The 72089-nt window shown below is 39.1% G+C and overlaps 1 protein-coding gene across 1 annotated transcript; it reads right to left on the reverse strand.

The window, feature by feature from the left end:
* Positions 1 to 13534: 13534 nt before the first annotated feature.
* On the reverse strand, positions 13535 to 41296 carry CTH (cystathionine gamma-lyase). Its single transcript, XM_006077617.4, has 12 exons — positions 40960 to 41296; positions 37006 to 37087; positions 35161 to 35256; positions 31983 to 32092; positions 29428 to 29559; positions 25788 to 25845; positions 25257 to 25334; positions 23991 to 24143; positions 19406 to 19527; positions 18079 to 18131; positions 14383 to 14521; positions 13535 to 14103 (listed from the first exon to the last, which is right to left on the reverse strand). The coding sequence occupies exons 1-12, from the start codon at positions 41125 to 41127 to the stop codon at positions 14077 to 14079; spliced, it is 1218 nt and encodes a 405-aa protein (XP_006077679.1). The 5' UTR covers positions 41128 to 41296; the 3' UTR covers positions 13535 to 14076.
* Positions 41297 to 72089: the final 30793 nt, after the last annotated feature.

Genomic DNA, 72089 nt, shown 5'->3' on the forward strand with positions numbered 1-72089 from the left:
GATGTTGCTCATGAAATGGAGCAATCATAGACCTCCATTGAAAGACAATTTATTTTTTTAATTTCTAAATAAATAATTGAAGAACGAGACAAGACCCTTGCTCTCATGCAGCCTAAGGCCTAGTATAAAGAAATAAAATGCTTAGATCAAAAATATGGGCTCACAGAGGAGAGAAATTATTTCCAGCTAAAAAGAACAGAGATGGCTTTATGGAGAGATGATTTGAGCTGGTGTATAAAGGATGGATTGCGTTTTGATAGATGGTAGTAAAAAGGAAGAACAGCAATTCTGATTTCAAAGAAAAGCAAGGCTTCTTACAACTTGAGACATTTCAATTTTAAGGTTCTCAATGTACTAAAAAGTAAAGAAACAAAAAAATATAAGGTTGTAAAAACATGGCATATAGATGGGTTTTTCCTCCTATATCTTTAAGAAATGTTTAATCAGTTTTTTTTTCAGGATAAAGAAAGCAAAGAAATATGATTTTTTTAATGGCTTAAAAGCATTTACCTACCTCCTTCATGCATCACTCTCCTTGTTGGCTGCAGTAAAACCATCTCATATATTTTCTTCCACATTGGTTTTTATTTTCTAGCAAAAGGAAAGACTATCAAAGCACAACATGACTTTCCTTGAAGTAGCAGTCAACTTGCACAGCATAAACACCAGATAATCTCTTCACCAAGGGTCAGATCAACAAGAGAAGAAACTGCTCTGAAGAGAAGCCACTCATCTTCAACAACAATAGCATCCAATAAAAATCAGTGTCGATGCTCAAATTCACCAGTTCATAAAATCACTATTTCATATTTTATAAATGTCTTTGTTTTATGTACTATATTTCACACAAAACTTACTTCCCCTGGCTTTTTAACCTATGAGTATTTTCCTAGGATTAATCATGGCATTGCAGATGATGTTGGTGAACAAATCAGAGTTTATCAGGCAGAGAGATTAGCAAACCTATTATTTCTCTAGACCTTAGAAGAGAATGGGGTGAAAAACAATAGACAAGAACTATTGGAGGAACTAGAAGTGGGAAAGGACCAACAAAGTCACAACAAATAAGTTCCAAAATAATCAGATGATTTCCCAGGAGCAAAACAAATAAAAATGGAGACCCATGAGTCCTACATGATACCCATGTAACCAGGGTATTATTTGAAAGTAGAGGTGAAGAAATTATGAACAGTCTTTCTTTTGGTAGTTTAAGTATTATCTTTTTAAGCAAAATTAATTTGTTATTTGTTAGGTTTATAAAGAATGCACACTTAATCATCATGTTTTTACAATATTTTTCTCCATTGATGGAGTGAATGTAGGAAGATGGTACTAGAGTCATTGTTGATGATCCCTAATACCAGTAAGTAGTTTTTTGGGGAAATAGAATTTAAATTACATATTCACTCTATATGAGTTTCCTTTTGTGAGCTTACCTGCTAGGCCTGTCTCTGTTAGAAAGATTTATTGGCTCTGCCTCTTCAGTGTATCTAAGAAGCACTACCATGCCAGAGGATGGCACCTAGTAGATTCCAGAGGAAGATATATATGATTCAGAGGATTCTCAGACAATTCCCTCCATGACTGTGAGTTATTTATTGCAAAAAGGTCCCCAATGATTTACCTCTTTCTAGTAAAAGTTCTCTTCACAATGTGACTTTTAGCTTCTCCTAGAAAGACATGGAGTCTATTTCCCTGGTCCTTGAATCTGGACTAGCCTTGTGATTTGCTTGGGCCAACAGAATGCAGTAGAAGCAATGCCATGCAAGTTCAAGGTGAATATCTCAAGAGGCACTGCACATTTCCATTCTCACCTAGAATTATGACACTGCCATGTTAGCAAGCCTGAACTAGCCTGCTGAAAGATAAGAGTCATTCAGGGAAGGTGGAACTAATGCTGGGTACAAAATAAAACAGAAATATCCACAATATTGATCAAATTGGGGTTGAGGAAATGAAATCAAAAATTAAGGAAAAGTCAAGAAAATACAGCACATATATCTTTTTTTGCAGTTATAGATCCTCCTCTTTGACATTTTTATTTTGATACAATTTGTACAAAGGGGATTAACATTTGAAATAATTATTTTTTGTAAATCAACTCAGCAGACTTTGTGAATATTTTATTTCACAGGTTCTTCATTTTTCCCCTTTTATATATCAAATATTATCCCATAAAATAAACTATTTGGGTGAACAATTAAAAGAAGGGAGGAGGAAGAAGGGGGACAAAGTTTTCTTAAATAATCTCCCCTGGCAACTGAGGATGTACTTATCTAGAAACAAACTTACTGATCATATAATCTTGTTACATGTATTTGCTGAGAAGTTCAGTGAGACACATCTCATCAGTAGGTTCTTCTGTCTGAAGTTGGGGCTTTTTGGTTAGGAAGTGCCCTCAATCCTTTATGAGCCAATTGCAGTTTACTATTTCTAACACTATTAATGAGGCTTTGGGCATCCCTGGTAGCTCAGCTGGTAGCATCCACCTGCAATGCAGGAGACCCCAGTTCGATTCCTGGGTCAGAAAGATCCCCAGGAGAAAGGAATAGCTACCCACTCCAGTATTCTGGCCTGGAGAATTCCAAGGACTGTGTAGTCTATGGGGTTGCAAAGAGTCAGACACAACTGAGAGACTTTCACTTCACTGGACACCAGACCATATGTTCTTGAAGATTTACCAAAAAGTATCGATATGATAAGTTTTTTTTGGGGGGGGGGGGGAAGCAAAGAACAAGGAAACACATTGTCACAATTTCTGGCAACTTTAAAAACATTACCAGTTTTAAAAAATGAAAAATTAGAATAGAGAGTGATTTTGAAGTGAAGCGTCGTTTGCAATAACAAAACAACTGCTACTGCTAAGTCACTTCAGTCCTGTCTGACTCTGTGCGACCCCATAGATGGCAGCCCACCAGGCTCTGCCGTCCCTGGGATTCTCCAGGCAAGAACACTGGGGTGGGTTGCCATTTCCTTCTCCAGTGCATGAAAGTGAAAAGTAAAAGTGAAGTCGCTCAGTCATGTCTGACTCTCCACGACCCCATGGACTGAAGCCTACCAGGCTCCTCCGTCCATGGGATTTTCCAGGCAAGAGTACTGGAGTGGGTTGCCATTGCCTTCTCCTTAACAAAGCAAAAATGCAGTCAAATTTGGGTATAGCTTGTTTGGGGTATGGAGAGACAAGAAAATGCTTCTCTCCTATAGATTTCTCTGAGACTGGGAGTAAAAAAATCACCCGATATCAGTGCATACACAGGCTATATTGAGGTTCAGAAACAAGAGCATGGATTAGGATGGAGACAGGAAATGGGCTCTGGTCTTGGATCCACCATTAATTTCTGTGTGACCACCTTCAATTTCTTTCCAATACCTTGGAGACGATAATTATGCTTTTTCAATAATGAGTTTTTTATTTAATTTTTTTTTTTTTTTTGGCTGTGTTGGGTCTTGGTTACTGTATACAGGTTTTCTCTAGCTGCAATGAACAGGCTTCTCATTGCCATGGGTTCTCTTGCAGCAAACCCCGACCTCTAGGGTGCACGGGCTTCAGTAGTTGTGGAGCATGGGTTTAATTGCCCTAAAACATATGGAGTCTTCCCAACCCAGAGATCAAACCTGTGTCCTTTGTATTGGCAGGGGGATTCTTAACCACTGGACCATCAGGGAAGTCCAATAACGAGTTCTTATTTTAATTTTTTAAAGCAACAATATAAATCCAGTAATAATTATTACTATGCAGGGAGTGCTTAGTATATGTCAGGCACTGAGCTAAGCACTTCACAGTATTCTACCCGTTACTGTTCAAAATAATCCAGAGAAGTAGGTGTATTATTATCTCTGTTTTAGAAATGAGAAAACAAAGAGGAGATTGGTAATTTGCCTAAAGCCTCATGAGAAGTAAAAACAGGATTCAAATTCAGGCCATGTGGTTCCAGAGTCCATACTTGTAAATTTATTCTATATTTGAAATAAGTATGATATATTCTAGAGATAATATGTGATTTATGAATTCTATTTCACAGTATTACAAAATGTGTGGTCTTGCTAGTTAAAATAATTATAGATCATAATAACTGTATTGAAACTGTGCTTGGCACAATTCTTCCCTTTCATTTTTTTGATAATACATTTTATAGCAGATTAGTGAGTGTGACAGTGGAGGGATGTCTAGATCTAAAGGTTCTAATTTTTCTTTTCCATACGTATCTGTTTCTTCCATGAATTTGGGAATCTGGTCTCTGGCTTTCAGGTTAAAGAATTAAGTTCATTGGTTCAGATTACCTATCTTCCACCAAAATGTAGGTACTGGTCTAAACCACACTGCTCCTTCCTACCACCAGGTAAGATCCAGCTCAATACTGATCCTGGTTATTGTAGGTCTGAGGAGTAAGGAGGAATCCAGCAAGGTCTGAGGAAGATATAAAGACCCAGTTAACTAGGCTTTGACCTGGGAGTAGAAAGGGAACACTGTTGTAGACCATCATCCCAACTTTAGTGAGTGCTAATCTGTCTAAAACATAATTCATTTAACTCAGCAACCTGAAGACCAGAAGCCAGACTAGGGAGTACATAAAATAGTCATAAAACTTTCCAGAAAAACCTAAAGATAAAACAATCTTCTCACCAATTAGTCAGATCCTTCAACTCTCCCCAAGCTCTTGACTTCTAGAACACTTCTAGAAAGAGGAGGACCTTCCAAATGTGTAGAAGTATCTAGGGTTACTCTAAACCATGACATCTCTCTCCTGCTCAGGAAGAACTTCTATCTACAGGTGTAGATTATTTTAAAAATTGGAAACAAAGGCATTATCTCTACAAATTTTCTCTTATTTCAATATTAATTCTCATAAACTAAGAAAATATTAAAATTGGAAAGTCATGGAAAGTAGAATAATGTCTCCCCCACCCAAAGATGTCCCTGTCTTAAACTTCATAACCCATGAACATGTGATCTTACATGGTAAATGGAACTTTGCAGATGTGATTAAGGTTAAAGGCCTTGAGATGGCAAATTACCTTGGATTATCCAAGTGAGGGCAATCCAATCAGATGAGTTCTTAAAAGTAGAGAATCTTTCCCCACTGGGTCAGAGAGGTGAAATGCAAAAAGGAGAGATTCAAAGCATGAGAGGAACTCAACCCACTTGTTGCTGACTTTGAAGATGGAGAAAAGGGTTCATGAGGCAACAAATGTGAAGAAGCTAGGAAGAGCCCTCAGATGACAACCAGAAAAGAAATGAGGACCTTAGTCCTACAGCTACAACAACTGAATTCTCCCAACAACCTGAATGAGAAAGAAAATGGATCCTCCCCTAGATTCTCCAGAAAGGAACAGTCTGGCTGATAAAAGTTTAATTTTAGTCCAATGAGACTCATGTCAGACTTCTAACCTTCAGAACTGTAAAATCATGAATTTGTATTGTTCAAGCTGCTACGTTTGTGGTAATTTGTTATAGTAGCAATAGAAAACTTATATAGAAGGGATCTTAAAGATTTTTTTTTAGCTCTATCCCTAATATTGACCGATGCTTCCTTCATAGCTTAGTCAGTAAAGAATCCGTCTGCAATGCAGGAGTCCCAGTTTCAATCCCTGGGTCGGGAAGATTCCCCTGGAAAAGGAAATGGTAACCCACTCCAGTATTCTTGCCTGAAGAATTCCATGGACAGAGGAGTCTGGCAGGCTACAGTCCATGGGGTCACAAGATTCGGACACAACTTGGCAACTAAACCACCACCACACAATATTGACTAGTGATAAACTGAGTTCTACCTGTGCTGTAAAATAGTCTTCCAATTCTGTCCATCTGGCTAACACCTCAGGATTCAACTTGGATTTCTTTTCTTCCAGGAAGTTTTCCCTGGCCCTCCAGGACATACAGCACCCTGTGCATAATTTAGCATACTGTCTACCTCTCAGTACTCCTACTACATTTTTGAGGTCAAGGACTTTGTTTTACTCAACATGCTGCTAGAGTATTCTGCTGAGAATGATCAAAGTGTGGCAAACAAATTGGTAGCCTTGAAGGGCAGTATGTCTTATCTGTTAAAAGCATGGGCTTTAGAATCATACAAGCCAGGTTCATGTCCTGGCTCCAGTATCTATTAGCTGTGTGACCTTAAAAACTTTCTTTGATGTTTAATTTCCTTTACTGTTATTTTCTCATAAAAAGAAAGATAGTAGCAGCTCCTTGCTTAAACAATTGTTATGAGAATTCATTGAAATAATGCTTGTAAAAATCTTAGCCAGATACCTGCTGCATATGAAGAGCTAAATAAATGTTGGTCATCATTATTATTATTTATCTGTATTATCATTAGGTATCTGTGATGGTTAAGGGCTTCCCTGGTGGCTCAGTGGTAAAGAATCTGCCTGCAATGCAGGAGACATAGGAGATGCGGGTTTGATCCCTGGGTTGGGAAGATCCCCTGGAGGAGGGCAAGGCAACTCCAGTATCCTTGCCTGGAGAATCCCATGGACAGAGGAGTCTAGGGGGCTACAGCCCATAGGGTCGCAGAGTCAGACACGACAGAACTGACTTAGCATGCACGCACGAGGTGGGCAATTTTGTGTTAACTTGGCTGGGCCACAGTGTCCAGATATTTGATCAAATATTATTCTGAATGTTTATGTGAGGGTATTATGGATGAGATTGACATTTAAAGTGGTGTGCTCTGAGAGAAGCAGATTACTCTTTATAATGTGCATGGGGTGGGCCTCATCCAAACAGTTGAAGACCTGAATAGAACAAACAACTGATCTTCTCCAAAAAAGAAAGACCAGCCAGCAGACAGCCTTTGAGTTGAATGGCAACATGGACTTTCCCTGGGCCATACATACATATGCACACATACACATTGCTTTCTTTGGAGAACATTCACTTATACAATATCAAATCTGTAACCTGTAAATATGGTAATATCACTATGTACAACATGTAAAGATAAAGATGTGAGGATAGGTAAGACTCACATTACCCATTATAAGTAAATTTTCCTTCATATCAATATCAGATGGGACTCTTTCAGTTAAGAAGAGTAACAGTAAGAAGACAATGAAAGGGAAGCTGGCTTAATCCAAAAAAGGGGGGGGGGGTGGGAAGAAGAGGAAGGTGGGAGGGAGGAAGAGGGAGTGGAGGAGGAGAAGAAATGGCTTGATTCCTGTGACCGATATGTACAAGCATAGGCCTAGCTTCTAGGATAACTGGATCCATATTTCAAAAATACTGCCATGGCCCAGTTTCTGTCCATCTCTCAGAGATGCCTTCTCCAGGGGGTTTCATTCTCAGATAGGTGTTCCCCTCAATGCGGTGAGATGGGCTACAGCAGCTCCACGTTACACACATCCAGGCTCAAGTCACAAGGGAATGAGAATGCATCTTTTCTGATAATTCCCATAAAGGTTCTGAGATCCATTCTAAGTCATCTTCCTTAGATCAAGTGTTCATCTGGAAGCATCACTGTGGGCAGGAGACCAGATGTGTGCATTGGTTTACATTAGTCTGTGCTCTCTGCTAGAAGTCCTCACTAAACCAGTTATCAATCATGGGGACAGGGAAGCTTTCCACAGGGTATATATTGCCTAAAGAAGTTTTTAATAGATGAATGCCAGGTAGTCAAAACCAAGAAGTGGCCACTCCAATTGCTTAACAAAATCACTCTTTACAATTGTGGTTATTTTGCCTTTTACAAAAACTATTTGATTTCTGAGAATCAAAAACACAAGAGGATACCTGGAATTAAATATTTTTGAAACATCATGCTATAAATTCATCCAACATGGAAAATTTGTAACAGTGAATTTCTTTTCTTGGCTCTTTTAAAACAAGAACAATTTCAAACTTTTCCACCACATTACAGTTATCATTGTTGCCATTTGGTGATGGTTAAACTTCTAGGCTTACTTTATATTTTCATAATATCCTGTTATCATCTGTATTAGCTATCACATATGGGTGAACCAGATCCTCTGGCATTTCTGCAATATTCAATTTTAAAAACAAAGACAAAAACAAAAAATTATCATGCTAGTTGGTTGAAGCAGGCTGTGGCTAAGCTAAAATGAAAACTACATCCCCTCCTTCATACAACCAGGATAACAAGTCTGTTACTTAGTAACAACAGCAAAGTTTCTAAATCTAAACCACAACAGGAGTTAGGTGGTTAGTTTTTATCTGTCATTATTCCAATATTCAAAACACTAACATAGAGAAAGAACCCAAAAGCATACACCCAGAAATTTTACAATGGTTATTACTGAGCCAAAGGGATAGCTAACAATTCCTGAGCACCTGCTATATGTGTGTTTTACAAGCATTATTTAACCTCATTCTCATAACAACTCTATGAAGGAAACATTACTACTAATCTCCATTGTACTGATGAAGACAAATATTGACTCTTAGAGTGTTTAAATAAGTTGTTCAAATCAAAGTAAAATAGCTGGTTAAACACCTGACCTTGGTTTTGAACTCAGAAAGTCTACTTTTTACTTTTCTATTATGGAAGCCTGTTTCGAAAAATTTCCTTTTCCCTCTAAAACCCTAAATTCATTAGAAAAAAATCATTTTCCACAAAAGAAAAAATATTGTAGAAGGAAGGAGGAAGAAAGTAAAGAAAGTCAGGCAACCATTTCATCATAGTACAATAACCACATTATAGCTACAGGAGGCTTCCCAGGTGGCTCAGTAGTAAAGAATCCACCTGCCAGTGCAGGAATCGATGATTTGAAATCTGGGTCAGGAAGATCCCCTGGAGGAAATGGCAACCCACTCCACTATTCTTGCTTGAGAAATCCCATGGACAGAGGAGCCTGGTGGACTGCAGTCCATGGGTCACAAAAGAGTTGGACACGACTGAGCAACTAAGCAACAACAACTTAACTTGGAGGTTGTTAGATATTAATGGAAGAAATTTTCAAATATTGAGTTGCAGGGAAGTCATTCTGGCTTCTATATGATTTAACTTGAATTTTATACTAACTAAAAAAGCCTGTGTGTGGCCTACATATAATATATATAAAACATATATTATACATCTGCTTTAGTCATTAAAGAAAAGATACTGACCATAAGTAAAGAATGGCCCTGTTAAAAATAAAGATTAAATCCCTCCAGTCCTGGGAAACCAGTGCTGGTACTCCTTCAATGATGAGACCCTTTCCCCAGGTGTCAAGGGCATACTGACTCACTGGGTACATGCTGATCTGTTTATTTGCTTGTTTGTTTGTTTTTTGGAAATATTGAAGGAATGTATCGCTGACTTGTTTGATGCTCTTTGTTGTGACAAGGTATAAAGCTGTGTGAAAACCATGCTTCTATGGAGCAGTTCCTCAGACTTATCTAAGAGGCTGTCTCTGAGGCTATAGTCCTCAATTTGGCTCAAATAAAACTCTTTTTTATTCATATTATAGTTGGTTATTGATTACCTACATCAAAAATGTAAATGGATGAGGCATGATGTTACTTGCAGTGGGTGTTATAATACCAGGCCTATTCACCCTTGTCTATAGAATTGCCCTCTGTGGGGTAGGGTAGTTACCTAACACCCACCATTGCCGCCCATCAACTTCCCTGCCCCTTCCCATCCCCAGGCCACAACTAATGATTGATTAATACAGGACTATAAAATTCCAAACCCACATCTGCTGCTGCTGCTGTTGCTGCTGCTAAGTCACTTCAGTCGTGTCAAACCCACATCTACAGGGCATTTATTTCAGAGAACGTCCCTTGAGGAGCTGGCCAAGGCAAAACTTTGCCAAACTCTTATTCAAAATAAATTAAGGACTTCTCCAGTGGTCCAGTGGTTAAGAGTTCACCTGCCAACGCAGGGGATACAGGTGTGTTCCCTGCTCCGGAAGGATTCTACATGCCGCAGGGGAATTAAGCTCATGTGCCACAACTTTTGAGCCTGTGCTCTAGAGGCAGAGAACCACAACTACTGAGCTCACGTGCACAACTGCTGAAGCCCAAGCGCCCTAGAGCCGGTGCTCCACAAAGGAAGCCACCGCAGTGAGAAGCCCGAGCATCGCAACTAGAGAGTAGCCCCCACTAGCCACAACTAGAGAAAAGCCCATATCGCAAGGAAGACCCAGCAAAGTCTAAAACAAAATTTTATTATAAAAAATTAAATATCATAAAATTAGTAAGGAACTCAGAAATCTCTCATTCCCCAGTGCTGTGCTGTATGTGTTCTATTAGAGGCATATGACTCGAAAGATAGGAATATTTGCAGTATCTGACCATCCTCATGGGAACAAATTTAAATTGATTTTGTGAGCCATGTCGACATTTAATCAAGTGTGGTTATTAAAAAAAGAAATACCACAATCTGTTCTTCAACAAATCTTCAATTTCTATCCCAAAGCAATTACATTGCATAATTTTTTTCAAAGTTTGTAGTTGTATTATGAACCAAGTGGAATCAGGATTTATTTAGTTGTGGAGATGAGAATTCTTTTTTAAATATTTATCTTTGGATAATTACTAATAGAAGTTTTCCTATTTTTAATAATAAGACTTTTGTTATCCCTTGATGACTTTGGTTTAATCATGTTTGCCATATTTATTTCTTTTGATACTGGCCTCCTAAGACAGCTTTCTTATGAAGCATTTGTGTTCCCTTTCATGCATTTCTAAAGTGCCTTACAAGCTTTATTTCCTTTTCCCTGAAACTTTCTTTAGGTTCACCTGAGTAACTAATTGTATTATTTTTACTTTACAAAAACTCAGGGTGTGAGATTTCTATCTTTGTGTAAAATCAATTTGTAGTTCCCAACTGTTTTCTGGTTCCTCTGTGGAATTCAGGTCATTTAAGGCTATGCTATTGCTAAAAGGAAGGTCTTACTTTTCTTTTTTTTAATGCCAGATTGCATTACTCTCTTATTTACCCCTCACATCTCAGAACTGGCCATCTTTGGCACAATATTCCAAAATAATGGACCACTTTATGATCCTTGGAGAAGGCACTGGCAACCCACTCCAGTACTCTTGCCTGGAAAATCCCATGGACGGAGGAGTCTGGTACGCTGCAGTCCATGGGGTTGCTAAGAGTCGGACATGACTGAGAGACTTCACTTTCACTTTTCCCTTTCATGCATTGGAGAACGAAATGGCACCCACTCCAGTGCTCTTGCCTGGAGAATCCCAGGGATGAGGGAGCCTGGTGGGCTGCCGTCTATGAGGTCGCATAGAGTCAGACACGACTGAAGCAACTTAGCAGCAGCAGTAGTTATGATCCTTACCTATAACAGAATTCACTAAAAATCTAATGAAAATGTATGAGGCAGGATTGAAATTTTGACTAACATGCCTTATAAAGCAACTCTGAATATTTGTGTCCTAGAAGCCTGACCTCATCCAACCTGACCAGTATGTGGCTGTCTGGTTATGTTAGAAAGCCAGATGTACTATGAAGTGGGGTGCAGTGTTTAAACACTGAGTCATTAACTCAGTGTGAACTGTGCTAATGGAGACATACTTGCAGATAACCAAAAGTGTAGATAAGCTTCTTAAATCCCAATAAATATAACAGTACTTTCTTGGGCAGTAAGGGACAATGCCTAGAACGTGGTTTTGACAGTTAATTATATACATCAATTTGTCTGAGCTATAATGTCCACTGTTTGGTCAAATAAATACTCATCCAGATGGTGCTGTGAAGATATTTCTTTAGTGATTAACACTTAAATCAGTAGCCTTTGAGTAAAAGAAACTAGTCTCTGTAGTGTGGGTAGCCCTGACTCTCTCAGACAAAGGCTAAGCAATTCTGCTTCAAAACCAGCAACACAGAAACCTTGCCTGACATTCTAACTTGCTGGCCTGCCCTGCAGATTTTGAACTCGTGATTGCAACAACTCTTAGACGAATCTCCAGCCTGCCCCACACACATTTCAGACTTACCATACCCCACCATTACATGATCAAATTTCTTGAGATAAGTCTCTCTAAATCTCTCTCTCTACATATGCATGTGCACACACACCCACACACCCACACACCCACACACCCACACACACACACACTGTTGGTTCTGTTTCTCTGGAGAACTTTAATAAAATGATACTTATTGCTCATCAGAAACTCCACAGGACTGAATATATAAATGGGCAAAGGATAGACCATATATAAAAACAGAACTTTGACCTAACATCTGCAGCAATCCCCTCAGAAACAACTCCTTTTCTACAATAAACAACCTAGGAAGCCACCTGCTATAAGTCAGATTTATAGGAAATCTGATTGCTATCTTGAGTGACATCCAGGAAGCTAAACAATTCCTTCTGTAATAATCAGCCCCAAATGGTTAGGACTTGATTAGTAACTGATTGCTTCCCTAATTTTTGTCCCTGCTTTTAACTGAGGACTAAATCTAGGAAGTCAAATATGCTCTCCATTCTTGCCTGGGAAATCCCATGGACAGAGCAGCCTGGGGGGCTACAGTTCATGCGGTCTCAAGAGTTGGACAGCATTTAGCAACTAAACCACCAGCACCACCCAACCACACAGGATGCCCACATTAAGTCAACCAGCCCAAGTTTCCTAGGCCAGTAGCCTCTAATCAGGGCACAGGTGAAGCCTTCTCTCTTTACATCTCAAAGCTTTTCCATTCTTCTGTCTGCCTTTGTTTTTCTTAGCCGTTTTTCTCTTTTTACTATTTATGACAGTGATTTAATGTTATTCATTCAAAAGTTATCTATCAGTTTTAAATATAAAATTTGTTTCTTATCCACATTAACAGATATTAACCTTTGTACAATTTCTATGCTTTGCCTTCCTTTGAGTCTGCTAAAAAACAAGTGACAGTAACGGACTCCCTTGCAAGCTTAGAATAAAGAGCCTTTGCTTTTCTTATTCAAATGGTCATTTGTTTATCCCCACAGCCATAAGGTAATGAAATAGAAAGAAGTTAATCTTTCAGAAACCACAAATGGGTATAACCAGCCTCAAAATTCTGCTACCTACAGAGACAGAATTTCCAGGTTCAATAACAGGATTTTTTTTTTTTTTTTCACTATGCTCTGTGGCGTGTGAGAATCTCAGTTCCCTAACCAGGGATCGAACCCCCATGGCCCCTGCAATGAAAGCACGGAATCTTAATCACTGGACTGCCAGGGAAGTCTCAATGATAAATTGTTGTTGTTTTTTTCTTTTTTTTTTACTGAAACAAATGGTGATAGCAAACATGACTGAAAGACTTTAGTACAAAAAATTTTTAAAATCCAATTATCTGACTTATTGACAGTAACATCCTGATGATGCACCTAACTATGAAAGATTTTAAGTATTTCTTATTTTAGCCTCAACAAATTAACTGTTTCAGATAAAATTTTCAGAAAAGGGTAATATTTCTCTATAAACATGGCTTTTGACCCGCCATATACAAATTTTTTATAACTAATCTGCAAACACTAAGATTTGAGTATGATTGTTACACAATTAAACTTATAAATTCAGTGTCTGAGATCTCTAAGAGTTGGGAATTAAAAGGGCCCAGGAATATACTTTAATGCCATATAATGCAGAAATATCACAATGGGATGCATGTGGTAATTAGATTTATTCTTAAAAAAATAGTAAGTACAACCTTAAATCAGTAGAATTTCACAGACTTTTCAGATATTTGATTTTTGGCTTATGATAATTAAGTGTAAACCATTGCTTTGAGTGCTATCTTCAACAATACAAAAATCACACTTAACTTAAGAACATTTATTCAATAATTTAAATTCCTCAGAAAACATCAAAAATGAATTACCATTACATTGTAAACATAATCAATATAAATCTTAAACTTGAAAAAAAGAATACAATCCCCAATAGCATCACAAATCTCACCTCCTTCAGAGGCACATGTATATCAAAATTAATAAAAAGATCTGAACAGAATTGACCTGTCAGTTCCAATAAGGGAAAGAGGACATTTTTTAACAGGGATGATCCCAGGAAGATTACAGCTGTGAAAGGTAACGAGGTGCCTTAAAATTTTCATTTGAAAATTCTGTGGAGGCTCATTAACAGTCCATTCAATTATTCAGATTTGATCGTCTCAGGAAGCAGTCACCAACAGCAATTCCGGGATGCTAGTTGGAACTTGCATTTGGAGGGTGCTGTATTAATGGTGCACAAGAAAAATACATTATTAAACCTCCAGACAAAGGCTTCACCTCCTCCAAGAATTCTTTTCTGACAACTACCTTCTTTTAAATCTGCACTTTGGACTGAGTTCCCCTGCACATTTATACATGCTACTGTAATAAAAGAAGAAAAAACCCTTTACAGAGAACAGTGAGGCCACTCTAAAAACATAGTGGCTTCCCCCCCACCCTCAAGATTAAGCACACACACGCCTGCACAAACACACACACACATACTAAAACAAAACTTACAGCTGCCTTCAAAGCTTGATCTAGATCATCCAGTAGGTCTTGTTTATCCTCTAAGCCCACTGAGAGTCGAATAAGTGTGTCACTAATTCCAAGGACTTCTCTGTCGCTCTTAGGCACTGATGCATGGGTCATGATTGCCCTGGAAGAAAGAGTGAGCAAATTTCTGATCACTATATTGTAGCAGTGGAGGCATGTTTCTGTCTCATAAATTGCAATTATTTTCAATTATTTTCAATTATTCTAAATATCAAATCCTTCATACATATACCTGCAATGTTTTGTAAACAAAAGATTGAGGAATTGTGAAAATTATCTTTTCTAGTCATGCTTTTAAATGAAAACCACGATTTTTTGTTGTTTTTATACCTTCAGTGAGGTATACTCAATCAGAAACTGAAAGTGCCAGTCAAGTGCTCGCATACAGGAGGGAAAGACATAGCTTTCAGTGTGTAAATTTTAACACCTACCTGAATGAGGCCTTGGCCAGAAGTCAACACCCCACGACCATCCAACTGTACTTATAAGAGGCCTCTTGGACCAACAGCTGGTAAGAATTAATTGTGTTTGGATCAAAGGATCAGTCCAGAATTGGACCTTCTGAGGCAGATCAGGGGAAAAACAGCCTAGGATTGCTAGTAGCAATCACTAAGCACTAGGAATTAATTTCAACTCACAGTTCATGACACAGAGGCTCAGAGGATGTTTAAAACCATCTAGTAACTCACTGTCAATCGACCTGTGTAAGGGTAGAGCACCTACACCACAGGCACTACAGTAAGAGCTGGGAAACGAGAAGGAAGAGAGATTATTTTTACGGTAGGTAACAAACCAGAAGCTAAAGACTATGACAACTCACAAAACAGAACAGTCTACGGTGAACGTTAAACAAGTATGGACAACAAGGGTGGCTGGAATTCAGTGGAGGCTGAATCTCTGTGGGCTGAGGCATCGTGGAGGAAAGGCTTACAGTCTTATTGATCACTTGAGTACACTGCCCCCACACCCAACCCTCCCTTCTCACATCCAGCGGAAGGAATTACTTTCTCCTACCCACTTTAGGCCCATGGAAAGAAAATCTTAGTAAGTGAATATTAAATGAATAACCTCTTTTATGACTCTAAGGAAGTGATGCTCATAGTAAATGAATATCCTCTTCTATCACTCTAATGAAGTTTTACACACAAACATCCTCCTAGAAATTTCTTCCTTTTTAGGTTTCTAATTCCCTGAAAGAGAGTGAATACTCAGAAACAAGAACTTAGGCCTCTGGGAGCAAAAGACAGGTATATGAATCTCAGCCCCTCCACATACTGGCTGAGTTGGACTTGTAAGTTACCAGTCCTCAAGTCAATTTCCCCATCTGGTACAGTGTTACCGACATTTTACAACCAAGGAAACTGAAATGGAGAGTGGATAAGTGAGTTTTCTAAGGCCACTGAGCTAACACATGTTGTTAGGCTGAGAGACCGACCCAGTACCCGTTGGCTCTGCTTCTCTCTCGCTGATTGCAATGCTGCACTGGTTGCAGCATTGTTGGGAGACTCGAAACGAGGAGGACAGAGCAGACAAGCTCTGACCTAAATTTATTCTTCCGCTGGCATTGGGGTTACAGCCTAGCTGGAGTGCCCAATGGCCAAGCAACTTTAAACCAAATCCCTAAATAAATCAGGTGAGGTCTACTTTTAAGAGAGTCTTAAACTAATACCCACTGTATTACTACAAAAAATAAACCAATTTCATATGCTGAGTGTGCCCTCTTGTGCATCCAGACTTACTAGCAGGCATCTTCCTGAAAGACTAACAAAAACTTCTCTGTCTTATCTTAATTGTTTGAATCATTATTTGGCCATCATCTTTTTAAGATTATGAAATTGCCTGACTCTCCCCATGAACTGTAAACTACTATAACAGGACAGGAAACGTGCCTACATTCTTCAGTTCAGTTCAGTTCAGTCGCTCAGTCGTGTCCGACTCTTTGCAACCCCAAGAATCGCAGCACGCCAGGCCTCCCTGTCCATCACCAACTCCCGGAGTTCACTCAAACTCACGTCCATCGACTCGGTGATGCCATCCAGCCATCTCATCCTCTGTCGCCTCCTTCTCCTCCTGCCCCAATCCCTCCCAGCATCAGAGTCTTTTCCAATGAGTCAACTCTTCGCATGAGGTGGCCAAAGTACTGGAGTTTCAGCTTCAGCATCAGTCCTTCCAAAGAACACCCAAGGCAGATCTCCTTTAGAATGTACTGGTTGGATCTCCTTGCAGTCAAAAGGACTCTCAAGAGTCTTCTCCAGCACCACAGCTCAAAAGCATCCATTCTTCAGCACTCAGCTTTCTTCACAGTCCAACTCTCACATCCATACATGACCACTGGAAAAACCATAGCCTTGACTAGATGGGATTTTGTTGGCAAAGTAATGTCTCTGCTTTTCAATATGCTATCTAGGTTGGTCATAACTTTCCTTCCAAGGAGTAAGTGTCTTTTAATGTCATGGCTGCAGTCACCATCTGCAGTGATTTTGGAGCCCCAAAAATAAAGCCTGACATCCCTGACATTCCTCAACACATAGTTATTTCAGAAATGTTTATGAAAATTAAAACACAGAAATATACCATGCATCTAATACAGCTGAAAATTAATAGCTAATGATATTGATTTATCCCTGCAATAATTATAATACATGGTCATAGAAACTCACCTCCCTGCTCACTGTTTTTGATGCAAAGCCTCAAGAGTGAAGTTGCTAACATATTTCTGTGTGACATTTGATCAATCAGCAAAACTTTCTGAATCTTTGTTTCTTTGTCTGTAATATAAGTTGCTGGACTCCCGGATCTTGGGTTTCTGTGTTCTAATATCCTCTGGTGCTTTGATAAAATTAGATGAATTAGCTAGGTGAGATAGTGAAGGGCCAGGAATACTAAGTTAGATTTGGGGGTTTATCTCATAGAGCCTTTTACCCCAGAGAAAAGAAAATAAATGGACCTGATGGTAACTAGTAGGGCTCTCCTCTGACAAATAAGAATGTGGAGGTATTTTATCAGAAACACATTCTCTGAGAGCTTTGAAATCAGCCCTTCCGGTTCAGTCTTCAACCTCCCTTATAGGACAGAATCTGGTAGAATAAGTAGCCCTGGTTCAGAGGTCAGAGAACCACTGCTGAAATCTTCTTCAGGCAAACAGAGAAAAAAACAAAACTTGGGAAAACACAGCTTATTGATCCCGGTAGATTTTTAACAGGGTCTCCATTCTTTTGTGGAGAAGGCAATGGCACCCCACTCCAGTACTCTTGCCTGGAAAATCCCATGGACGGAGGAGCCTGGTAGGCTGCAGTCCATGGGGTCGCGAAGAGTCGGACACGACTGAGCGACTTCACTTTCACTTTTCACTTTCGTGCATTGGAGAAGGAAATGGCAACCCACTCCAGTATTCTCACCTGGAGAATCCCAGGGACAGAGGAGCCTAGTGGGCTGCCGTCTATGGGGTAGCACCGAGTCGGACACGACTGAAGCAACTTAGCAGCAGCAGCCGCAGCAGCCATTCTCCTGAGTTAAGAGTCCATTCCAACTGGACAATGCCATGCTGCCCTTATTGCTAAATAACTTGAATGATCACTGATTTTATCCTACTCCTTTCTCAAACAATCATTACGGCTGAAATCAAATTTAAAATACTGAAAAAAACAGAAATATACTTACGGAAGCTCAGCAAGACTTTCGTATCCTCCCAAGCTCTCAGCCAGAGTAAATAACTATGGCAAAAAAAAAAAAAAAAAAATATATATATATATATATATATATATATCAATTTAGATTCTCCACTAAAATAAAAATACTAAAAAAAAACCTAAAAATAAATGTTTTTAATACAATGACCCTGCAATGCGAGATGGAAAATTGTGGCAATTATGAATAATTACTACAAAATAATTATTACAAGAACTACAAACTGGATAAAAACTTGAAGAAAAAATGAAAATAAAATCCATAACAATGAGGCCATTAACAACTGATCTCACCAATTAGACATACTGTGTGTTAATTTTTAAAACATTAAGAGTTGATCAAAATGAATCTTCTATACCTTCCTCATTTGACCTATTATAAAAGTAAACCTTAACATGAGCTCTCAAACCTCAGAATTATTACATTTGAGACCCAGCTCTGTGGTTACCCTTTATATAAAAATCTCTTAATATCTATTAAGTTATACAAACTTACTCATTAATATGTACCATTTATCAAATGAATATATCCATTTAACCCCATCCTGGAGTAGAAGGGAAAAAAACTCAGTTGTTGCATTTAGTGTTACTGTGTGTTACAGAATTTTACAAACATGTTAAAAGTTACTTTCACAACTGTATGCAATTAAATGTACACTACTATATTTCTGATTTTAGAAGTGGACAAATTTTAGAACCAGTAAGACTTTGACTAATCTGGCAGCATTCTTTTCTTTTCTTTAGATTTGTAGCATTTAAAACTCAGAGTCTTAAATACATGACTGCATGTGCTCAAAGTAAGCCCCGAGCATGGAGGTACACAGGCCTCTCTCCCAGGGCTCTGGAGAGACTCCTACCTCTATGTACTTTAGACAAAGGCCACCTTTCCCTCACTCCAGGCAGACACAGCCTGAGAGGCACAGGGTTCAGGAAGTCCTTCCTAGGCTGGATTTCAGTACAGTTTTTCAGCAGTGCACTGACACAGGACGGAGGTTTTTCATAATATTTCATTTGAAAAGGCAGCTAGTTCACTATAAATTTAAAAACAAATGGCTTAGAACATTCTGTCTCTCTCAAATGGATGAAAGCCTCTGCAGAGTTAAGAAAATGAACATGTTCTATCTGCTATCGCATCACTCGTGCTTCAAGTGATTTTCTAACCCGATGCATTTCATGGCAAAGAGGTTTGTGGATGTGACCTGCAGATACAAACACATTAATCTGAGTTGGGTGGAAGTGAGAAATAACGCTATAAGAAGACCTTAATGTCTATAAATTAAAAAACGATTTTGTAAAGTTACCTTTAAGTTCTTGAGGAAAGTTTCAGCATGTTGAAGAGAGCCCTTGATATAAAAGGTGATCATCCCCGGGCAGCCTGCGCACTGACGCTTGGCCAGCTCATGCTGAGGATGAGAAGGCAGCCCTGTAGCCATAAAGGATAATCAATGTCTTATTTCAGAGTCAAACATGCAATTTCAGGACAACAACAACAACAAATCACTGTTCGTTTAAGTCAACTGCAAATCAGGCTAATAACAGGCTTTATGCCATGTTCACATCTGACCTCTTGTTCTGGCCCCTGTCTATCTTGTGAAAGTGGTTCAGTCATGTCCAACTCTTTGCAACTCCATGGACTATACAGTCCATGGAATTCTCCAGGCCAGAATACTGGAGTGGGTAGCCTTTCCCTCCTCCAGGGGATCTTCCCAACCCAGGGATCGAAGCCTGGTCTCCCGCATTGCAAGCAGATTCTTTACCAGCGGAGCCACAAGGGAAAACCAAACTGCCATCATTTTGATCCGTCTTTCCTAGTCTCCCCTAGCTCTAGCCATGCCAGCTTTCTTTACACCAGTGGCACTGAACTTTTCCTTTATCTTGGCACTTTTGCACATGCTATCCCTTTAGCCTAGAACATTCTCCCGCTCACTGCCCCCTTCCCTCTGTTAATTATATCCTCTGTAATTTCTCACTTAATATCTGTCTTATGCATCAGGCTAACTCCATGAAGAGAAAGCTATTTCTTTTGTTAATAATTGGATTCCAGATCGCAGTACAACGCCTGGCCCATGGTTTGCAGTTGATAAACATTTATTGAAGAAATCTGAATTGCCTTGTCCAGGCACTTTTAACAAATGCTAACCCATTTCCTCAGGGCACAGTCCAAAACTTTTCTCCCTCTCTCCATTCAAATACACACCAGTCAACAGCTCTTTACCTAGTGTACATATTAGGGCATTTAGTCTCATTTGTATATCTGCCTTGGCTTACATAAATGCCTTAAACGCAGGGATCAAGCATAATTCTCCTTTACACCCAAGACTCTATGAATGCACACCTCAAAAGGGTTTAAAATAACTATTTACTTATGACCACCACAATATAAAAGTCTGGTAAAATAAATTCAAAGAGTGGCAAAATGATAGGATACTGAAAGAGGAACTCCCTAGGTCAGTAGATGCCCAATATGCTACTGGAGATCAGTGGAGAAATAACTCCAGAAAGAATGAAGGGATGGAGCCAAAGCAAAAACAATACCCAGCTGTGGATGTGACTGGTGATAGAAGGAAGGTCCAATGCTATAAAGAGCAATACTGCATAGGAACCTGGAATGTCAGGTCCATGAATCAAGGCAAATTGGAAGTGGTCAAACAAGAGATGGCAAGAGTGAATGTCGACATTCTAGGAATCAGCGAACTGAAATGGACTGGAATGGGTGAATTTAACTCAGATGACCATTATATCTACTACTGCGGGCAGGAATCCCTCAGAAGAAATGCAGTGGCCATCATGGTCAACAAAAGAGTCCAAAATGCAGTACTTCGATGCGATCTCAAAAATGACAGAATGATCTCTGTTCATTTCCAAGGCAAACCATTCAATATCCAAGTCTATGCCCCAACCAGTAATGCTGAAGAAGCTGAAGTTGAACGGTTCTATGAAGACCTACAAGCCCTTTTAGAACTAACACCCAAAAAAGATGTCCTTTTCATTATAGGGGACTGGAATGCAAAAGTAGGAAGTCAAGAAACACCTGGAGTAACAGGCAAATTTGGCCTTGGAATACGGAATGAAGCAGGGCAAAGACTAATAGAGTTTTGCCAAGAAAATGCACTGGTCATAACAAACACCCTCATCCAACAACACAAGAGAAGACTCTATACATGGACATCACCAGATGGTCAACACCGAAATCAGATTGATTATATTCTTTGCAGCCAAAGATGGAGAAGCTCTATACAGTCAGCAAAAACAAGACCAGCAGCTGACTGTGGCTCAGATCATGAACTCTTTATTGCCAAATTCAGACTTAAATTGAAGAAAGTAGGGAAAACCACTAGGCCATTCAGGTATGACCTAAATCAAATCCCTTATGATTATACAGTGGAAGTGAGAAATAGATTTAAGGGCCTAGATCTGATAGATAGAGTGCCTGATGAACTATGGAATGAGGTTCGTGACATTGTACAGGAGACAGGGATCAAAACCATCCCCAAGGAAAAGAAATGCAAAAAAGCAAAATGGCTGTCTGGGGAGGCCTTACAAATAGCTGTGAAAAGAAGAGAAGCGAAAAGCAAAGGAGAAAAGGAAAGATATAAACATCTGAATGCAGAGTTCCAAACAATAGCAAAGAGAGATAAGAAAGCCTTCTTCAGCGATCAATGCAAAGAAATAGAGGAAAACAACAGAATGGGAAAGACTAGAGATCTCTTTAAGAAAATTAGACATACCAAACGAACATTTCATACAAAGATGGGCTCGATAAAGGACAGAAATGGTATGGACCTAACAGAAGCAGAAGATATTAAGAAGAGATGTCAAGAATACACAGAAGAACCATACAAAAAAGATCTTCATGACCCAGATAATCATGATGCTGTGATCACTCACCTAGAGCCAGACATCCTGGAATGTGAAGTCAAGTGGGCCTTAGAAAGCATCACTAAGAACAAAGCTAGTGGAGGTGATGGAATTCCAGTTGAGCTATTCCAAATCCTGAAAGATCATGCTGTAAAAGTGCTGCACTCAATATGCCAGCAAATTTGGAAAACTCAGCAGTGGCCACAGGACTGGAAAAGGTCAGTTTTCATTCCAATCCCAAAGAAAGGCAATGCCAAAGAATGCTCAAACTACCGCACAATTGCACTCATCGCACACGCTAGTAAAGTAATGCTCAAAATTCTCCAAGCCAGGCTTCAGCAATATGTGAACCATGAACTTCCTGATGTTCAAGCTGGTTTTAGAAAAGGCAGAGGAACCAGAGATCAAATTGCCAACATCCGCTGGATCATCGAAAAAGAAAGAGAGTTCCAGAAAAACATTGATTTCTGCTTTATTGACTATGCCAAAGCCTTTGACTGTGTGGATCACAATAAACTGTGGAAAATTCTTAAAGAGATGGGAATACCAGACCACTTGATCTGCCTCTTGAGAAATCTGTATGCAGGTCAGGAAGCAACAGTTAGAACTGGACATAGAACAACAGACTGGTTCCAAATAGGAAAAGGAGTACATCAAGGCTGTATATTGTCACCCTGCTTATTTAACTTGTATGCAGAGTACATCAGGAGAAACGCTGGGCTGGAAGAAGCACAAGCTGGCATCAAGATTGCTGGGAGAAATATCAATCACCTCAGATATGCAGATGACACCACCCTTATGGCAGAAAGTGAAGAGGCACTAAAAAGCCTCTTGATGAAAGTGAAAGAGGAGAGTGAAAAAGCTGGCTTAAAGCTCAACATTCAGAAAACGAAGATCATGGCATCCGATCCCATCACTTCATGGGAAATAGATGGGGAAACAGTGGAAACTGACAGACTTTATTTTTTGGGCTCCAAAATCACTGCAGATGGTGACTGCAGCCATGAAATTAAAAGACTCTTACTCCTTGGAAGGAAAGTTATGACCAACCTAGATAGCATATTCAAAAGCAGAGACATTACTTTGCCAACAAAGGTTCGTCTATCAAGGCTGTGGTTTTTCCAGTGGTCATGTATGGATGTGAGAGTTGGACTGTGAAGAAACTGAGCGCTGAAAAATTGATGCTTTTGAACTGTGGTGTTGGAGAAGTCTCCTGAGAGTCCCTTGGACTGCAAGGAGATCCAACCAGTCCATTCTGAAGGAGATCAGCCCTGGGATTTCTTTGGAAGGAATGATGCTAAAGCTGAAACTCCAGTACTTTGGCCACCTCATGTGAAGAGTTGACTCATTGGAAAAGTCTCTGATGCTGGGAGGGATTGGCGGCAGGAGGAGAAGGGGACGACAGAGGATGAGATGGCTGGATGGCATCACTGACTCGATGGACGTGAGTCTGGGTGAACTCCGGGAATTGGTGATGGACAGGGAGGCCTGGTGTACTGCGATTCATGGGGTCGCAAAGAGCCGGACACAACTGAGCGACTGAACTGGACATGTAAGTCTGCTAATTCACATTAGTACTTAAAGATTTGTGAGAAGTGAAGGAATTTCAAAAAAGGTAAGAGAATTTCAGGGGAATTTTGTTATCAAGTTTTAACTTGGTAAGTATAAAGTCTCAATGTATATCAGATAAAAGTTAGAGCTAGTACAGAATAGCAGACTGATAAGATTGTAAGCAAATCAACTGGAAAGTACAAGGTTGTAATTCTGGAATGTTGTTCAATCACTAAGTCAGGTCCAACTCTTCAAGCAGAGTCCAGGCATCCACTAGACTATTAGACAACTCTAGGCTAAAGAGCACATCTATCTTCTTTACCATCAGACCTACATACAGCAGCACTCAATGATAAGCGGACAACAAAAAAAATACATGAAAGCACCTAACTTACAAATGTTACATAAACAGAATGCAAGGGATAACATGTAAAATCCTAGAGTAACCACATGTGCTTAGAAAGCAGATTAACATACCAGGATAAATAACCTTTTCCACCTGAGGATTCGACTCCAAAAACTGAGCAACTGCCATTCCGTTTTCGAAATGCTTCTCCATGCGGACTTGTAAAGTCTTCAGACCCCGATTGCAGAGGTAACAGTCAATAGGAGATGGAACTGCTCCAAGAGCTGCAAAATGAATATGTCCTGGGTTAGTTTGAAGGTGAAGACAGACCCAGAAAAGCCTCTCGCCACTCTTTTTTATCATAGTGACTATGGGAAGCTAACAACAAAGCCCAATATTTGAGTTTTAGTGGGAAAAATTAATATATCAAGGAAGAAGCATGAGAACGAGGCATAAAACATGCTTAGAGAAATGGGCTTTAAAATGAGAAGGGAAATGAATATCCTAAAAACAAAGTACAAACACAATCACATAAATTTTTCAAATATGAACATCAATAGTCCTTTCCATGATTTTAATAAAAGGACACACTGAACATAGCTTAATCTTGTATTTCTTTGAAAGAGTATTAAAGCACACAGAAAAAATAGCAGTTCAGCTTCTATTATTCCTGGGTGTTCTACCAACATTCTACTAATATTTAGCTTCTGTCTAAAGCAGCCTGTGGTTTCCTAGGCCTCCAGGATATATGCATCATTCCTTCTTTTTATAAATGAAAGGAACTTAGCACACAATAAATTCTGGTTTCCATCATCAGTGCCCCCTTTTGTTGCTCTAACATTTATTCCCTAGAAGGGGATTTTTATTCCTAATTATACTGATCTCTGTCAAATCACATTGGTTAAAATCGAGCATTTTTCAATAAACTCTTATGGACACCTGAGATAGTAAACAATCTAAACAGAAAACTGATATTTAGATATCTGTTGAAAAATACAAGTTTATATCTTAAGTACCATTTAAAATTAGATATCATTCCAGATATAAAAGGTATAGTATAAGAAAGCCATCATTCCAAATGTTTAAAAAAAAAAAAATCCATTGTCTTAAAACTAAAAATTCACTTGTGCTTTAACAAATTGTGATCAAAGTTGACATGGATTTGAAAAATAAGAAAACATCCCTTGGCCATGCTGTAAAGCTCTATTATGCTATAATAAATAGTATTTTTATAACTCAATTTTTCTTTCCTCTAAAAAAATCAGAATTTTCCTTCTATTCCCCATTTCTTTGTAAATTAGAGGAATGCTATCACTTCACAACACTTAGTGGAAATACAATATCAAATGTAGCCACTTTGAGAGCACAAGGGGAAATTCAGGCTTTTTAATACTTACAATTTTGCAAGAAACGGAGCCTATCATGAAGGCTCTCAGAATTCAGTGACACTAAGCCCATTACAACATCACTGTGACCTAAAAACAAAACCAAAAAGCTTTAAGTTAAAAAACAATGTATAAACATTATTCCTCAGCTTATAATTTCTAAAATTAGACTTTGACTTGAAAAAATCTGGGGAAAAGCCTTATAGAATAAGTTTAAATACACTTTACTCAGTTTGGTAGTAGCAAAGGCTATATCTAAAACAATAAAATTAAAATCCTATAAAATATAAGTGTTTCTTTGTAAGCTGTCAGCAGGATAAAATCTTTTACAGTAAATTTTAATCCTTTGCTGATGTATCATGAGCATAGTTTTGTCTGCTATAAATGAAGTCCTATATTTAATCAAAGGATAATTCTCTAACTTTCTACCTGTGTCAGAGAAAATCTGTATAATAGTAGAAGAAAAAGGATAAAAGGATAAAGCCTTATGCTATTATCATCTATCCATGGAAAAGAATGAAGTGTAGACTATGTGTGTCTTACCATTCATGTATTTTGTTGCTGAATACATACAAATATCAGCTCCCAGAGACAAAGGCCGCTAAAAGGAATAAAAAAAGGTTTTTATTTGAAATGGGAAATCACTTGAAAATATCCTGCATTACTTACCTATTTACTATTGTAAATTCCACCCCTATTTTAATTTTTCAAAAATACGTACATCTTAAAATTTTCCAGGACCTCTATTTACCTTTCCCTTGATATCATCTTTCCCTTTCCTCCCTCACACCAAATAAAACTACAAAAGTATTGGATTCATTATTCAATCCAAAGGCAGACGTTTTCTGGAAATAGCAGATAACACAGGTCAACAGGCCTTCTGAACTTGTTTCTTTAGAGCAATTGCTGACTAACCCCTAAATTTATTACCTACAGAAGACATGCTGGCATTTTATGACTCAGTAAATACACAGAATGGTTGACACAAACACTTAGCAATTGTTATGTCAAGTAAATGTAAAACTAATTTGCTTAGGTTTTTAATCATTAAAACCTTAGTGTATGCTGTGGTTATTCATTTTATTTGTCACGATCTTGACTCTTAATTACTCTTCTATTATTCTAGTTTTGTCAAGTGTAAAATCACTTGTACAGAAGTGTGTTTAGATTGGTTTCCCTCACCCAATTTTCTTGCAAAGTAGTTCTTCAGTCTTAGACGTCTTTGTTTACAGTGAAAATTAATAACCAACTTATTCACTAAACAATATAATATCAACATCTTTTCATTTAAAATTTCTTTAAAATAAAGTGTGTGTATGTGCAGGTGTGTGTATGTGTGTGTGTTTAACCTCACCATTTGGAGGCTGGGGGACTTTTCATGTAAGTTCTCAAAAACAGGACATTTTAAGTAAAGCATTGCTCAAAGCACTCTGTACATATGTGTCTACTCATCTCTAAAGTGATGGGTCAAATTAGACAATGTGTGAAGACTGTTCCAGTGCTAACATTCTGTAAACCCTATGGTCAAATGAAAAATAAAAGCCTGTAACTAACATCTGTTGATCTCATTATGCTCCAAAACTCATGTTAAATAGTTCACATAACTTAGTGAAGCAGTGTTCAAAAATACTTCAACTCAGTAAAATCAGTATGTTTATGACTCTAATTGTACAGACAAGGAAAAGGAACTGAGAAAAATAAAATAGATCACTCAGATTTTAAAAACTGGTAGAGTCAGAACTCAGACTACCAGAATCCAGAGATTCTACTCTGAAACTTTATGCTGGTATGTCCATTTGCCTTTTGTGAGACTTGCAGAAGATCAAGAAGACAAAAGGCAGGAAAAGAAAGAACATACCCAGTTTTCATGAGGGTAAAACAAAGAGAGGATTTTTTCAGATTTGCTTTGTGGAACCAATGCATGTGGTTGCCTAGGGACAATGTGATTCTGATTAATTCAACTGGAATGAATCCAGATTGAAAATTGCAGTTCCTGGCAAATGGAATATGATGTGGGCTTCAGAAAAGTGGAAAAACTGGACCTATTTTAGTGACAGTAATATGAGGAAAAGGGCCAGGCCTGATGAATAACCTGGGCAGGCTCAAGCTAAAACAATTCATGCAATCTCTTTGAGAATATACAGGACTTATGATGACTCAGCCAGAGCAATCCTCTGCTGTATTAACTGCCCTACTCCAAGTGGTAGATGAAATAAGGAGCAGGTATAAAAACACCCAGAGTGAAAATCACCTGGGACAAACAGATGATGCCAGGAGATTTTTACTTGGAAACAGACTGCTTTACTTGAGCTAAGAGTCAGCTGAAGTATCACAAGCCAAAGGTAGACAGATGGCACATGAAACCATCTGGATACAATATAACCAGGAAATGTGTTTCAGAAAAGAAAGATGAAACACGGTAGTGCCTTCTGAATAAAACGGACTAAGGTGAAAACAGCTTTGTGCAAACTCCCAGGGAGTCAGTCCCTCACATGGAGGCAGCAGCCTGGGCCAACTTCAGGGACCGATAACAGAAGAAGGAAATGTAAACTGTTTTAGCTTGTGAACATCAGCCTAATTGAAGAGCTGAAGAAAATGAGCTGGGCTTTTAGGAACTCTACAGAATACAGGTGAACTACAGGAAGTGCAATAAGAATGACCACAAGGTACAGACAGAAAGTAAAGAGCAGGGAGATGGTAACTCCTAATAAGGAAAGGAAACAGTTAAGTTACTCAGGGAAAGAGAGGTAGAACATGTGGGCAAACGGCAGACTACTAGGCAATTATAGAAAGATTCCCAAGATGACCTACCAAAAGGAGCAAAACAGAAAGGAAAAAGTACAAGGTAAAAAAGAAAGGGATTGAGGATGGATGGGAGGGTTTGAGTTGGGAAGAGATGTATGAAAAGGGATAAGCAGGAAAAGAGTATAAAAGGAGAATGATAAAGGAGCTGCACAGATACAAGGTGATACATAGAATACGAATTTAGGATACAAGTCAGGTAAAGATACAGAAGGAATGGTCTATGAAACATGAAGAGAAGACAAACTAGAAAGAAGGGAGGGAAATAGAGAAATAAGATGTGTTTTTATCTGGCTAGCCTTGCAAATAAAAGGAAAAGAAAAGCTATACTCAGTGACGTTTCCGTACATGATGGACATCTGCAGGACTTATAATGACATGTATGTATATATATATACACACAAAACTGATTTAGAACCAACACATAAACATTGAAGCCCCTACTATGTGTAAGGCACTGACATATACAATCATATAATAAGGGCAGGTCTTCAGAGAGTTTACAGAGAACCTAAAAGCTTTAATGAAGATAATATTTAAAAAACACAAAGTCCCATACAATATACTAGCCTAGGGTTGAAAAAATATTAACTCATGGTAGGAAAGATCCAATTTCATTCTTTGTCTAATCAATAATTGTGATTAGGTTTTATGTAACTTGGGAAATAGATGGGGAAACAGTGGAAACAGTGTCAGACTTTATTTTTCTGGGCTCCAAAATCACTACAGATGGTGACTGCAGCCATGAAATTAAAAGATGCTTACTCCTTGGAAGGAAACTTATGACCAACCTAGATAGCATATTGAAAAGCAGAGACATTACTTTGCCAACAAAGGTCCGGCTAGTCGAGGCTATGGTTTTTCCTGTGGTCATGTATGGATGTAAGAGTTGGACTGTGAAGAAGGCTGAGCGCCGAAGAATTGATGCTTTTGAACTGTGGTGTTGGAGAAGACTCTTGAGAGTCCCTTGGACTGCAAGGAGATCCAACCAGTCCATTCTGAAGGAGATCAGTACTGGGTGTTCTTTGGAAGGAATGATGCTAAAGCTGAAACTCCAGTACTTTGGCCACCTCATGTGAACAGTTGACTCATTGGAAAAGACTCTGATGCTGGGAGGGATTGGGGGCAGGAGGAGAAGGGGACGACAGAGGATGAGATGGCTGGATGGCATCACTGACTCAATAGATGTGAGTCTGAGTGAACTTCGGGAGTTGGTGATGGACAGGGAGGCCTGGCGTGCTGCGATTCATGGGGTCGCAAAGAGTCGGGCACGACTGAGCGACTGATCTGATCTGATCTGAATGTAAACAAGTCCTTCCTCTCCTAATTACAAGTACCTGTATAGTCTACCAATTATGCCAAAAATATAACTTTCATTTACCTGGAAATATGCTGACATAAAAGTGTTATCCACAACCAAAATGATGTCTCCATGTTTATGGACCGTATGTGCGCAGGCTTCAATGTCAATCATCTTCAAGCTAGGATTTGTGGGGGTTTCAATCCAAACAAGCTAAAACAATTCAGTAAATGATACAGTTTGTAAAAATACACTAGACAAACATATATCTCATGCACTGTAACCATCTGGGAGGCTATACGGGAAGACCATGGAGAATGAAGTTTAAAGGTCTGAATCTGAATCCTAGCCCCATGAATTTCTGAGAGGTCATCACAGCTAAGTAACTAACCCTCTATGTTCTCCCAATTTTTCATCTGTACAATAAGATTGATATCATTTACTTTATACAGTAGTCATAAGGATCAAATGAGATAATGTACATATAAGCAGAAGAACACTCAAGTTAATCACTATAATTATTTTCCATTAAAAAGAAGATGAATTCCAAAGACATACTCCGAAGTCAGGGAATTTTGCTCTCAAAGATAAACAAAAGATTGTGTAAGATTACATTCTGGAATTTTCAGTAAAGAGAACTATTTGATACCAAAAATATTATGACTAGTAACTTAAATAATGTCAGATGCACTAGAAACTACAAAATAAGTCTGCAGAACCTAAAGAAGAGCATGGGTTTTGGAGTGAGGAAGAGAAGTGACACATACACAACAAAAAACCCGGCCAGAGCTCACTTAAGAGACGGTATCATACTATCTGTCCATTCCAAAACCTAGCACAATCCCCACATCATGTATGTTTGATAGTTATTGAAAAGACCAAAGAACAGAATTCTATTTGTTAAACAAGCTGCTACTCTTTTGATTGACATTATCTACCGTGCTTTGCTTTGCTTTGCTTCGTTGCTCAGTCATGTCCAACACTTGGCGACCCCACGGACTGTAGCCCGCCAGGCTCCTCTGTCCATGTGAATTCTCCTGGCAAGAATACTGGAATGGGTTGCCATGCCCTCCTCAAGGGGATCTTCCCAATCCAGGGATTGAACTCAGGTCTCCCACACTGCAGGTGGATTCTTTACTGTCTGAGCCACCAGGGAAGCCTGACAATATCTACAGCTTTCTTTTAAAAAGGGTTAATGATTCTTTCTTCATTGCCTATATAAATGAGCAAGTGATCTGGCTTAACATTCATCCTATTTTAGAGTTTTACTATAGAAAAGACAGGGTAGTTAAAATAATGCATATTCTACAAGAGCATAATTATTTGAGAACCTATAAAAATTTATTCCTGGGTAAGAATTTATCATTCCCATTCATAATTTTAAAAAGTAATTAAAATAAAAATAAGTAAATAAATACAAAGTAGATTTTATCTAGACTTTAAAAATCTACTTTAAATGATGAGGCAGATATATCAGGGGGGAAAATGTATTAATTAGAGTTGGTAAGGAACCACTACATAAAGTTCTGCTGACAAGAATTAATACACACACAATTTGCTTTCCCCCCTTAGAAAGACTCAGATCATCTATTTTAATATCTTTTCTCCCAAGGTAGAAAAAAAAATAAGTTCCTTTGAAAACAAACCTTAATCACTCAAAGAGCACCCTGGAGTTAATCTTCAAAGTAATTTGTATGAAAAAAATTTTTTTCTCTTTTTTAGCATTCACAGCAACATAATCTTGAGTACAAACCTTTTAATCATTAGCAAAAAGTTGGAAAAGGCTGATACTTATAAAAGATGCTGGTCCTTCTTTTCCCCATGCAGAATTTCAATGAGGTTCCAAGAAAGAATATCACATATGCCATTCATTCCCGCACAAAACACCTTCCAGTGGCATACAAGCCTTCCCAGGACGGAGGCTAAGGATCGCCTGTGGCCCTTCTGGGCTTCTATTATTTTGCTGAAGTATCCTTCAGAACCCTTAACACTATGCTTATTAGGATTTGGGAGTTTACAAGGTTCCTTTCTGTAACCTAAACTCTGTGATGACTTCTGTTACCAATACTAGCTTGGTAATGCAGTTAAGAATTGTCTGCTTTTGCTAACAAATTTTTTAACTGTCATCATGTATTGGGTACCATAATAAAGATTTCATATGCCTTATTATCTCTGGAGGAGGGCATGGCAACCCACTCCAGTATTCTTGCCTGGAGAACCCCATGGGCAAAGGACCCTTGTGGGCTACAGTCCATGGAGTCACAAAGAATTGGACACAACTGAGCAACTAAGCACAGCATATGCCTTATCTCATTTAATTCACCCAAATACTTTTTAATAAAGCAGGTAAAATTACCCCTATTTAGTAAATGAAAGAAATGAGACTTTGATTAAATAATTTGCCCATGATAATACACCAACTATGATATAGAATTAGAATTTGAATCCCACTACAGAATGCATGTACCTAATCATTAAGCTACAGTATCCAACAGAAGTCAGACCTATCCTAATCTTGATGGCTTCCAATAGCTTCCAGGAATATTGGTTATTCAGATTTAAATTATGCCCTCAAGTAAACAGAAATGATGAAAATTTAAAAATCACAAGGAAAAACAAACTGAAAACTGAGTTACCTTGGTTTCTGGTGTAATAGCTGCCTCTAGCAATTTGGTTTTGGAACAATCAACAAAAGAAATCTTTAATCCAAATTCAGTTGCCACCTGCCTGAAGTACCTGTTTGTACCTGAGGCAGAAGAGAATCAGATAAAATGAAAAAGAACATTGTATTTGGAAATATTCATTCCTTAAAAGTATAAACACTTTAAAAATATGAGGAAGTGTCAATCACCAATAAAGAAACAACCAAAAGCAAGTCTACTTTATTTGAACCTTCTTGTATGCTAAAGAATGTACTCAGTTGCTCAGGTGGGTCCATGCGACCTCAGGGACTACAGCCCTCCAGGCTCCTAGGCTCATGGGATTTTCCAGGCAAGAACATTGGAGTGGGTTGCCATTTTCTCCTCTAGTGGATCTTCCTGATCAGGGGATCAAACCTGCATCTTCTGCATTGGCAGGTGGATTCTTTACCACTGAACCACCTAAAGAATATAGGGCTTTAAGCCATACTAAAGAATATAAGGCTTAAATTTTAAACTAAAAGTATAAGAGTCAAATAAAACACACTTGATACCCACACCAAGTGGCATGAAGCAGAAAATGTTTCTTAACAGTCTCTACTCTTCAAACATAAAGTGGCATGCTCCCTAAAACATCAATATCTTTTTCTAACAATTCCTTCCTAGTATTTAAATCTAAAATAAATGAACCAAAATCAATGAAATGTTCAAAGTAAATTTTCAGACTGATTATACTTTGGTAATAGAAAAGAACTAGTTATTATCCTTTGTACTTTCTCGATATTTTTGTTATGTGCTTCCGAAAGCCTTAAAAGAAAAATGAGATCAAGTAAACCAAACAACTAGAGTTTTATAGTGAAAGAAGATAAATCATTCAATTTAGAATAGTTAATTTTATAAATACTGGTCTGGATTTAAGGTTTATATATGCAAAATTAAAGAAAAATTTACCATTATGGACAGTGAACCAAAAAAGGAAGAAAGAACTTTATCATCAAAGACTCACTAGACCTTTGGTAGACTCACCCTAGGTAATGTAAGATTGAAAAAGAATGTAAAGAATTGTTTAAAAAAAAAATCAACAGCAATTTTCAAGATTTTGTACCTAGGTTTATCAAGAGGTTTTAATAGTGTATTATAATAGCATCTAAAGGTTTGTTTTTTCTGTAATTTCAATTCATCAAACTATCATAGGGAGCTGTGATAAAATATAAAGCTTTTTACAAATTTCTGAGAGGGATAAAATGATTATTAAGAGTAGGTCTCTTCCTTCAAAGAACTTACAGATTTAACTTGTTCAAATAGGAGATAGACAAAGTGATAATATTCTAGAAGTGATCTTTTAGTTATCTGGAAGCACTTGGAATATATATGTACATACATGCAGAGTACATCATGAGAAACGCTGGGCTGGAAGAAGCACAAGATGGAATCAAGATTGCCGGGAGAAATATCAATCACCTCAGATATGCAGATGACACCACCCTTATGGCAGAAAGTGAAGAGAAACTCAAAAGCCTCTTGATGAAAGTGAAAGAGGAGAGACAAAAAGTTGGCTTAAAGCTCAACATTCAGAAAATGAAGATCATGGCACCTGGTCCCATCACTTCATGGCAAATAGATGGGGAAACAGTGGAAACAGTGTCAGACTTTATTTTTCTGGGCTCCAAAATCACTGCAGATGGTGACTGCAGCCATGAAATTAAAAGACGCTTACTCCTTGGAAGGAAACTTATGACCAACCTAGATAGCATATTCAAAAGCAGAGACATTACTTTGCCAACAAAGGTCCAGCTAGTCAAGGCTATGGTTTTTCCAGTGGTCATGTATGGATGTGAGAGTTGGACTGTGAAGAAGGCTGAGCGCTGAAGAGTTGATGCTTTTGAACTGTGGTGTTGGAGAAGACTCTTGAGAGTCCCTTGGACTGCAAGGAGATCCAACCAGTGCATTCTGAAGGAGATCAGTACTGGGTGTTCTTTGGAAGGACTGATGCTAAAGCTTAAACTCCAATACTTTGGCCACCTCATGCGAAGAGTTGACTCATTGGAAAAGACTCTGATGCTGGGAGGGATTAGGGGCAGGAGGAGAAGGGGATGACAGAGGATGAGATGGCTGGATGGCATCACCGACTCGATGGACATGAGTTTGGGTGAACTCTGGGAGTTGGTGATGGACAGGTAGGCCTGGCATGCTGCGATTCATGGGGTTGCAAAGAGTCAGACACGACTGAGCGACTGAACTGAACTGAACTGAACTGATGTACATTAAAAAAAATATTTTTTTTTTGCTGTTGTTTTGAACACAAAAATCAGTCTTACTTAAAGATAAGGGCAACTAGTAGTCCTTACCTTCCCACTTACCACCTTATATAACTAGCATTTAAACAATTTGGAATAAAAGATCTTAAATTTGTATCCACAGGCTACAAAGAGTAAGGCCCTTTGATCTTAAAATTAAAATGATAAATGTTGAGTACAGTCTTAAGCACATTTTTTGGAGAAAAAGGTCCATAGCTTTCATGGGTTTTCAAAAGGGTCCCTAAAAAAAAAAATCAAGGAGCATGGTGCTTAAGAGTTGGGTAGAGTTAAGCCCTTTGAGAATGACCTGGACTATAGACATTTTCACTGCAGGAAAAAATTTTAAATTATAGTAGAACACTATCTCTCTAAATACTATCTTCTCTAGAGCAGAGTATGTCTCAAATAGGTCATCCCAGCAGCTTAAATGGGATTCCCAGATGGAGGGCAGTAAGAACCCACCTGCCAATGCAGGTGATACAAAAGATGTGGGTTTGATCTCTGGGTAAGGAAGATTCTCTGGAGGAAAAAATGGCAACTGACTCCAGTATTATTGCCTGGAGAATCCCATGGCCAGAGGAGTCTGGCGGGCTACAGTCCATGGGATTGTAAAGAGTTGGACATCATTTAGTGACTGAGCATGCATGTGGCAGCTTAAATAAAATTGTTATTAAACAATCAGTCTTATAAGCAGTTCTAGAGCATAGACCCCAGATGTTTCTGCTCCTCCTTTACCAAGTGTGGAGCAGCATGGAGGTGTTCATCATATTTTGAAAAGATAATCAATAATCCAAGTAGCAATGTTAATATGATTCAGGACCCATTTTATTGTCTATAAAATAACAGCTGAAACAGCATGAATGAGAGAGGTCACCTACCTCCATACACATCATCCATACAAATAATTTGGTCTCCTGCTTTTAAGAGATGGGTAATGGTCACAGTGGCTGCTAAACCTGAAGCAAAGGCCAAACCTAAAATAAAAACCAAGCTAGAGTAAGCCAAAATGCCAGGTTAAAAAACACCTACAGTATTTATTTGCATTATGTTAAATCCCTCTCTCTGCTGACTAAAGGACAACCATCACTACTGAGTCATCAGAAATCCCCTGATTAATACCATTACAAAATCCTCCTTTCTATTTCAAAAACAAAAAATACTTAATTCTGCTTTGGTTATAGCAACATCTCTCTGAAAAGCTTCAAAGAAATAATTGTTTACAAAATTCTTAGTCAAAAGATCAATTGCCAATTAAATTACAGTTTAAAAATATCAAACTCTAAAGAAATTTCAAGTTTTAGGAAGAGAGCTAAGATATGATTCATCCATTAACTATATGATATTCAACTGAGCAAACATTTTAACAAAATTCAAAATCATACCTGAGATGTGTCTGATAAATTTAAATTTTATTTAAAAAAATGTTTTAATGTGGATTCTCTTCTAAACATATGTGATCTGGAATCACATATTGAACAGAAATAGTGAAGTTGAACAATAAAAAAAAGCTGGCACTGTACATTAGACCCTGTAAAGGAAAACATCCTACAAAATATCAATATATCACCTTGATGATAAAAAATCACCTGTGACTGATAGATGGGATATCCAATGAACTTGAAAAATGTAATTATTTCAAAATTTTCTCAGAAAAGTTGAGGTTGGCATTGCAATTTTCTACTAGGCAGATGCACAGTCCACCCATGAATTCATATAGAAAGCTAACCTTGAAATCCAATTCAAAACAACCATGTTTTCTGCAGCCCACCTGTAGAGTGTCTAGCATATGAACCCTCAGCTTTAATACCCTCTGTGGGAAATGTTCCCCATACAGTATTAAATTTCAGAAATTTGGTGTTTAAAACATTCTCTCATCTAAAAAAAAGAAACCCCAACAACTCATGTTAATATTTCTAATTCTTACACTCTTGCTGTGAGAAAACTCCTAAGACTCTTATTTTCTAACTCATTATTCTGCCCTCATTTAGTATCATTTGTATAAAAAATACAAAGATGATTTAACAGCCATTCATTCTATTCATGGAAAGAGTACTAGATCTGAGGAGTTAATTTGTTATCTCTGAAAGCACAGTATCAAGGACACCTGGCTATTGCAAATGTTCCTTGGTCCTATTCTTGGGCCCCAGTAGCAGCTGACATGAGATTCCCTAGAACTTACTCATAAATTTCTCATAATTTTAAAAGCCATTTATACTTTTTTCCCTATGGAATGACTATTCAAATCCTGTGTTAATATCTATATTAGTTGCCTTCTCATTAACTTGTAAGAGATTTTTATATTGAAAAAGTAGCCCTCTGCTTAAAAAAAAAAAAAAAAAAAAAAAACTACACACAATGGCAGGTGAATGAACCAGAGCATTAAAAAGTTTATGTTCTCATGCATGGTGTTATAAAACTTGGTTAATTTGTATCTATTTATATTGACAGCTCCAAGTGAAGAGTGAATTTACATGAATACTAAGTGACACATTCTGCCATTTTGCCTCTATTCAGATTTACTTTTACTTTATAGCTACACATATACATATGAAGTCCACTGTGCAACCTGGGGCAAATAATTCAATGTCTTAGAAAAATAAGAGTTTTGAACTAGCTGATTTCCTTATTTCTTTCCAATTCTACATTCCGTGCCTCTATGATTTTCTCTATACAAGTAAGAATGAATTCTAGATTTTACAAACTTTGAAACGAAAATCACTTACTGTACTTAGCCCCATCCAGCGCCGCCACTGCTTTTTCCAAGCAATTCCGGGTGGGATTTCCAGAACGGCTATACTCAAAACCCTGAAGGAAAGGAGTCAGAATTCACCCTAAGAGATTTAAATTTATTATCAGAGTCTTAACACGGATATCTCCACAACTCCAGGGGCATCCTACCATAAGGAGTTTCTGTTGTTTATCTATGATGTGTCTTGCCATTAGACACAAGAATGAGTATTATGTCAGCCAAATTGGATTAGAATTCTGTGTCTGCCACTTAGGAGCTATATGCCAATAGACAAGTTACTTAATATGTTCCAGAATCAATCTCTAGACCTGTAAAATGGGAATAAAATACAGGTATCTAGTTCATAAAATTGAAATGAAGATAAAATGAGATAATGTATAATAACTTCTTTGCATGATGCCTGGCATGTGCTAACCACTGGGATAAATGGTAGTTCTTATTATTAGCATTATTATTATGTTAGACTCATCTCTACCCACTAATCTAGGGGTATTAGGAAACAGGAATCACCTGAATCAACAAAGTAAACCTATTTCTAACCTACATGTCATTTCCTAAAAAATAAGTGATGCAAGTTCTGTTTAGCATCCAGCAGGAAGATATGGTTACAAATACCTGAAGTTCAGGTCTTAGTTCTACAAAAGTGACTCAGAAAAGGGAGTCATTCTCAGCAAAACAGCTCTACACAATCCTTTTTTAAAATTTGCATTATATTCCTTTTACACATATGGTACTATACTAGCTGAAGTCACCCAGTCATTTTATTTGATTTATTTTTATTGAGGTGTAGCCGATGTACAATATTACCTTGTTTCAGGTGTACAACATAGTGACTCACAATTTTTAAAGGTTATATTCCATTTATAGTCATTATAAAATATTGACTATATTCCCCATGTTGGTACCATGTATTCTTATAGCTTATTTATTTCATATCGTAGTATTTAACCTCTTAATCTCCTGCCCTAACTTCCCCCTCCCCTTTCCCTCTCCCCACTGGTAACCATGAAGTTCTCTATATCTGTAAGTATGGTTTTTTTTCTTGTTGTTGCTATAGTGACTAGTTAGTTTTATTTTTTAGCTTTCACATGTAAGTGATATCATATAGTATTTGTCAGTCTCTGTCTACATCCAGTCATTTTATTTAATCCTCACAACCTGCTCTGAAGAAACTAAAGCCAAATGTTACCAGGTATGTCAGAGCCAGAATTCAAAACCAGGATTTAAACACTGACTAAAAATCCTATACATACTTTTCTCCACCTGCTTCATACAGCACATAACAAAACATAACCACTTTTTACACCTGGTTCTGATTCAGGAGCTCCCAGTACTAATTACACACACATGTGCGTGCATGTGTGCTAAGTCACTTCAGTCATGCCCGACTCTTTGTGATCCTATGGACTGTAGCCCACCAGGCTCCTCTGTCCACAGGGATTTTCCAGGCAAGAATACTGGAGTGGTTTGCCATACTCTCCTCCTGAGGATCTTCCCAACAAAAACACATATATTACATAAAGGTATATGCTTTATACATATAAATATATATATATATATAATCTGTAGTTTATTTATTTAAGGTTTGTTGCCATGTTTTTGACAAACTGAGTAGACATATTTTATAGGGCTCCAGGATATCCTCATCACTCTCCACCATTGCCTCCTTGATACGACCTGCAGCTGTACTCCAGATGCAAAAAAACTGTTTGGAATCATGTGGCTACTGCCATGGAAAGGTAGCCCATGTCTTCCTAAATATTCATGGCAGAGATTTAACTTTGTGGAGAAAAAAGAAGCAAAAATTCCCACTCTATCACTCATTCAATGGTTTTCCAAATGGAACTGAAGAATTAGATGCTTCTCATTTCAGTTCCTCGAGTTCTCTTTCGTGCTCTTAACTGATATATTAAAGACAGTAAGAGGAGTTTGGGGGATTTCCCTGGCGTTTCAGTGGTTAGGACTCCCTGCTTCCACTGCAGGGGGCACAGGTTTGGTCCCTTGTTGGGGAACTATTAATAAGATCCCACAAGCAGCACGGCATGGTGGAAAAAAAAAATGAGGAGTCTGTGGATTTTATTGCCTGGTTGACTCTCTGAAAACATTTAATTATTAATATCATATCTAAATTATTAACTTTTGCATTAAATATTAAAGCTTGGGGAGCTACACGTTCATGAAGGCTTACACTGGGAAGGAACTTGAAAGACAGATGGTGTACACATTTTGATTACAAGTTACAATAGCTCAAAGTATCCTAAACCAGTTGTAGAAATGCCCTTAGAACCCCACCTCACAAAACAAAGGGCCATGTCTAAAAGAATTTCCTCAACTTATATAACACACTAAAGAGGTGTTTGAAGTATTGATACCACCAAGGTTTTAGATCTACAAAGTTTATTTAGTTACATTTGACACTGAACAACTCTTGAGTTAGGGTGCCAACCCTCTGCTCAGTGGAAAATCCATGTACAACTTACAGTCTGCCCTCCATATCTGAGGTTCCTACATATCTGTGCTTCTGCATCCCCAGATTCAACCAACCACAGGTTGTGCAGCACTGTAGTAGTTACAATTGAAAAAAAACAATGTATATGTGAACCCACACAGTTCAAACCCCTGTTGTTCAAGGACTAACGGTAATTTCTTTTGGACCTCAGCAACTTTTAAATACCACAAGATCCATCAAGTACTCTATCGAAAAAGAAAAAAGCTATATAATTAACACAGAGAGCTTTCTCATCTATGACTCGGGGTAGGTTCCTTTTCTATTAAAAAATATACAATACTTGTCCTGCGCTCTAATCTGGTTGTTAATGATCAAATGGAAAAAATGTACATGTGAACACTGCGAAACTACTAAGCAATTATAATGTATCATACCATATAGCTTAACTTACATATCAACAACTTACATGGCAGGTTCTATTATTAAAACATTTATTTACACAGGATAAGTTAAATTACTTATAAGTAAGTAGATAAGTTAAATTACTTCCTCAAGATTGCCCAGCTCAGAAGAGGTGCTGCTAGAATTCAAACCTAGGGCCTCTGACTACATGATTTATGCTCTTAATCACTAAGTCACACTGATGCAATGGGTTAGATTGTTGCTAACATAACTGTTAGTACAGGACTGCTGCTGCTGCTGCTGCTAAGTTGCTTCAGTCGTGTCCGACTCTGTGCGACCCCATAGACGGCAGCCCACCAGGCTCCCCCGTCCCTGGGATTCTCCAGGCAAGAGTGTACAGCACAGTGTGGATTAAAGCCCAAGAGTGGGTGGTGCTCTAGAGCAAGAATGAATCCCAGCTCCATTACAATGGCCTTTGCAATAGATGCTTAACATCCCTAAACCTCAGGTTTTTCATGAGAGAAATGAGAACTTAGTTCAGAATAGAATTGCTGTAAGGATTATCTGAGGTAATATATGTAATACATATGATATAATGTAGGTATGTACTGATATCTGGCATACAAGCAGTACTCAGTATCTATTAATAACTATTGGAATAATATTGGGAATTAATAGCTATTGGGAAGGATCTTGATTCCAGGTGAGTTATGACTTAGTTTTTTAAGTTGACTTCTTACTATATCTTTATAATTTTTGTTGCTTATGGTAACTCAAGGAAGTTATGATAATTTTGACCTGCAAATCTGCCCTAATCACATGAATATCAGTGCAAATCTATACAGCAAGTTAGACAAACTGTTCCCTCTAGTCCTGCTTATCAAAAGAAATATGATCACTGAACCATCCAATACAAAGCTTTATTACAAGGAGGTTTACAGGTATCATCCTTACAGTAAACATTCTTCGTGATAATACACAAATTACACCTTACAAATTACTTGCGTGCTTCTTAATTTATAAGCCATCTCTCTTTTACCGCCCAACACTGGACCGCCCCAGACAGACCCAGCTCACCGAGTGCTGGCCAGGAGCCCCTTGCTTGAACGTGGTGGACAGCGAGATGGGGGGCACTACAGCTTGGGAGGTCCATTGCTCCGGTTCTTGGCCCACGTGGATGGCCTGCGTAGCGAAATGCTGGAACCTAGGCAGGAATCCGTGTGGGGAGGCTTCTTTTTCCTGCATGCTGAGCTGCGAAGAAAAGAAAGAGTAAAAGAGCGAGGAAGATAAAACTATGAAACTGATGAGTCAGGACTTGAAAAAGACGGAAGAATCAGGTGAATGGGAGGTAAAGGTACTCAAGGGGAACCAACAGCGAATGCACAAGAGCCGAACCCTACCCCTCTGTAGCTGGGAGTTTATTAACCGGCCGGTAGCGTTGCTTCACCCTGGGGCGGAGCCAGCACGACCCAATGAGCGCAGGCCCCAAAGCGGCCCCCGATTCGCATTGGCTGGCAGCAGAGGCGTAGCCTGGAGCGTCACCGCCAAAGCTCTTCCCTGTGCAGGCTGTGCAGTGAGGTTGGAGTCTCTGTTACCCCCTTGGCGTTGGTTCCTGCGGGTGAAATTCCTGAGTCCTGACCCTGGGAAAACTTCCTTGCTGGCTCCTGTGAGCCACCCGGGCGTCTCTGTGATCTCAAACCGGAGGTTCACGGGAGACGAGGAGAAAACCTAGCTTGACACTGAAACCCAGTAACCTGAAACGAGGCCACACAGATAGCCTCCTCTTAACGGCAGCCCTTGCCTGGACCCTTCCCGACCTCCACCTACCACCCTTTGTCCTGAGGGTGGTTCCGAAGGACGCAAGTGACGAAGTGGAGATCGGTGACGAAAACGCCGGCCCAAGCTGCCAAATGCGCAGCTTGGGTTCTCGTTAACAGCGGGCAGCCTGCCTTTGAAAGTACGCTGAATTCTGTAATGACCCAGTACTTAACGTTGATTGAAATCGGAGTGAGAGTCGTATTTTTAAGAAATAGTAAAGCTACTGTAGAGAGGATCTCTAAGGAAAACTCTGGCAGCTTTCTAAGAGCTATTCAAACATCATTATCTTTTGAAGTACCCAGAGAAACCTCTCTCTGATGAAATACAAAACAAAGTGTGGCTTTGAAAAACTTATTGGAGCCTTAAATCCTTAGACAGAATGCCTTCATTGTTACACAATTGACTGCAACGTCCTGGTAGGAATGGAAGTTGTCCTGGGTCGCAATTTAGTCACCTGTATCCACAGCCCTACTCTCACAAGGATCACTCCTCTAAAAAACAACAACAAAAGTCTCCTTGTTCCCTAAACAATACAGACTTGACTTATTTAGTGTGGCTACCATTTTCTAGGACTAGGGAATTTAGAAATACTTCTCTTCCTGCAAAGTATTAGCTAAATATCTAAAACTTTATTAAACTAATTAAGGAAGAAGAGAATACAGAATAAATGGCTCTTAAAATTTTACTGAAGGGACTGAGGCAATTTGCTTTTCAAAATAACTACCGGGATACAGCCATTAAGCACTGGGGAACAGTGCCTAAGGACCTGCAAATTTTTAAGAAACCAGGCAAAATTTTTAGCCCTGGTGAAAAAATGAATGGACTCCAAAGCACTAATAAATATTAATGTATATTTAATTAACATTTTTCTGTTAAAAATATATCAACTGCAACTCATTTCAAGAGTTATATATAGCTGTACATGCCTATGTTTTATGTGATATGAATCTTAGGGACCAGGAGGTTCCTAATTAGCTTATCTCCTAAATGAGCTTACCTCCTAATGTCTGTGAACAAACACTGAGTTTCATAAATATGGATATTGTATTTAGTATTACCATAACAAAAGATTCTTTTTTAAATGACACTAATATAAATGCTCTAAATCAAGCCTTTTTCACTCATAAATATCGGAGAAGGCAATGGCACCCCACTCCAGTACTCTTGCCTGGAAAATCCCATGGACGGTGGAGCCTGGTGGCTGCAGTCCATGAGGTCGCTAAGAGTCGGACACGACTGAGCGACTTCACTTTCACTTTTCACTTTCATGCATTGGAGAAGGAAATGGCAACCCACTCCAGTGTTCTTGCCTGGAGAATCCCAGGGACGGGGAAGCCTTGTGGGTTGCCGTCTGTGGGGTCGCACAGAGTCGGACACGACTGAAGTGACTTAGCAGCAGCAGCAGTATTACGTATCAAGGATTCCCATGACTTAATAATTTTACTTGTAGGAATTTATTCTTCAAACATATTCCCATATGTGTGTAAGGATGAATAAGGATGTTATTCATACCTATTATTGCTATTTTAAAAGAAAAGAATGGAAAACATCTTATGTATCCATCCATGGGAGACTGGTGTGTTAATGACACAATTCTGTGAGGGGGTATGGTATAGTTGAGAAGCAGGAGATTGATCTGAGTTGGTGTGTCATGATCTCTAACTTCTGAGACAGCAAAGCAAGGTGCAAAGCAATGTGTATATTATGCTCCCACTTTTTCAAGAGAGTTTATACCATGGTGCATTCTTTTTAGATGAACATACATAATTTAATGGACTTCCCAGGTGGCTCAGTGGTAAAGAATCCACCTGCAGTGCAGGAGCCACAGGAGGCGAGGGTTCTATCTGGATCAGGAGGATCCCCTGGAGGAGGGCATGGCAACCCACTCCAGTATTCTTGCCTGGAGAATCCATGGACAAAGGAGCCTAGTGGGCTACAATCCATGGGATCACAAAGAGTCGGACAGGACTGAAGCGACTTAGTGTGTAATTTAATATGTGTAAAAATCATTCTGGTAGTTTAAATCATGGATCTGCAGTAAAAAGATAACTTTCTAAAGATAACATTTTATATCTAAAGATACTGTTTTATTTGCTTTTGTGTTTAAGTTTTATACCATGGACATATGCTACCTTTTAATAATAAAATTAATACCAGCCATCCTAATTTGAAAATGGCAGTTAAGTTATTTAGAAAAAAACTTCTTAAGTGAAAAGACAGCTACTTTAAATATAGTAAATGCTATATAGTTTGGAGTGTGTGCTAATTTTTCATGTAAATTAGCTCATGAACAGCAAAACAGCATTATAACACTGAAAAAAAGATTAATTCCTCTTGGAGTGGGATTCTACATGAATGTGTTTTTTTGGATGAAATGGGAGATTCCTTATTTTTTACATTTCTTTCATTACACACAGCTCACTAATATTTTTATAATAAATACTTTTTACACACTATGAAAATAGCATTGTCATTAAAGTAAGGCTATGGATAAAGATATTGTGACGGAACAGCAAAAACAGTAAAGACGTGGGAGGGATGTTTCTGACTGTAAAGCATAAATATAGGCAGTGTTTAGGTCTGTTTTGTTTTACGTCAAAGGAAACAAAATTGCTCTTCCTTGGCTTTTGACAATGAAGTTTATGAGAAGGCAATTTGGGGCTCAGGGAGAGGAGAAAGACATTACAACACAAGTCCTTAATTTGGGTTTTGTAGATCACTACAGGGGGCCAAAGCCCTGAGGATATCACTTATGACACCTACTTTTGTTTGCTAGTAAAAATACTTTTTTCAAAATAGTAACAGAAAACCCTTTTATCTGGTTTTGATATGAAATAATTGAAAGTGATAAGTCTTGAGAATAAGTCTAAATACTCTTTATAAAATTATTAAATTTGGTATCAAGAGAAACACTGGTGATCGAGTTTCTAATACAATTTCTTTGTTTTAGTGATGAGATGAAAAAAGTTGTGGCTTGCTCTTGCTGACATGTACAGTGAGTGTCTAATCTGATAATAAACAGTCTCAGATATTTGGGATAATAAAGTAGCCTATAAATCATTAAGATGCATTCCACAATAATATAAAAGGAACAGAATATGACTGAAAAATGTAATGAAGTACCATCTGGGGCATTTTTTAACAATGAAGCTCCTGAGTTTAGGAGTCAGAGTGCTTGAGTTTGAAGCTTAGTTCTAGCACCTGCTATCTATGTAACCTTGAGGAGTCAATATACTGAACCTCTAAATCTCAGGCTCCTCCTGTGTAAAAATGAGAAAAATAATAATACTTCACAGTTTTCAAAAGTTAAATCCTTAGAAGCTCATGGCAGACCAGGATAGGATGTGTGGCAAGTAGACCAAGTAGGTAGCACTTAGGTCAGAAAGCTACGTTTTGATGTTTTGATATTTCAGTTTCTTTGCAGAGGTATACTACACATAGGCCATCTATTCCAGGGGAGAAAGTTGATGATGTCTTTTTGCACAGCTCACAGAGATAAGATAAGAGTGATAGGTGACTCTTACACTGTTGGTGGGAATGCAAACTAGTACAGCCACTATGGAGAACAGTGTGGAGATTCCTTAAAAAACTGGACATAGAACTGCCTTATGATCCAGCAATCCCTCTGCTGGGCATACACACTGAGGAAACCAGAAGGGAAAGAGACACGTGTACCCCAATGTTCATCGCAGCACTGTTTATAATAGCCAGGACATGGAAGCAACCTAGATGTCCATCAGCAGATGAATGGATAAGAAAGCTATGGTACATATACACAATGGAGTATTACTCAGCCATTAAAAAGAATACATTTGAATCAGTTCTAATGAGGTGGATGAAACTGGAGCCTATTATACAGAGTGAAGTAAGCCAGAAAGAAAAACACCAATACTAACGCATATATATGGAATTTAGAAAGATGGTAACAATAACCCTGTGTACGAGACAGCAAAAGAGACACTGATGTATAGAACAGTCTTATGGACTCTGTGGGAGAGGGAGAGGGTGGGAAGATTTGGGAGAATGGCATTGAAACATGTAAAATATCATGTATGAAATGAGTTGCCAGTCCAGGTTCGATGCACGATACTGGATGCTTGGGGCTGGTGCACTGGGACGACCCAGAGGGATGGTATAGGGAGGGAGGAGGGAGGAGGGTTCAGGATGGGGAACACATGTATACCTGTGGCAGATTCATTTTGATATTTGGCAAAACTAATACAATTATGTAAAGTTTAAAAATAAATTAAATTAAAAAAAAAAAAGAGTGATAGGTGATTTGAACTATTCAAATGGGCCGAAGTCTTGTTCAACTGATAATACAGCAGTTAAAGAGCTTTTGACTTTCTTGCTAGCAGTTTTATGTCATAGGGAAAACATTTTAGGGGGAGTTCTTCAAGTTTCAGGACTGTCTTGGCTCACTGGTGGCTGATGACACACCCCTACATAGTTCAACAGATTTCCAAACATGGAAAGGCTAACCCCAATTGAGAACTATGACTAGAGGAACGAAGGGACAGCTCTGAATTTAATCGTACCAACAGGAAAATGGATTGGTGATGAAGACATACAGAGAACTTTGGGAGAAAATGACCTGTTATCCTGAAGATTCTGTTATCTAAGGAATGGAAAGCAAGATATTTGAGATATACTTCCTAGACCAAACCTCCCCAAACTATGTCCCTAAGAATGTCTATATAAAACAACTGGCTTGTGGCCAAAAACTGTTTTGGAAACACTACACACTTAATCAGCCATCTTCAGAGTTATAATACATACTATTAGCATAATAAAGGGTCAGAGAAATCTTAGAATAGGAAACCAAGTATCAAACATTTCAAAACAGATGACTCTTCTCTATACATCTATTAATACGCTCCCTTCCTCTGGCATATCTTCCATTTCTACTGTAATAGTTTTCTCAACAGTAATTTTAAAGATAAAAATATAAAATTTTAAATTTAAAAATAAATAAGAAGAGCTTCTCGGAATAGGCTTTAAGCTACAGACATACCTCAGAGATACTGTGGGTTCAGTTCTAGACCACCAGGATAAAGTGAATACCACAGTAAAGTAAGTCACACAAAATTTTTGGCTTCCTAATGAATATAGAACTTTTACTTACACTCTAATCTGTTACATGTGGAAGAGCATTATATCTAAAAAATAATGTACAAAATTACTCCTTGATCTATGGGCTTCAGAAAGGATGTTGTGTTAGCAGGCACAAAGCAACACAAATCTTGCTGTATATCTCCATCAGGGTTCTTAGATTACCAGGTGCATTGTCTATGAACAGCATTATTTTGGAATAATCTTTTTTTTTCCCTAAGCAGTAAGTCTCAAAAAGTGGGCTTAAAATATTCAGTAAACTATGTCATAAATAGATATGCTAAGCATCTAGGCTTTGTTGTTCCATTTATAGAACACTGGGAGCAGCTTTAGCATAATTCTTATGGGCCTAGGATTTTTGTTAAATGAGCATCAACTTCAACTTCAAATCACCAACTACATTAGGCCCTAACAAGAGTCAGCCTGACCTTTGAAGCTTTGCAGCCAGGCTTTGACTTCTCCTCTTTACCTATGTAAAAGCCCAGATGCCAATATCTTTCAATATAGGCTGTTTCAGTCTACATTGAAATTTAAGGCTGTTTCATCTTAAATTGAAAATCTGCTATTTAGTGTTGCCACTTTTATATTTATTTTAGCTAGAGCTTCCAGATAACTTGTTGCAGCTTCTACATCAGCACTTGTTGCTTGCCTTGCACTGTTATGTTATGGAGATGGCTTTTTTCCTTAAACCTCATGAATTAACCTCTGCAGGCTTCAAACTTTTCCTCTGTAGCTTCCTCAGCTCTCTCAACCTTCACAGAATTGAAGAGAGTTAAGACCTTGAAGAGAGTTAGGGTCTTTCCCTGGTGGCTCAGACATAAAGAATCTGCCTGCAATGCAGGAAACCTGGGTTTGATCCCTGGGTGGGGGAGATGTCCTGGAGAAGGGAATGGCTAACCATTCCAGTATTCTTGCCTGGAGAATTCCATGGACAGAGGAGCCTGGTGGGCTACAGTCTCTCTTCTGCATGCCCACCTCAGTATCCTTGATCAGGTGCTACTGCATGCTCCTGCCTGTTTCCTTTTCAGTTCACCTCGTACTTTACAGGCAGAATTATTTTTCTAAAATGCAATTTTGATCATGTCAGCACTTTAAAGTCCCTTCTCTCAAGAAAGGATTTCTATCTGCACTTTGTCCCTAGAGCTGTACATACATGTGTGACAATGAACAACACTGAGCTATACTCATTCTTCACTGATATATTCATTCAACAAACAACCATTCAGTGACAATTATGTGCAAGCATAATGCTTTGTCTTTGCTTAAGTCTCTTTATTATGTGTTACCTAGACTATCTATTCTATACATTCTATCCTCCATTCTAGCAGGAATAACTTTGAAAATGAAGATGCAAAACTGATTATGATATGTCCTGACCAGAAAATGTTTAAATTCCTTCATCTGGCATCTATAATCCTTGTATCTTGCCAGTCCTTACCCCTCCCCAGCCACACCAAGCCACATCTAGTTCCTTGAATGTGCCAATACACTTTCATGATTATGGGTTTTTATACATATTGTTTCTCTAGTTTCTCAGTTGGTAAAGAATCTGCCTGCCATGAAGGAGACCCAAGTTCCATTCCTGGGTCAGGAAGATCCCCTGGAGAAGGGAATGACTACCCGCTCCAGTATTCTTGCCTGGAGAATTCCATGGACAGAGGAGTCTGGTGAGCTACAGTCCATGGGGTCGCAAAGAGTCAGACATGACTGAGCCACTAACACACACACATGCCTATTGTTACCCTGGAACTATATTCCCCCTTCACCAGATGAGCTAGCTGCGTTAGGTTCTATAAATCTCAGCTCAAGCTTTCCTTCTTCTGGCAACATTTATCTGAGGTTACTGTTCCCAGAGTTGGTTTCCATCTCACAAATGTGAGTTCTATAACAATTCTTATTGTTTTTATTTGAAATTGCTTGTTTAAATGTCTTTTGCTGGGTTACATGTTCCTGGAAGGAACGAACAGTATCATCATGTCACCAGCTTCTAGCTTTGAATCTGGCATACAGAAAATGTTCAATGAATATTTGTTAAATGACTGAATAAATGTTAGGCAATTGAGGAAATACCAAGATTTCATTCTCCCCTTCAACAAGTCTAAAAAATGTAAGTAGTGGAAGCACACCAGTACTGTCATACTATTTATTGTGTTGTTTATTTGTTTCAAGTGAAGAAAATTCTTTATAAAATAACTTTGTTCCCAGATGAATTATTAACCAGGATACTATAAGAAATCTATTGATATATCCATAAATCTCTTGAGGCCTATTACTGCAGTGATTTTTCTGAAGGATACAACTGACCTTAGAAAGAAGGGAATATGAAGCTGGAGGGACAGTTGTTAAGAAGTAAGGGAAAATGGAAGAGTAGGAAAAGGAAATTAGCACGTTAAGGTGTTCTGCCTATCACTGCAGTTCAATAAAAGAAGAAAAACATAATATCAGCAGCTACTCCTAAGTCTTCTGTATTCAGATTTTTACTCATAAACAAGAAACACTTTGTCTTCTACATGACTACCTTATCTAATCATCAAATATGAAATGACTCAACCTTTAAGATGGTTGGGTAAATATATCCAGTTATATGTAGGCACTGTTGAGTTCCTATTATAATACTTTCCATTAGAAATACTCTTGAGAACTTCCCCAGAAGTCCAGTGGTTAAGATTCTCCCCTGCCAATGCAGGGGGTACAGTTCAATCCCAGTTCAGTAAACTAAGATTTCACATGCTTCACAGCCAAAAGATAACATAAACAAGAAATAGGCCTGAAAGTGAAGGTCTCTCGTTTATAATTCCATAGTCAGTTCAGTTCAGTTCAGTTCAGTCACTCAGTCATGTCAGATATTTTTGACCCATGGACCGCAGCATGCCAGGCTTCCCTGTCCATCACCAACTCCCAGAGCTTGCTCAAAATCAATGTCCATTGAGTCAGTGATGCCATCCAGCCATCTCAACCTTTGTTGTCCCCTTCTCCTCCTACCTTCGATCTTTCCCAGCATCAGGGTCTTTTCAAATGAGTCAGTTCTTCAAATCAAGTGGCCAAAGCACTGGAGTTTCAGCTTCAGCATCAGTCCTTCCAATGAATATTCAGGATTGATTTACTTTAGGATTGACTGCTTTGATCTCCTTGCAGTGCAAGGGACTCTCAAGAGTCTGCTCTAACACCACAGTTCAACAGCATCAATTATTTGATACTCAGCTTTCTTTATAGTCCAACTCTCACATCCATACATGACTCCGGGAAAAACCATAGCTTTGACTAGATGGACCTTTGTTGGCAAAGTAATGTCTCTGCTATCTGATACGCTGTCAAGGTTGGTCATAGTTTTCTTCCAAAGAGCTAATGTCTTTTAATTTCATGGCTGCAGTCACCATCTGCAGTGATTTGGGAGCCCCCCAAAATAAAGTCTGCCACTGTTTCCACTGTTTCTCTGTCTATTTGCCATGAAGTGATGGGACTGGATGCCATGATCTTAGTTTTCTGAATGTTGAGTTTTAAGCCAGGTTTTTCATTCTCCTCTTTCACTTTCATCAAAGCTTCTTTTAGTTCTTCACTTTCTGCCATAAGGGTGGTGTCATCTGCATATCTGAGGTTATTGATATTTCTCCTGGCAATCTTGATTCCAACTGTGCTTCATCCAGCCCCACATTTCACAAGATGTACTCTGCATGTAAGTTAAATAAGCAGGGTGACAATATACAGCCTTGACGTACTCCTTTCTTGATTTGGAACTAGTCTGTTTTTCCATGTCCCATTCTAACTGTTGCTTCTTGACCTGCATACACATTTCTCAGGAGACAGGTCAGGAGGTCTGGTATTCCCACCTCCTGAAGGATTTTCCACAGTTTGTTATGGTCCACAGAGTCAAAGGCTTTGGCATAGTCACTAAAGCAGAAGTAGGTATTTTTCTAGAACTCTCTCGCTTTTTCTGTGTTCCAAGGATGTTGGCAATTTGATCACTGGTTCCTCTGCCTTTTCTAAATCCAGCTTGAACATCTGGAAGTTCATGGTTCATGTACTGTTGAAGCCTGGCTTGCAGGAATTTGACCATTACTTTACTAGTGTATGAGATGAGTGCAATTGTGCAGTAGTTTGAACATTCCTTGGCATTGCCTTTATTTGGGATTGGAATGAAAACTGTCCTTTTCAAGTCCTGTGGCCACTGCTGAGTTTTCCAAATTTGCTGGAATATTGAGTGCAATATGTTCACAGCATCATCTTTCAGGATTTGAAATAGCTCAACTGGAATTCCATCACCTCCACTAACTTTGTTCATAGTGATATTTCCTAAAGCCCACTTGATTTCACATTCCAGGATGTCTGGCTGTAGGTGAGCAATCACACCGTCTTGGTTGTCTGGGTCATGAAGATCTTTTTTGTATAGTTCTTCTGTGTATTCTTGCCACCTCTTCGTAATACCTTCTGCTTCTGTTAGGTACACACCATTTCTGTCCTTTATTGTGCCCATCTTTGCATGAAAAGTTCCCTTGGTATCTCTAATTTTCTTGAAGAGATCTCTAGTCTTTCCCATTCTGTTGTTTTCCTCTATTTCTTTGCACTGATCACTGAGGAAGGCTTTCTTATCTCTCCTTGCTATTCTTTGGAACTCTGCATTCAGATGTTTATATCTTTCCTTTTCTCCTTTGATTTTCACTTCCCTTCTTTTCACAGCTATTTGTAAGGCCTCCTCAGACAGCCATCTTGCTTTTTTGCATTTCTTTTCCATGGGGATGGTCTTGATCCCTGTCTCCTGTACTATGTCACGAACCTCCGATCATAGTTCATCAGGCACTCTGTCTATCACATCTAGTCCCTTAAATCTATTTCTCACTTCCATTGTATAATCATAAGGGATTTGATTTAGGTCATACCTGAATGGCCTAGTGGTTTTCCCTACTTTCTTCAATTTAAGTCTGAATTTGGCAATAAGGAGTTCATGATCTGAGCCACAGTCAGCTCCGCGTCTTGTTTTTGCTGACTGTATAGAGCTTCTCCATCTTTGGCTGCAAAGAATATAATCAATCTGATTTTGGTGTTGACCATCTGATGATATCCATGTGTAGAGTCTTCTCTTGTGTTGGGGTGTTTGCTATGACCATTGCGTTCTTTTGGCAAAACTCTATTAGCCTTTGCCCTGCTTCATTCCATATTCCAAGGCCAAATTTGCCTGTTACCCCAGGTGTTTTTTGACTTCCTACTTTTGCATTCCAGTCCCCTATAATGAAAAGGACATCTTTTTGGGGTGTTAGTTCTAAAAGGTCTTGTAGGTCGTCATAGAACTGTTCAGCTTCTTCAGCGTTACTGGTTGGGGCATAGACTTGGATTACTGTGAATATTGAATGGTTTGCCTTGGAAATGAACAGAGATCATTCTGTAGGTTTTGAGATTGCATCCAAGTACTGCATTTCAGACTCTTTTGTTGACCATGATGGCTACTCCATTTCTTCTAAGGGATTCCTGCCCACAGTAGTAGATATAATGGTCATCTGAGTTAAATTAACCCATTCCAGTCCATGGAACATCCAAGGAGTGGTGGCTGAGTGGGCACAGGAGGGCCGAGAGAAGCTATTCCATGTTCAAGGTCAGGAGGGGCGACTGTGAGGAGATACCCCTCATCCAAGGTAAGGAGCAGCGGCTGTGCTTTGCTGAAGCAGCCGTGGAGAGATACCCCACATCCAATGTAAGAGAAACCCAAGTCAGACGGTAGGTGTTGCGAGAGAAATCAGAGGGCAGACACACAAACCATAATTACAGAACACTAGTCAATCTAATCACACAGACCACAGCCTTGTCTAACTCAATGAAACTAAGCCATGCTATGTGGGGCCACCCAAGATGGGCAGGTTATGGTGAAGAGGTCTGACAGAATGTGGTCCACTGGAGAAGGGAATGGCAAACTACTTCAGTATTCTTGCCTTAAGAACACCATGAACAGTATGAAAAGGCAAAATGATAGGATACTGAAAGAGGAACTACCCAGGTCGGTAGGTGCCCAATATGCTACTGTAGATCAGTGGAGAAATAACTCCAAAAAAAATGAAGGGATGGAGCCAAAGCAAAAACAATACCTGTTTGTGGATGTGACTGGTGATAGAATAAAGGTCCGATGATGTAAAAAGCAATATTGCATAGGAACCTGGAATGTTAGGTCCATCAGTCATTTCAGTTCAGTCACTCAGTCATGTCTGACTCTTTGCGACCCCATGAATCGTAGCACGCCAGGCCTCCCTGTCCATCACCAACTCCCGGAGTTCACTCAGACTCATGTCCAACGAGTCAGTGATATTATCCAGCCATCTCATCCTCTGTCGTCCCCTTCTCCTCCTGCCCCCAATCCCTCCCAGCATCAGAGTCTTTTCCAATGAGTCAACTCTTCGCATGAGGTGGCCAAAGTACTGGAGTTTCAGCTTTAGCATCATTCCTTCCAAAGAAATCCCAGGGCTGATCGCCTTCAGAATGGACTGGGTGGATCTCCTTGCAGTCCAAGGGACTCTCCAGAGTCTTCTCCAACACCACAGTTCAAAAGCATCAATTCTTCAGCTTTCAGCTTTCTTCACAGTCCAACTCTCACATCCATACATGACCACAGGAAAAACCATAGCCTTGACTAGACTAACCTTTGTTGGCAAAGTAATGTCTCTGCTTTTGAATATGCTATCTAGGTTGGTCATAACTTTCCTTCCAAGGAGTAAGCATCTTTTAATTTCATGGCTGCAGTCACCATCTGTAGTGATTTTGGAGCCCAGAAAAATAAAGTCTGACACTGTTTCCACGGTTTCCCCATCTATTTCCCATGAAGTGATGGGACTGGTTGCCATGATCTTCGTTTTCTGAATGTTGAGCTTTAAGCCAACTTTTTCACTCTCCTCTTTCACTTTCCTCAAGAGGCTTTTTAGTTCCTCTTCACTTTCTGCCATAAGGATGGTGTCATCTGCATATCTGAGGTGATTGATATTTCTCCTGGCAATCTTGATTCCAGCTTGTGCTTTCTCCAGCCAGCGTTTCTCATGATGTACTCTGCATATAAGGTAAATAAGCAGGGTGACAATATACAGCCTTGACGTACTCCTTTTCCTATTTGGAACCAGCCTGTTGTTCCATGTCCAGTTCTAACTGTTGCTTCCTAACCTGCATGCAAATTTCTCAAGAGGCAGGTCAGGTGGTCTGGTATTCCCATCTCTTTCAGAATTTTCCACAGTTTATTGTGATCCACACAGTCAAAGGCTTTGGCATAGTCGGGGAAGTAGTCAAACAGGAGATGGCAAGAGTGAACGTCGACATTTTAGGAATCAGCGAACTAAAATGGACTGGAATGGAATGTGTATCTCTCGAAAATAAACTTGCTTTCATTTTAGTATGGCTCACTTTTGAGTTCTTCCTTACATGAAGATAAGGACCCAAACATGGCAGTCCATCCAGGGTTTAACCCAAGACCTGGGATATGACCATTTTCTCTCTCCCCCATTCTCTTACAATAAATAGACACAACCAAGGCAAAAGCAGGAAAAGGAAGGATTTATTACTTGCAGCAAGTAAAGAGAGCACTGAGGATTTTTCCCAAAGCAGTGTCTCCCTAAACAGCAAAATTGGGGAAGTTTTAAGATAAGGGCACATGCATATTCATGAAGGGGCTTGTGTGCATGCATGAGAGCTAAGTGGCTTTTTCTGCAACCCTATGGGTTATAGCCCACCAGACTCCTTTCCTCATGGCATTCTCCAGGCAAGAATACTGGAGTGGGTTGCCATGTCCTCCTGGGGATGAAGGTGATCTTGCCAACCCAGGGATTGAACCAGGGCCTCTTAAGTCTCTTAAATTGGGAGGTAGAATCGTTACCACTAGCACCCCTGGGAAGCCCATGAAAGGGCTTCAGCAGAGGAGAGAATTCAGCATGTAGTTGAGGCAAAAGTCCAGAGTCCAAGCTTTAGTTGACTGAAGTCAGAATTGACATCAGTCTTCCATCCTTCACCTGAGTGAGGGCCTTAGGTCCTGCAGAACTCAAAGACATGTATCAAATTGTTACATATATTCCAAAACTAGGATTACTTTATCACTGAACTATTGTTTCTTGACTATTTTTTCTTTACTCCTTCATTCCCTTGCCTCCCTTAAGATCATTAATCACTGAGACCTGTTCGTGGACAAACCTTGTGGCCAGGCTTAGATCACAGAATGGCTTGGCCGAAAATGGCTTCTCTTAAGTCAAGAAAGATATGCCTAGTTCTCTTTATTCCAGGGACCTAATAACCTATCTGCTTATACCATCATTGACTGGTGGATTACCTCTAGTTCATGCAGAAAAATAGATAATTGCTTCCTTCATCTGCAGCACTGCCATAGCTCAGGCTGACATTACAACCAGCCTTAAGACTCAAAAGCTGACAAAGGAAACTACAACATATTCAAGGGAATATGGTATATCAGGTCCCCCTAGAAACAATCTTTGCAACTGTAAGATTTGTGTACAGGGAGATTTTTAGGGAGTGTTCTTGGGAACAATATTTATGATGGGTGAAGTAGAGAGAACTGGGCAGAAGGAAAATTTGATCCTTGTGCAGTTGCAACAGAGGCTTTAGGAGTAACCATGGGATGCTTGGGACCTGGAATGACCCATCAGAATTGTCCTACCTTGAGGCCAGGGGGATGAGCAGTGGGGTGTGGGCTATCTTGAGGAAAGAATTATATCCTTGGGTAAGGTTATTTGCTTTTGATGAGACAATCCCCAGAAAGAGAGATAATTGCAAGTCATCAGCCTCCAACATTCAAAGTGAAGCCATTCATCTCACACTGGGACTCAAACCCAGCCAAAACACAGTTTGGGACTTGAACCCATGAGGCGTGGACTTGAACTTCAACAAAACCCTGCTTGGGACTCTAACTCACATGACTGGGACTTGAACCCAGCCAAAACCCATGATTTTCCAACTGAGATTGCAGACCTAGTTTCAGGACCTAATTAAGCTCAGATTCTTGATGTCTCATTGCAGAAACAAATTCAGTGAGAGACAAAGTGATAGGCAAGAAATGGATTTATTTAAAAAAACAAAAAACAAAGAAATGGATTTATTTAGAGAGAAACATACTCCACAGATCTCAGAGGGTAAGTGTGGCCTTGGAAGAAACATACTCTGCAGAGTGTGGGCCATGGCAGAAGATAAGAGCGGCCTCAAAATGTAGTGTGGTTAGCTTTTATGGGATGGGTAATTTCATAGGTTAATGAGTGGGAGAATTGTTCCAACTATTCGGGAGAAGAGATTTCCAGGTGTTGAGCCACTGCCCACTTTTTGTCTTTAATGGTCAGCCTTGGAACAGTCTTGGCACCTCTGGGTGTGTCATGTAGCTTCCTGATGTGTTATAATGAGTGTGTATGGAGGATCAAGGTCTAGTCAAAGTTGACTTGTCTGCCATCTTGGACCCATTTGATTCTAATCAGTTTACTGTATCCTTAGGCTATGTCATCCTTTCAAAATTGTGCCCTGCTCCCTTCCTTCCTGTTTCAAAAGCAGCTGGGAGAGTGAGTGCTTGAGAACTGGGAATACAGGTGGCTTACTGCTGCATCCAACCAGGGCCTGGGAGTAAAAGACAGCAAAATTAATCTGGTCAAATGGAATAACCACTCAGTGAAAAAGAACTGTTAGAGAAGCTGATGCCGTAACTCAGGTGAGACTCAAAACAACAATTTTCCAACTGAAACTGCACAACTTGTCTCAGGACCTACTGAAGCTCATGTTCTTTACGTCTCAGTGCAGAAGGAATTCAGCAGGAAGTGAAGTGATAGCTAAGAAGTAGATTTATTAATATCTTTTGTAAAGAGGTGCAGGGAAATGGGATTTGAGAGGATGGTCCTGTCCCAGGTCTCAGGCAAGTTCCTGAGACAGGCTACCGAGGGAGGGTCTTTGGTTCATGCAGGAAAATATTCAAGAGCAAGCCATAGTAAAGTGAAAGCAGAAACACACATTCCATAGGCCGAATGTAGGCCTTCTCAGAAGGTGAGAGCAGCTCTGGTGTGCAGGGGTGGTTCGTGTTCATGGGCTGGGTAATTTCATAGGCTAAAGAATGAGAGGAAGATTCCAACTATTTTGAGGAAGGGGTGGGGATTTCCAGGAATCAGGGCACTGCCCACTTTTTAGCCTTTTATGATCAACCTTGGAACTGTCATGGTGCCTGTGGGTGCACCATTTAGGATACAATCAAGTCCAAGGCCTACTGGAAGTTGAATCTTCCACCAACTTGGGCCTAATTGTTTCTAGTCAGTTTATGTTGTATTCTCAACAGCTGTGGTTCTTTTGACAATTATACCCTGCCCCCTTCCCTCCTATCTCAAAGCTAGACATCAACTTAAATGACAGAGATATAACTACAAAAGTAAGAGATGTTAAAATAATTATGAAAATACTAACAGTAGCTATGGCAACAGATTTGATAAGACAAGGATAATATTCTAGAAAAATAAGCATTACCAAAATTGACTTAAGAAAGAAGGCAAATTAAATAGAGATTAGAAAAGTAACAAAGGTTCTACCATTGAACTGATCACACACTTAACAGCTCAGATAATTTCAATTTTACTTTAAACAATGCTTCTAAAACATTAATGTTCATAGGAAACTCCTGAAAATGAGCAGGACCCTGGTGGAGCTTCTGGGCACAGGAAACTTTCAAACAGTTGCTAATCAGGAAAAGGAAACGACCCTGATGGCAGGAAAGATTGAAGGCAGGAGGAGAAGGGGATGACAAAGGATGAGATGGTTGGATGGCATTGACAACTCAATGAACAAGAGTTTGAGCAAACTCTGGGAGATAGTGAAGGACAGGGAAGCCTAGCCTTCTATAGTTCATGTGGACACAAAGAGTCAGACAGGACTGAATGAACAACAATCAGGGAATGGAGGGGATGCAGAGACAAGGGAGGAGCAGTCAAGAAACAGGAGAGCAACCTTAGGGCAGGGTCCTGGTTCCACCTCAAGTTGTTCAGTCACTAAATCCTGTCCAGGTCTTTGCAATGCCATGGGCTGGAGCCTGCCAGGCTCCTCTGTCCATGGGATTTTCCAGTGAGTTGCCATTTCCTTCTTCAGGGTATCCTCCCAACCCAGGGATCGAACATGCATATCCTACATTGGCAGGTGAATTCTTTACCATTAATCTACCTGGGAAGCCTTAAGGGATATATATATAACAGTATCTTTGAACTCTGAGCACTGAAGAATTGATGCTTTTAAGTTGTGCTGCTGGAGAAGACTCTTGAGAGTTTCTTGGATAGCAACCAGATTGAACCAGTCAATCCTAAAGGAAATCAACCCTGAATATTCATTGGAAGGATTGATGCTGAAGCTGAAGCTCCAATATTTTGGCCACCTGATGCAAAGAGCCAACTCATTTGAAAAAACCCTGATGCTGGGAGAGATTGAGGGCAGGAGAAGTTGGCAACAGAGAATGAGATGGTTGGATGGCATCACCAACTCAATGGACACGAGTTTGAGCAAATTCTGGGAGATAATGAAGGACAGAGAAGCCTGGGAGCAGCAGTCCATGGAGTCCCAAAGAGTCAGATATGACTCAGTGACTGAATAACAACACCAAAGAAGTAATCTGTCACATGGACCCTTTTCATCCCCACTCCCTTGGGAAGAAGAGGAAATTTGCATGATAAAATCCTTGCATTTCCTTCCCCATAGAAAAAGATGTGCCACCCTCAAATCACAGTTTCTTTTCTTTTTCTAATGATCTTGCCCCACCCTTCTTTTAAGAGTTCCTTTTTGTATCACTTCTTGCCTTTGTGGTTGCCAGATGGGATGCAGCCAGATTGATGAATCACCTAATAAAACCAATTCAGTTCAGTTCGCTTAAGCCACTCAGTCATGTCCGCCTCTTTGCGACCCCATGGACTGCAGTACACCAGGCTTCCCTGTCCATCACCAACTCCTGGAGCTTATTCAAACTCGTGTCCATTGAGTCGGTGATGCCATCCAACCATCTCGTCCCTTTCTCCTCACCTTCAATCTTTCCCAGCATCAGGGTCTTTTCAAATGAGTCAGTTCTTCACATCAGGTGGCCAGAGTTTTGGAGCTTTGGCTTCAGCATCAGCCCTTCCAATGAATATTCAGGACTGATTCCCTTTAGGACGAGCTGGCTGGATCTCCTTGATGTCCAAGGGACTCTCAAGAGTCTTCTCTAACACCACAGTTCAAAAGCATGAATTCTTTGGAGCTAAGCTTTCTTTATAGTCTAACTCTCACATCCATACATGACTAGAGAAAAACCATAGCTTTGACTAGACAGTCCTTTGTTGGCAAAGTAATGTCTCTTTTTTTAATATTTTATTTCATAGCTGCAGTCACCATCTGCAGTGATTTTGGAGCCCAGAAAAATAAAGTCAGCCACTGTTTTCACTGTTTCCCCATCTCACTGTTTCCACTGTTTCCCCATCTATTTTCCATGAAGTGATGGGACCAGATGCCATGATCTTAGTTTTCTGAATGTTGAGTTTTAAGCCAACTTTTTCACTCTCCTGTTTTACTTTCATCAAGAGACTCTCTAGTTCTTTGCTTTCTGCCATAAGTGTAGTATCATCTATATATCTGAGGTTATTGATACTTCTCCCTGGAATCTTGATTCTGGTTTGTGCTTCATCCAGCCTGGCATTTCACATGATGTACTCTGCATGTAAGTTAAATAAGCAGGGTGACAATATACAGACTTAACATACTCCTTTCCTGATTTGGAACCAGTCTGCTGTTCCATGTTCAGTTCTAACTGTTGCTTCTTGATCTGCATACAGATTTCTCAGGAGACAGGTCAGGAGGTCTGGTATTACCATCTCTTTCAGAATTTTCCAGAGTTTGTTGTGATCCACACAGTCAAAGTCTTTGGCATAGTCAATAAAGTAGAAATAGATGTTTTTCTAGAACTCTCTCACTTTCTCAATGATCCAACAGATGTTGGCAATTTGATCTCTGGTTCCTCTGCCTTTTCTAAAACCAGCTTGAAGATCTGGAAGTTCATGGTTCACATATTGCTGAAGACTGGCTTGGAGAATTTTGAGCATTACTTTGCTAGCATGTGAGATGAGTGCAATTATATGGTAGTTTGAACATTCTTTGGCATTGCCTTTCTTTTGGATTGGAATGAAAACTGTCCTTTTCCAGTCCTGTGGCCACTGCTGAGTTCTCCAAATTTGCTGGCATATTGAGTAAGCACTTTCACAGCATCATTTTTTAGGATTTGAAATAGCTCAAATGGAATTCCATCCTCCACTAGCTTTGTTCGTAGTGAGGCTTCCTAAGGCCCACATGACTTCATATTCCAGGATGTCTGGCTCTAGGTGAGTGATCACACCTTCGTGGTTCTCTGGGTCTTGAAGATCTTTTTTATATGGTTCTTCTGTGTATTCTTGCCACCTCTTCTTAATATCTTCTACTTCTGTTAGGTCCATACCATTTCTGTCCTTTATTGAGCCCATCTTTGCATGAAATGTTCCCTTGGTATCTCTAATTTTCTTGAAGAGATCTCTAGTCTTTCCCATTCTGTTGTTTTCCTCTATTTCTTTGCATTGATCACTGAGGAAGGCTTTTTTTTTATCTCTCCTTGCTATTCTTTGGAACTCTGCATTCAGATGCTTATATCTTTCCTTATCTCCTTTGCTTTTAGCTCCTCTTCTTTTCTCAGCTATTTGTAAGGCCTCCTCAGACAGCCATTTTACCTTTGTGCATTTCTTTTTCTTGGGGATGGTCTTGATCACTGCCTCCTGTACAATGTCACAAATCTATGTCCATTATTCTTCAGGCACTCTGTCTATCAGATCTAATCCCTTGAATCTATTTGTCACTCCCACCGTATAATTGTAAGGGATTTATTTTAGGTTGTACCTGAATGATCTAGTGGTTTTCCCTACTTTCTTCAATTTAAGTCTGAATTTGGCAATAAACAGTTCATGATCTGAGCCATAATCAGCCTCTGGTCTTATTTTTTCTGACTTTATAGCGCTTCTCCATCTTTGGCTGCAAAGAATATAATCAACCTGATTTAGGTATTGATCATCTGGTGATGTCCATGTGTAGAGACTTCTCTTGTGTTGGGGTGTTTGCTATGACTGGTGCGTTCTCTTGGCAAAACTCTATGAGCCTTTGCCCTGCTTCATTTCATATTCCAAGGCCAAATTTGTCTGTTGCCCCAGGTGTCTCTTGACTTCCTACTTTTGCATTCCAGCCCTTTGTGATGAAAAGGACATCTTTTTTGGGTGTTAGTTCTAAAACGTCTTGTAGGTCTTCATAGAACCATTCAAATTCAGCTTCTTCAGCATTACTGGTTGGGCATAGACTTGGATTACTGTGGTATTGAATGGTTTGCCTTGGAAACAAACAGAGATCTTTCTGTCATTTTTTTTTTTTTAATTCTGTCATTTTTGAGATTGCATCCAAGTACTGCTTTTCAGACTCTTTTGTTGACTATGAGGGCTATTCCATTTCTTCTAAGGGATTCTTGCCCATAGTAGTAGATATAATGGTCATCTGAGTTAAATTTGCCCATTCCAGTCCATTTTAGTTCACCAACACCTAAAATGTTGATGTTCACTCATCTTCTACTTGACCACTTCCAATTTACCTTGATTCATGGACCTAACATTCCAGGTTCCTATGCAATATTGTTCTTTACAGCATCAGACTTTATTTCCATCACCAATCACATCCACAACTGGGTGATGTGTTTGCTTTGACTCCATCTCTTCATTCTTTCTGGGGCTATTTCTCCACTGTTCTCCAGTAGCATAGCATATTGGGCATCTACCGACCTGGGGATTTTATCTTTCAGTATTATATCTGTATCAAGTCTTGACATCAGGTAGTGTCAATCCTATAATATCACACATATTCACTCTTTAATTCTCACAGTAACCACCGATATAGAAACTACTATAACTCCCACTAGATAAGAAACTGGAGATGTTACAACTCCCATTTATAGATAAGGAAGCCAAAATACAAAAAGATCAAATAACTTGTGTGCAGGAAGTCATTTTCAGCCTAAGCCAGCTGACCTCAGTGCCAAGGTTCACATGCAATTAACCATCCTGCTTTTTGAGATGATGCCATTTTGTTGTTACTGGATCTAGTCTGATACAAATATTGGAAACTTTCTAAGTCATATCAGAACAGTATTTATAATTTATTGTGTAGGGTTATTTAGAGAACACTTACAGATTTTATTTACCAGAAGATGAGAGATCAACTTTTCAGTTAATTCTTACAGTGGGATAGCTGTTAATTCATTATTTTGGAAGAAATTTTTGAATTCTCTTTAAGTTGATTACTATGTAGATGACCACCAGTATCGGGCAATTGCTGGATCCACCTTCTGCTTTGTTATATCACCCATGGAGTTTATCAGTCCATTTGATTCTGACACAGAACCTTTTTTTTTTTTTTTCTGGAAGCATTTGGTTCACTGAGAGTTCCCTAGCAAGGCTATGGTCTTTCCAGTTGTCATGTATGGATGTGAGAGCTAGACAATAAAGAAGGCAGAGTGCCAAAACCTTGATACTGAAGTGTGGTGATGGAGAAGACTCTTGAGAGTCCCTTGGACAGCAAGGAGATCAAACCAGTTAATCCTAAAGGAAATCAACTCTGAATATTCTTGGAAAGACTGATGCTAAAGCTGAAGCTCCAATACTTTGGCCACCTGGTGCCAAGAACTGACTCATTAGAAAAGACCCTGATGCTGGGAAATATCGAAGGCAGAAGGAGAAGAAGGTGATAGAGGATGAGATGGTTGGATGGCATCACTAATTTAATGGACATGAACTTGGACAAACTCCAGGAGATGGTGAGGGACAGGGAAGCCTGGCGTGCTCTAGTCCAGGGGGCTGCAAAGAGTCAGACGTGACTTGTTTACTGAACAACAGTGAAAAACAGCAATGTATGTTGTATCTTGCTTATACTTAGAAAAAAGGACCTATCCATATTTTATAGACACATACTTAATGGAATAAAGAAAATGCACCTATATGTTAATGTTTTCTATTTATATTAAAGTCAATATAATTTAACATCTACTATTATAGTCACACATATTAAAAATACCTTTTTGCACATAGTATGTTAATCTTTCTTCTTTCAGTATCATTACTGAGCTTCTAATGCTCAAATTGTTACAAGTTGGTGGATGGAAATCCCTTTAAAATGGCACCCTTGTCCTTAAACCGTGTCCCTGACATTCTTGAAATCATCCTCGCTTTCTAATAATAATAATAGATAAAATATTTTCAACTGCCCTCTATTCAATCTTATTGTTTTTTCCTAAAATATCATTAGGGATAAAAATCTGGGCAGCTAGGATTGCCCATGGCTTTTGGTGGCAGGCAAAAAGTACTGCTATGACAATTGCAGCTGGATCACTTTTAGTATAGAACTAGAGCCCAGTATTTCTTTGTAAGTTTATGAATTCACACTGATTTTTCTAACTCAATATTTTATGGTATTGTATAGTACTTTTCTTATTGTATGAAGTTTCGGCAACCACCAAGGCTTTTATCTATGCCCTGCTACTGCTAAGTCGCTTCAGTTGTGTCCGACTCTGTGTGACCCCATAGACGGCAGCCCACCAGGCTCCCCCATCCCTGGGATTCTCCAGGCAAGAACACTGGAGTGGGTTGCCATTTCCTTCTCCAATGCATGAAAGTGAAAAGTGAAAGTGAAGTCACTCAGTTGTGTCCAACTCTTAGCGATCCCATGGAGTGCAGCCTACCAGGCTCCTCCGTCCATGGGGTTTTCCAGGCAAGAGTACTGGAGTGGGGTGCCATTGCCTTCTCCATATCTATGCTCTGCTGTTGCTGCTGCTAAGTCATTTCAGTCGTGTCCGACTCTGTGTGACCCCAAATAACGGCAGCCTACCAGGCTCCGCCATCCCTGGGATTCTCCAGGCAGGAACACTGGAGTGGCTTGCCATTTCCTTCTCCAATGCATGAAAGGGAAAAGTGAAACTGAAGTCGCTCAGTCATGTCCGACTCTTCGCTACCCCATGGACTGCAGCCTACCAGGCTCCTCCGTCCATGGGATTTTACAGGCAAGAGTACTGGAGTGGGTGGCCATTGCCCTAGCGCTCTGTAAATCTCAGTTTTCTCTATACCCTTATTTGCAAATTGGTGTATTCAAAAATTTGTTTGAGCAACAAAGAAAATAGGCATGTAAATGCCTAAACATGATGATAAACAGTAAACAAACACTCAACGTTTGCTATAGCTATAGATACAAAATTCATTACTATTTCCTCTTCCGTGGCAATTTTCTTCCATTGATCCATAGGCTCTGCTGCAAGGCTATCACGTTAAGTTCATTTCAGTCTTAATACATAACTATAATTGTTTGATTTGGAGCTGATACTTTGTGAGACTCTAGGTCAAATTCTCCTTTTCAGGCCTTAATTATGATTTTCTTTTCTCTTGAGAAATAATTGACATTAGTAGATTGTGAATGTTCTCTTTTCACCAAGGTAAATCACTTTATGATGCCTGCTCCTTCTTCTGAAGATAAAAGACACGTGTATTTGCTTTGGCTGTGGTTCCGCAGTGATCTAATACAGCTTATGGCAGAAAACCTGTCAGGGGTTTATACCAACCTGCCAATAGACTTCCCTGGTGGCTCAGACGGTAAAGCATCTGCCTATAGTGCGGGAGACCTGGGTTCAATCCCTGGGTCGGGAAGATCTCCTGGAGAAGGAAATGGCGATCCACTCCAATATTCTTGCCTGGAAAATGCCATGGATGGAGGAGCTTGGTAGGCTACAGTCCATGGGGTCGCAAAGAGTTGGACACGACTGAGTGACTTCACTTTCTTTCTTTGTAAGTTGTCCACAGCTGGTTCAGTCAGCCATGACTGGAAAGGTGGGGCAAATTCATGGAAGATAAAAACTGCCTTGTTTTGAGGAGAGGGCAGCTTCTTGAAGAAGAGGATAATTGTGTGTCAAGCAGGCAACCCCAAAGTGTCTAATAGTAGCTTACAAACGTGGAATTATTGGTATTCTAGAGCAAGACAGTTCAATAATATTTTCTGTGAGAGTGAGAATTTGTCTGTACTTTTCCATACAGTAGCCACTAACCAACTATATGTGGCTTTTTGGTACTTGAAATGTCACTAGCACAACTGAAGAACTGAAAACATGAAGCTAATTTTATATAATTGAAATTAATTTAAATTTAAATAGCCACTCATGGTTAGCAACTATTGTATTGGATGGCACCATTTTAGAATTGTCAGTGAAACCATACTTATTTATAACTTCAGAATTTGGATCAGTCTTGGTTACAAATTTGGCCTTTGCCATTGATTATCTGAGTGAAATTAAGTAAATTATTTTATTTAGCCAAGTTTTCTTTTTTAACAGAAAAGTGGAAATAATAATCCCTATTTTGTATAGGGTATGTTGTGCTGTACTCAGTCACTTCAGTGATGTCTGACTCTTTGCAACCCTGTGGATTGTAGCCTGCCAGGCTCTTCTGTCCATGAAATTCTCCAGGCAAGAATACTGGAGTGGGTTGCTATGTCCTTCTCCAGGGGATCTTCCCAACCCAGAGATTGAACCCTTGACTTCTGAAGGATTGCATTAAGACCCAGTAGTTCTTAAATAATATTACAAATAACCATATACATTTCAAATGCAGCAAAGGCTAACAACCTTTTTTTTCTCATTAATTCAGAAAATCTATATCATTTTTTCTTCTGTTTTTTTTTTTTTTTAAGATTTTATTTTCAAGAGAACTTTTAGGTTCACTAAAAAATTAAGAGGAAGATCCAGAGATTTCCTATTTACCTCCTGCACTATATGTGTGCAGCCTTCTCCAGTTTTCAACATCCTCACCAAAGTGGTGTGTTTGTTATGATTAAACACATATTTTACATTATGTGAGTGGTGGCTCAGATGGTAAAGTGTCTGTCTACAATGCGGGATACCAAGTTCGATCCCTGGGTTGGGAAGATCCCCTGGAGAAGGAAATGGCAATCCACTCCAGTAGTATTGCCTGGAAAATCCCATGGACAGAGGAGCCTGTTTGGCTACAGTCCATGGGGTCGTAAAGAGTCGGACACAACTGAGCGACCGCTTTCAGTTTACATTAGCATTCACTCTCAGTATTGCATATTCTATGGGTTTGGACAAATGTCTGATATCACTATAATACCATACAGACTATTTTTACTACTCTAAAACTACTCTGTGCTTAACTTCAGTTATTAATACAATACTCTTTTTACTCACTCAAATACAATTTTCATTAAGCACTCAGAGTAACAAACTTTACTCTTTACATACATTTTTAATACATTCTTCAATCAAAAGTACAGTCAATCATTACAATGAATATGTTGCTATTAACTCATAGTGACTAATTTATTGTGCATAATGGCTGTTAAAGGAAAGAAAGACTTATAGGCCTGGATATAGCTAGTGACAGAATCAATCAATGGGATTCTATTCTGAGCAACCAAAAGGAGAAATCCTTTCTATTACCTTGAAAGTGGAAGTGTTAGCTGCTCAGTCATGTCCCACTCTTTGAGACTCCCAAGGACTGTAGCCCTCCAGGCTTTTCTGTCCATGGAATTCTCCAGACAAGAATACTGGAGTGGGTTGCCATTCGCATCTCCAAGGGGTCTTCCTGACCTAGGGATTGAACCTGGGTCTCCCCCATTTTAGGCAAATTCTTTACCATCTGAGCCAACAGGGAAGCCCAAACATAGGGCTATGAGTGTGTGCTCAGTTGTGTCTGACTCTTTGGGACCACATGGCCTGCCAGGCCCCTCCATCCATGGAATTTTCCAGGCAAGAATACCGGAGTGGGTTGCATTTCCCACTCCAACCTAGGTATCAAACCCATGACTCCTGTGTCTCCTGCATTAGCAGGCAGATTCTTTACCACTGAGTCACCTTGGAAGCCCAAGACTGACATTCACAATAATAGCCATTCTTTCTACTGGATAAAGATACCATTCTAGACCCTTTACCTCCATCTTTGCAGTGAGTCTGCATCTCCTGCATTGTAGGTGGATTCTTTACTCCATAGCCACCAGGGAAACCCCTTTGTATAGGATGCTAAGTTGCTTCAGTCATAGCCGACTCTTTGCGATCACATGGACTGTAGTCCTCCAGGATCCTTTGTCCATGAGATTCTCCAGGCAAGATTACTTGAGTGTTGCCATTTCCTCCTCCAAGAGCTCTTCCTGACCCAGTGATTGAACCCGTGTTTCTTATGTCACCTGCATTGGCAGATAGGTTCTTTACCACTAGCACCACCTGGGGAGCTCCTATAGTACAGGATAGCACTACTCCAAGTGTGGTCTTCATAGCAGTGTCTGTCAGCAGACTATTTGTTGCAGGTTAGACATGAAATGTGAGCAATAGAAATTACTATAAAAATTTGACAGAGTAATTGATATCTTTTGAGTATAACAAAATTTTGTATGACATTTGATTTTTTCTAGCTATTGGTTTTTGTTATATTTTACAAAATACTAGTCTGCAACAGATTGGAAACAAAACAAAGTTGGTACATATATGGGATATTACTTAGCCATAAAAGGAACACATTTGAGCCGCTGTAGTGAGGTGGAAAAACCTAGAACCTGTTATACAGAGTGAAGGAAGTCAGAAAGAGAAAAACAAATATCGTATATTAACATATATATATATAGAATCTAGAAAAACGGTACTGATGAACCTATTTTCAGGGCCGGAATAGAGACACAGACATAGAGAACAGACTTATGGATACTGCAGGGGAAGGAGAGGGTGGAATGAATTGAGAGAATAACATTGAAACATATATATCACCATATGTAAAATAGATAGGTAATGAAAAGTTGCTGGAAGCTCAACCTGGTACTCTGTGACAATATAGAAGGATGGGATGGGGTAGGTCATGGGAGGGAGGTTCAAGAGGGAGGAGACATAGGTATACTTGTGATTGTTGTATGGCAGAAACCAACACAACATTGTAAAGCAATTATCCTCCCAGTAAAAATAAGTTAGCTGCTGCTGCCGCTGCTGCTGCTGCTAAGTCGCTTCAGTCGTGTCCGACTCTGCAACCCCATAGACAGCAGCCCACCAGGCCCTGCCGTCCCTGGGATTCTCCAGGCAAGAACACTGGAGTGGGTTGCCATTTCCTCCTCCAATGCATGAAAGTGAAAAGTGAAAGTGAACTCACTCAGTCGTGTCCGATTCCTAGCGACCCCATGGACTGCAGCCTACCAGGCTCCTCCATCCATGGGCTTTTCCAGGCAAGAGTACTGGAGTGGGTTGCCATTGCCATCTCCAAAAATAAGTTTAAAGAAAAGCAAAAAAGCTAAATGGTGTTTAAAAATTAGAGACTGATTAATCAAAATCAAGCTGTACGTATATCATAAGTGAAAGTAAAAGCCTACAAGGCTCCTCTGTGCATGGGATTCTCCAGGCAAGAATACTGGAGTGAGTTGACATTTCCTATTCCAGGGAATCTTCCTGACCTAGGAATCGAACTTGCATCTCTTATGTCTCCTGCTTGGCAGGCAGGTTCTTTACCACTAGCGCCACCTGGGAAGCCCAAGAACTAAAAGTAATTGTCCTATATTGTGTAGGTGTTTGTGTATACATTCAGAAGGATAGTTTAAAAAGTCTAACAAATATTTCAACTGATAGATCACATCCATTAGTATTATACTAAATCCTTATTTCCTGAGATGAAATATCAAAAATATTTTGTTTTTATGTGTTAACCTTATATAGAAACCATGATGAGGAGCCTCCTCCAGGAAGAAAAATTACAGTTACAAGTAAGCAGAGTTATTTGAAAGTTAAAATTGGAAATGATCACATAGTCAATTTGAGTAGAGATGTATAAAGTCAGGGAAAGAAACAATAGCTTCCAGGCTTATACTTGACAATGATCACATAAAATGTTATAATATATATCCATAGAAAAAAGTGACAAGGGGATGCGTATGAGAACAGGGGATAGCAGTGTTAATCATTCAGAAATGCCAGGAAAAAAAGGAATCACAAATGCACAAATTGTGTACCGCAATCCAAACATTGTGTGCTGGTGAGGCGTGGACTGGTGCTTCTTATATCATGTGAATCTCCATCTGCCTCACAGACAGAAATTTCATTCCTGCGGCACAGAACACAAAGGCTCACAAAACACAATGCCACTAAACATTAGAATCAAATAATTGGCTCCACTTATTCTAATTCCATGCTCACCAAGCAGCCTTCTGCTTCTTTGGCTTTGTATGAGATTTATCTACAGGGGGGTGTGCTGTTGAGTAATTCTAGCCCACTCCATCATTAATTTTAGATTGGAATTCTGATTTATCAGTCATTTATCTTCCACTGTCTCAAGTTCATTCCTGCAAAATGGACTGACTTTCAAGAAGCTGACAAAAATAGGTTTATTTACTTGTCATATTGGGGACCAGTTCATGGACTATAGCGAATCCGTTGTAGCATGTTCCACTATCGAAGACTCTTGATTATCAGCCAACATTCTCCAAATGGTAACTCTTTGCATTCCCTGGGCCAAATGTTCATAACAGTCAGGGAAGCATGGTAGGTTGGATTTTAGCAATAGGGGATCCTCAATAATTATATGATCACTTGACTTAATTTCCTTCTCTTGATATTGCCTCAAAACAATCCAGATGATATTATTTTAGAAGTATCAAGAGTAGAAGGTGAGGATAAGACTTAACTGAGAGTTGAAATTATGAAGTTTGAGGGATGGAAATAAAGAGGGAGTAGATAGAATAAAGATGGCATTCTTTTTTAAAAATTAAAAAAAAAATTTGGCTGTGAAGCATGTGACAACTTAGTTCCCCCCTCAAGGATCAAACCCATACCCCCTGCATTGGAAGCACAGAGTCTTAATCACTGGGTCACCAGGGAAATCCGAAGTATGTTTCACATACTGTTTTTCCTTGCACCAATTTCTCCTGCTTCAGTGCTTTCCCAATATCCACCTTTTTTTCTATAAATGAGAACGGGAAAATGCTGAGGAGCAAAGATTCTAGAAGCATCTTAAAATCAGATTGAAGGAAGAGTACTGGTCAAATTAATAATTGTATCCAGAAAACAGATGACAGGAGAGAGAAAACTCAGAGGCAAATTTACATAGTAAATGAAAATTGTATTATTTTATTAAGGTAATAATGCATTGATTTTTACATGTGGTTAGGGATTAGGAGCTCTTAGTAAATCACAACTTTTGTTAGCACATGGACTTAAAGGAAATGAAGAAAAAGAGCAGACTGAGCAGAAGATATAGGTAACAACAAAATTTACACTAGAGTCCATAAATGCAAATGGTATAAATATCTAATACCTATTGTATAATAGAATGCCTACCATATTCACTAAATTGAATGTAGAAGTATAAAAAGCAATTTTCAGAAACATCACATGTGCCTAAGTGTAGGTTGTAGAAATTGATGAATGGTTATAATATGCTAATCCTAAACAGCAAAAGCAAAACCTAGTTTAGGTGACAGATGATACTGAAACCAAACTTTGCAATATAAATGATGGAAGAGAACTTTATTCCAGGTAATGATTTCCAATCTACACACCATGAGGTGGTAAGATTTTATGATTCCATCTAAATACTGATTACAAATCAAGATTCTTATTAAAAGTAAATTATAGCATACCTTGAAGTGAAAGTGAAAGTGAGAGTCGCTCAGTCGTGTTCAACTCTTTGAGACCCCATGGAGTATAGAGTCCTTGGATTTCTCCAGGCCAGAAGAATGTTAAATAAACTAGTCCATCATTCATTAATTAACTAATTCCTATTGCAAGTATTTTTTTCTCTGTTGCAAGTATTTACTGAGGGCTCATTAATGCCAGGCTATGGATATTAGGGTGAACACAACACAGTCTGTACTGTAGGAGTTTACATTCTATGGGAGACGCAGAGAAGTAAGTCAGCAATTACACTCTGGTGTGACTGGATGTGAGTGGTGGTGACAGGGCTCAAAGCGCTGGAATTATCCATCGGCCAAAAGAGTTTGTTCCGGTTTTCTGTAACATCTTACGGAAAAACCCAAACAAAATTTTTGGCCTACTCAACACACAGAAGAAGAACCTAACCCAGACATAGATAAGGTGTTAGAGAAGTTTCCCCAAAGATATTGATAATTAATTTGAGACTTAATGACAAGAGGATAAGGGTGGCGCTGAGTCTTCTCTGAGAGAAAATAGTGTGGACTAAACCTTGGACATCTTTTGCAGAAAATTTTTCAACATGACTAAACTGTTGAGTACAACCTGGAAATGGTGCAATTAGAGAGGTAAACAGGGTCAGCGGATCTATGAAGGTGTTTTTAATCCTTGTTCTGTTCTTTGGACTTTGTCTAGTCAGCTATTAGAGATTTTTAAAATATTTATTGCAAACATTTGAGACACACAATGAAGCATACTAATACAAAAAGTCTGCATTTGCACCATTTATGTATTATGGAACATAAATACTCTTAGAGAAAAAACCCAAAAGCAAAATTTAAAAATATACTCAATATAAACACATATGATAGAATTTCCTCCTGTATCCCTAACGGATGACATTTCCCTCTTCATACTCCATAGAAACTACTATCTCAAATTTAGTGTTATTATACTTACATATATGGTTTCATACTTTAGCTACATATGTGACTCTCAACTGGTTGAGGTTTAAGTTGGTCAGATAAAATATAGTTAAGCTTGAATTTCAGATTAAAAAAAAGTTTTATAGTATAAGTATGTCCGAAATATTGACTGACTATTTGTAATACTTGCAACATTGCCCCATGCAATATTTGGGACATACTTATAGTAAAATTGTTTATCTGAAATTCAAATTTAACTGGGAGTCCTATAATTTCATTTGATAAGTCTGGCAATCCAAGGGGTGAGTAGATGTGGGGTTCTGCATAAATATGCATGCAAGGGTAGGAACTGGGAACCAGAGACAAAAGAGTTTGGGGACAGTTCAAGTGAAAATGGCCTGAACCTAAGTTGGCCAGTGGAAAATCAAGAGAAATAGTTCGGTTTTAGACCTATATTGGAGATAGAAAAGTCAAGATTTGGTGACTGGTTGAATGTGTAAGTAAAGGAGAGGGAGGACTTGAGGATAATAAAAGGTTTGGCTAGCGGCATTGCTGACAGAGATAAGTTCTAATTTGGACATCTTGAGTTAGATGTTCTCTTGAGGAATATTTACGCTAATTGATACAGCATGTACTTGGATGTATCCTGGAGAAATTAAGTAATTTAAAATAAAGCA

The sequence above is a fragment of the Bubalus bubalis genome, chromosome 6 (assembly GCF_019923935.1).
Source record: "Bubalus bubalis isolate 160015118507 breed Murrah chromosome 6, NDDB_SH_1, whole genome shotgun sequence".
In the NCBI taxonomy this organism is placed as follows: domain Eukaryota; kingdom Metazoa; phylum Chordata; class Mammalia; order Artiodactyla; family Bovidae; genus Bubalus; species Bubalus bubalis.

Excerpts from the sequence above, each read along its gene's own strand:
- CTH (XM_006077617.4), bottom strand. The coding sequence starts at position 41,127 with ATGCAGGAAAAAGAAGCCTCCCCACACGGATTCCTGCCTAGGTTCCAG. Across the intron at positions 35,257-37,005 it reads GCTGGATGGGGCTAAGTACA|GTTTGGCCTTTGCTTCAGGT; the intron begins GTAAGTGATTTT and ends TTTTTATTTTAG. Across the intron at positions 14,104-14,382 it reads ATCAAGCTTTGAAGGCAGCT|CACCCTCCAAATGCAAGTTC; the intron begins GTAAGTTTTGTT and ends CCATTAATACAG.